Below are 72089 nucleotides of genomic sequence, written 5' to 3'. Positions count from 1 at the left end.
GATGAAGATTGTGCTGTGACAGTTTAAGAACTAGCATGGAAGCTTAATTCAACCCATTCAACAGTTCACCGTCATCTCCAACCGTTTGGAAAATGAGTCTCCATGACTTGACAAAACCCAGCCTTAGAGCAAGAGTGGACATTTGCACTTCTCTGCACTCTCGTGAACGTGACTCACCTTTCTTGGACAGGTTAGTGACTGGAGATGAAAAATGGATATTTTATAAAAATGTTAAGCGCCGCAGGTAAACTGGCTAAAGCTCAGCCCAAACTGACCCTCCACCCTAGGAAAGTCTTGTTAAGCGTTTAGTGGGATATTGTTGATCTGTGATCCACTTTGAGTTGTTGCTACTTAATGTAACGATTACATCAGACTTTTGCTTCCGAGAGTTAGAGCGCTTCAATGTTGCACTGAAAGAAAAAAAGGCCTGTTATCACTCGTAAAGATGTTGTGTTACATCAGGATAATGCACGGCCCCATCCAGCAAGGATTACATCTGCAAAGATTGAGAGCTAAACTGGAAAAACTTCCACATTCTCCTTATTTTCCAGACCTTGCTCTATCAGATTATCATTTGTTCCGAAGCTTGCAGAACTATCTCCATGGAAAAGAGCTTGGAACACATGGAGATGTCAAAACTACCCTCTCTACATTCTTTTGCTCCAAACCCCAAGAATTTTATAGAAGTTGCATTCAGAAACTTGTTACTATATGCATTTGATGCCTTATTTTTAAACATTGGAACAGATATGAACGCATGTATGACTGACGCAAAATATAATCAACAGTGACTTTTAAAGAACCACGTGACTTAAGATCTGAGAACACTTTGTTGACAATCCATATTGTTACTTTTGAATATACGCATGTTTTCTGACACATATTATAAAAGATATCCGAAATTAATCATAAAAGGCAGAATAAATCATACTGAGGCAGGTGTGACTACGTAGTGTAAATAAATCATACTGAGATATGTGTGAGTACGTAGTGTAAATAAATCATACTGAGGTATGTGTGACTACGTAGTGTAAATAAATCATACTGAGGTATGTGTGACTACGTAGTGTAAATAAATCATACTGAGGTATGTGTGAATACGTAGTGTAAATAAATCATACTGAGGTATGTGTGACTACGTAGTGTAAATAAATCATACTGAGGTATGTGTGAGTACGTAGTGTAAATAAATCATACTGAGGTATGTGTGACTACGATAAATCATACTGAGGTATGTGTGACTAGGTAGTGTAAATAAATCATACTGAGTTATGTATGAAAGAAGCTAACTACGTAGTGTAAATAACATTATAAAATATATATTCGACATTTTATCTTTTTTACTTTCATAAAAATATTCAACCGATAAAAACAACCACAGATTTTAATACACTTGACATGCAATACAATCGTCTTCTGCACATGAAACGGAAGTAGCAGCTGCTGTACATGTAGTTGTGTATATATTTGTGATATGTCGTGAAGCTTTATAATTTTCAGAATTTCCTCACGTCTTTCATATGACTTTTGTTGTGTGTATATATATATGGCTATTTTATAATTATTATAATTATTTATCTAATAGCCTTCTATAATAAATAATATTATTTTCTACTTATTTCTTCTTGCAATACAAAAGTGTTCCATTACGTTTCCTCCCGAAACAGTAAAGTAATATAAAAATATATCGATTATTGCTAAAATTGAATAATTAAGTTTTACTTTTTTCTGAGCTCTGCACTTACAATCGAGCGAAAACCATTCCCAATAAAAAATACCAAGTAGATATAATATAATACTATTCTTATTATAATGTTAAGATTCCCAGTTTGGCCCTGTAGACAAAAGTTTCATCTTTCGAATGCGCCCTGGTCATGGTATTTTCATCATTTAAATCAAAATTTGATGAACCTACGTGATTGTCTGACGTGAGGAACGTATTATAATTATATTATTATTGTTGTCTTTTAAAATTGAATGTGGATATGTCTGATATAAAAAACAAGCGATACACAAACATTCAAGTATGAATCTGTCTTACACATAGAAATAACTGGTACACAAATATCCAACTATACAGCTGTCTGACATAAAAAGAGAAGTGATACAAAACCATCTAGTATGGGTCTGTCTGCATAGAAAAAAAATTAGTGACACATTCACATATAACAGGAGGACTGTCTAATATAAATAATAATGATATACAGACAAACAACTATAGCTCTCCATGACATAGAAAAACAAGTGAAACACAAATATAAAACTATAGGTTTGTCTGATATAGAAAAAAAAGTGATACATACACATCCAACTATAGGTCCTTAAGACATAGAAAAGTAAGTGATGCACAAACATCCAACCTTAGGTCTGTCTGATAGTTAAGTATAGATCTGTATGACATAAAAAAGAACTGACACACGAACATCCATGAATAGGTCTCTTCGAAGTAGATAAACAAGTGAAACTCAAATATCCAGCTATAGGTCTGTCTGACATGGAAAGCCAAGTGTTACACACACGTCCAAGTATGAGTATGTCTGGCATAGAAAAGAAGTAATACACAAATATCTAAGTATGAATATGTCTCAATTAGAAAAATAAGTGATGGACATACATGTAAAAACAGATTTGTCAAACACAGGAAAAGAAGTCATACACAAGCATACAACTATAGGTTTGTCTGATATATAAAACAAGTGATACACCAACATCCAAGGGTGGATCTGTCTGACGTAAATAAAATAAGAGATACACAAAATTTCATCTGATAAACAAATATGCAAGTATAATTTACTCTGGCATAGAAATACAAGTGACAAGCAAACATAGATTTCTCTGATGTAGAGAAAGAATCGATACACAAACTTCCAACTGTAGGTCTGTCCGACCTCGGAAAATAAGTGATAGACAAACATACATCTATAGCTTTATCTGACATAGAAACCAAGTGATACACTAAAATCTATCTATAGATCTTGATGACGAGAAATCCACTTGAAATAAAAAATGCATCTCAGAACTGCTGGTATGGGTATTAAAACATTTACTGAGAAGGAGAGAACAACGTTTCGACCTTCCTAGGTCATCTTCAGGTTAAGAAAGAGAGAATTTGCAAGTGACCATTGCTGGACATATGTCTTAGGGATGAGAGTATAAACGGGTACAGGATTGTAGGGGCGGTGCAGTTGGATGTTAGGTTATGTCAATTAGATATAACTGTCTTAGTTTTTCAAAACTGTTACCAATATGCTTAGAGTTATACCATCGATCAAAATAAACATAGTTTTCGTGGGCGAATTCTATATAGGTTTGATTAGCTTGCTTGCGAAGATGACCTAAGAAGGTCAAAACATTGTTGTGTACTTTATTTTAATTAAAGATTTAATACCCATACAAACCGTCTTGAGAACATATAGTTTCAAACAGCTTCACAGTCTATGTGAACCTGTGGAAGATAAGTGGATTTCTTATAACATGCTCTTACTATGATCATTCTGTTAAATCCTCCACGCAAATTACTTGAAAACCCAAATAACGTTTATTCGTATCTTGATTCTGGATAAGCATTCAACAAACTGAAAGAAAGAATTGATCAGTACTCTGTGTTCATATTTTGAATTCTTGAAGATCCACTCATTAGGTACAGATGGTGGTAATTTTGCAGATAGCCCTTCCAGTAAAGGTTGGGTGAAATTTACTCAGCTCGTAACCATAAAAGTAATTATACTATTATTTTTTGATAATGTAAGCATATCTTTGCAATATTTGACAGTTTATTGGTACACACTGCCGAGCTTTGGAAAACAAAGTATGCCATTTTCAATTAAATATTAAGATCTTTTAATTAAAGATTTTCTTGTATTTTTTTCGTTACCAGGATGTTGACTGTTCAACATGCAAAATAATTTTGATTTTAAGATTAAAAATATTTTTAAGGATCAGAACATTTTCAGATTTTACGTACAAAATCTTTATAATCCCCAGGTAATTATGAACGTCGTATTTATCAAACAAACTTTATATTTATCTGTTATTTTCACTACTTTATCTTCATACGGGTTGGTTCAATTTGACAGACTTCGTAACCTGCATAAAAAATTGGGGAATAAATATAAATTATGTTGTTGTTCCTAGGAAAAACTACATGTGACGACATAAAAACAGAAATGCTTAATCTAAATATCATAACAATATACATGTTACTTTTAGTATATTGGCCAGTCAGTTGTGCCTGGCTAAAGTTATGGAAATTGCAGTTACGCTGCTCACGTGCAATGATGTTACCGTATTCAAGAATATAAAACTGTCCTTTATAAAGCAACCTGTCTGAGTATACTAGCGTTGTTTTGCAATATACAGTTTGTTTGTGTTTCGAATTTCGCGCAAAGAGACACGAGGACTATATGCGCTAGCCGTCCCTAATTTAGCAGTGTTAGACTAGACGGAAGGCAACTAGTCATCACCACCCACCGCCAACTATTGGGCTACCCTTTTAGCACAAATAGTGGGATTGACCGTCACATTATAACGCTCCCACGGCTGAAACGGCGAGTATGTTTGGCGCGACCGGGATGCGAACCTCAGATCACTAGTCGCACGCCTTAACACGCTTGGCCATGCCGGACCCAAAATTGTAACGCTTAATCGAGCCAGCCAGGATTCGAACCTGGAATCTTCTGATCCGTAGTCAGACGCGTTATCCATTGCGCCACTGGCCCGCTTTGATTAGACAGAGAAACTAAATTTATCTGTTTAATTCAAATATGATTTCTTGGTTCATTTCTACTTCGAGTTCTTCAATTAAAGATTATACTTTAAGCTAGTCATGTATTAGTTCTGTAAAGATCTATATTGAAATAAAGGAGGTTACAGACCTAATAACAACCCAGTAGAAAATGAATTTTTCTTTACACAAAAATATACGTTACTTTTTTTTGTTTGTTGGTAATAAGAAATTGTTTCAATTTTATTAAGTTTATCCAGTCACATTAATTGGCACACAACTAGAATAGCATTCAAATAAATACCACTCTAGAAGTTTCCTTGTTAAATCTCCTGTAATTAGCGGATCTAACCCTCGGTAAAAAAAAGAAATCCCTTGTTGTTCCTAATTATTAACAGTTGTTGTTTTTAATTATTTTCCATTGACGGTCCTATTTATTATCCATTGTTGGTTTTAATTATTATTCGCTGATGTTTCTAATTATTATCTATTGCTCTTCGTAATTATTGTCCACCTAATTATTATTGTTGTTCTTAATTAGCATCTGTTATGTTTCCTAATTATTATCGATTATCGTTTCTAAATAGAATAATCAACACAACAGATAAAATGATAAACACTCTTTCTGTTGTTAGGTTCTGCTTAAAATGTTAATTTGACTACACTTAACTTAGGCACCATTCCTTTTACCAGCGTGTCCAAAACTGTTTCGGTTCACAGCACCCTTAGTGTCTCAGCAATTTGTCTCACCTTAGGCAAAAAAAAAAAAAACCTAACAATTCCGTTTATGAAGTCGTTAGGTCCAAACAACTTAAAACTTAGTAACTATTTATCTTCTAAAACGTTGTAGCCGTCTGAAAGAATAATACACGTAAATTGAAGGTAAAACAATACTTTTATTTCATTTTTAAACAACCACAATTACTAATGGGATGTGTGCGCCTACTGGGTACTGCACAGCTTACCTTGGAATCTGATTGGACACCAACACTCTCATTTCCTGTTCCACACTGATTTTCGCGCGGTACTTGTTTTTTTATCACAGGGAATTCAGGTTCGCTGAGCCTTAGCACTTAACAGAGGATATTCATCTCTTATTGATATCCAAAATGAGTTAGTTCCATGCTGTCAGATTCTGTTTATAAAGTCTTGTCGGCCCGGTATGGCCAAGCGTGTTAAGGCGTGCGACTCGTAATCTGAGGGTCGCGGGTTCGCATCCCCGTCGCGCCAAACATGCTTGCCCTTTCAGCCGTGGGGGCATTATAATGTGACGGTCAATCCCACTATTCGTTGGTAAAAGAGTAGCCCAAAAGATGGCGGTCGGTGGGGATGACTAGCTGTGTTCCCTCTGGTCTTACACTGTTAAATTAGGAACGGCTAGCGCAGATAGCCCTCGTGTAGCTTTGCACGAAATTCAAAACAAACCAAACCAAACTAGGTATCAGGATCATAAAACAAATATTCAAGTTAACATTTTAATAACATGGACACGTTCAGATTTGCAGTTATGAATGTTCCATTTCCAAATACGAATATTGTAGATAAGTTATGTTACAGTATGCACTACGTACGGCATATTAGTTATATTTGCCCGGCATGGCCAAGTGGGTTAAGGCGTGCGACTCGTAATTTGAGGGTCGTGGGATCGAATACTCGTCGCACCAAACATGTTCGCCTTTTCAGCCGTGGGGCGTTATAAAGTTGCGATCCATCAAACTATTCGTTGGTAAAAGAGTAGCCCAAGAGTTGGCTGTGGGTGTTGATGACTGGCTGCCTTGTGTTACACTGCTAAATTAGGGAAGGCTAGCGCAGATAGCTCTCGTGTAGCTTTGTGCGAAATTCAAAAACAAAAAAATTAGTTATATTAGAATTTGCTTACCTTTACAATACTTCTTAGAAAGAGCTCGTAAAGTCTGTGATTTTAACAAACAAGACTTCTTCTGTTATATTTTTAAAAAATCATTTATTTTGGTGGGAAATTGAACAGTATTCGTGTTACTGATTAAAGTTGTATAAAGTTTACAGAATATTGTGACCTTTCAAAATCTACATCCACACTTTACTTATTTTGGTAATTATTTAGGGTTATAGTGAATCGAGTTAATGTATTAAAATCATTGGTTTTACCTCTCGTTAATTTAAGATCTTGTCATGAATACTCAATTTTACGGTACTATTGTGTGGCATTTGCCACACTTGCGAATATTCTAACTTTCTAAGATATATCATTGTCATTAAACACCTTATGAACTTTTCACGTTTACCTTTTAATTTTTACACAAGACTCGACTTATTTTATCTGCTTCTTGTCCACCTCCAAGTGGCTCAGCATTAAGTTAAAGGTTTTGGTCCCCATGGTGGGCAGAGTACATGTAATATAGTGTGTAGCATTATACCAAACGACAGCCAATACAAATGGGTTCCATGAGTTTTATTAAGTGCACAAATTAGTTCAAGTGTGAATAATTATTCTAAGTTGTCTGATGTTGATGGAACAGATTAGCCGATATTTATTACTTCTTTACGATAGCTTGAGCTGAAGGAACATCAAACTATATGTAACCCACGATTTCACATTGCTATTACAATTACTGACGAAGGAGACGCTAATGTAGTTTGGAGCTATGAACTGTACATAGATGAAGCTGGAGACATCTATCCGACACCTAATTTTACATGTGATGGAATTCACCGTTGTACGCAAACTCAAAGAGCCGACACCATAAACAGACTAACCGACGAAGGGCGAAACTTTAGTTTATAAGATCCTAGAATGTCTATCTTTTTTGTACTCCCCAAGATCCATAACCCTGAGATTTCAGGAAGGCTCATCATGTTTGTGTACAAGTGTTCCACAAAACTGATTTCTAATTTTATTGATAACATTCTTTATCTTATCGTACATAAATTAAGGTTCCTACAAATTGTTCATAATCTTCATGGGTAATGTAATATCTCTTTACATATTCAATCTTTACATTGAAGGCTTAAAACCCCTCAAGTTCTTTCTTGATGGACGAGTTATACTCCTACCTTCCACTGATAAAATTTTACAACTTGTACTGATTCTAAATATATTTAAGTTTAATGACAATTACTCTATGTTGCTATGGGAACCAGAATGGAATATTCGTATACAAACTGTTTGTTTAATAATTTGGATTTTTGTTTTTAAGAAATGTTCCCTATTTGTACAGAAGGTATACTGACATCATTCCCGGCAACTTTATTCGTGACAGGACTCAATTTGGCAGCTTTATTATTATTAATTATTTTTCAGCCTGTTCAACCCTTCTTTAACTTTCAGCTGGCGGCAGATCGTTATTGAAAATAACAAACTGTTCAGTCTGTGTCTCTTGGTATTACGTCCAGTGCAAATGTTGACGATTATATTTCTTCATATGTTCATCTTTCTTGTAGGTTTCAAAAGTTCAGCCACACTGACATCCATTTTCCTGTGTTACAGATGTAGCTTAACAATGGCATCCATCCATTTCTTTGTGTTACTGGTATAGTTTAAAACTGACATCCATCCATTTCCTTGTGTTATTGAGGTAGTTTAACACTGACATCCATTAATATCCTCGTGTTACTGAGGTAGTTTAACACTGACATCCATTAATATCCTCGTGTTACTGAGGTAGTTTAGCACTGACATCCATCCATATCCTCGTCTTGCTGATGTAGTTTAACATTGACATCCATCCTTGTGTTACTGATGTAATTTTCGTGTTACTGATGTAGTTTATTACTGCATCCATCCATTTTCTTGTGTTACTGGTGTAGTTTAACACTGACATCCATCCATTTCCTCGTGTTACTGATGTAGTTTATTACTGACATCCATTACTGACATCCATCCATATCCTCGTGTCACTGATGTAGTTTAATACTGGCATCCATTGATATCCTTGTGTTTCTGATGCAATTTAACCCTGATCTTCCTCGACCACTTCACTCTCTAATTTTACAGTAATAATCATATTTTCAATTTCTTCCTTTCTCATTATATGTCCCAGGAAACTCAGTTGTCTTTCTCTGGTGGTTATAATCAATTTCCTCTGTCTCTGATCTTCTTTGTACTTCCTCATTGGTTATATGGTCTGCCCACGGAACAAGTACCATTCTTCTGCAAAATCACATTTCTGTGGTATCAAGTTGCTTTTCCATGCTAGACGAAATGGCTTCCATTGTTCTCTATAATCATATGGACTGTCTTTTTTTTTAAATCTTGGTTTGTTTCACCCACCACATTTTATGTTCAATTCCTTACTTACAGTTTTGAGTTTACGTCGCAATCTGCAGTAATGATGATGATTTTATCTGATGGAATGATTGCCTTCTTCCTAATCGAATCTTACGAAAAGCTTTCTTTAAAGCTAGTCATAAACTTCTTGAGACGTTGTCACAAGAGATAGGACGTAATAAACTCACTTTAACTCAAACCACTAAAATTAGGGAGGAACTTTCACATTCTTCAATCTGATACTGACACTAAGGGTGTTTTAACTGAAGAATCTGTTACTGGTTTAGACACAGTTAACACCTTCTAGATTTTACTTTAGAAATATGTTTATCAGGATATGTTATATAGTATATTGTTTGTAGCCTTTGTAACTTGCTCTACAATGGTGAGACAGATTTCGTGACCACAGATGACACATATTAAATCTTAATCTGAATTTATTAGTTTCAGTACAGTTTTCAGATGACAAACATCTCACTGATCTCCAACCTGGAGCTCTAAGATATAAACTAGCAGACTGTTCTTTATGTAAACGCGAAGAATGATGTGTTACTTATACATCAGGTACAATCTCTTCACTTGGTTTGTACGAAAAAATTTTCTTTTGTGTAACTTCACTTCTGACATCCTATGACCTTTCTCTCTGTTAACCCCTCACATATCAGCTTTATTTATTAACTTCACTTCTGACATCCTATGACCATTCTCTCTGTTAACCCCTCACTTATCAGCTTTATTTATTAACTTCACTTCTGACATCCTATGACCATTCTCTCTGTTAACCCCTCACTTATCAGCTTTATTTATTAACTTCACTTCTGACATCCTATGACCTTTCTCTCTCACTTATCAGCTTTATTTATTAACTCACTTCTGACATCCTATGACCTTCTCTCTCTCTGTTAACCCCTCTCTTATCAGCTTTATTTTATTGAACTTCACTTGTTGACCTCCTTATCAGCTTTATTTATCTTCACTCTGACATCCTATGATTATTCTCTCTGTTAACCCTCACTTATCTTTATTTATTAACTTATGACATCCTATGACCTTCTCTGTTATTAAGCTTTATTTATTAACTTCACTTCTGACATCCTATGACCTTTCTCTCTGTTACCCCCTCCCACACTTATCAGCTTTATTTATTCTTCCTGCTCCTCTTTCATTAACATTATTTCTTTGGAACAGATGATTTACCAGTATTATTAGATCACACTTCTAATCATGTTCCATACGTTCTTCTACTGCTACTTTGTGCAGTGATATGTGAATTTGCTCTGTGCATAATATAAATATATTCGCTCTTTCTATTTATCACTATTTAGGTCCTTTGAGTGAACCTAGGAGGGTCAGGTACAACCCTGACATCTTCCTCCCGCATTTATTGTGTCATTAATATTTTATGTTTGAGGCCACAATTAAATGTTAAACACAACATAAAAGAGGGGAACAGTTTCATAAATGTTCACTAATGTGAAATCAAAATCTCTAGAGATCAGGGCCATGTACTTGTTGGAACGTTCATTATTTATACTAGGACACACTCGTTATACAAATAGTCCACATACTCCAATGTTCTTCATGTTGTTGGATTATTTTATGCGTATTTACGTAAATACCATTTTAATACTCTATATGATAAAACTACAATATGATGAATTAGATACTTATAGCAATAGGTGACATATTTACTTGACTTATAGTACATATTTAGAGATGAGTCATACTTAGGCTCATTTACATCATGTATGGGCCCGGCATGGCCAAGTGGTTAAGGCACTCGACTCGTAATTCGAGAGTCGTGGGTTTGAATGCTCGCTCTTTCAGCCATGGGAGCGTTATAATGTTACGGTCAATCCCACTGTTCATTGGCAAAAGAGTAGCCCAAGAGTTGGCGGTGGGTAGTGATAACTAGCTGCCTTCCCTCTAGTCTTATACTGTTAAATTAGGGATGGCTAGCGCAGACAACCCCTGTATAGCATTGCGCGAAATTCAAAACAAATCAAACAGAAAGAAACTAATCCAACTCCACTTTTTCAGATCATTAACCAAATAAACCCTTATGAAGATGGATGTGTATGAGGAGCACATTAGGCATATAATACTTTATGAGTTTAGAAGAGGCAATAGTACAGCAGAAACTACATGAAGCATTCAAGGTGTTTATGATACGGAGTCTTTCAATGAAAGTAAACGTCCAAGGTAATTTCATAAGTTCACTTCAGGTGACTGCAGCTTAACTGATGTGTCACATGCAGGTCGTCCTGTTGAGTTTAATGATGACTTGCTGCTGGCTGCACTTGATGAAGATTGTGCTGTGACAGTTTAAGAACTAGCATGGAAGCTTAATTCAACCCGTTCAACAGTTCACCGTCATCTCCAACCGTTTGGAAAATGAGTCTCCCATGACTTGACAAAACCCAGCCTTAGAGCAAGAGTGGACATTTGCACTTCTCTGCACTCTCGTGAACGTGACTCACCTTTCTTGGACAGGCTAGTGATTGGAGATAAAATGGATATTTTATAAAAATGTTAAGCGCCGCAGGTAAACTGGCTAAAGCACAGCCCAAACTGAACCTCCACCCTAGGAAAGTCTTGTTAAGCGTTTAGTGGGATATTGTTGATCTGTGATCCACTTTGAGTTGTTGCTACTTAATGTAACGATTACATTCGACTTCTGTTTCCAACAGTTAGAGCGCTTGAATGTTGCACTGAAAGAGAAAAGGCCTGTTATCACTCGTAAAGATGTTGTGTTACATCAAGATAATGCACGGCCCCATCCAGCAAGGATTACATCTGCAAAGATTGAGAGCTAGACTGGAAAAAACTTCCACATTCTCGTTATTTTCCAGACTTTGCTCTATCAGATTATCATTTATTCCGAAGCTTGCAGAACTATCTCCATGGAAAAGAGCTTGGAACACATGGAGATGTCAAAACTACCCTCTCTACATTCTTCTCCTCCAAACCCCAAGAATTTTATAGAAGTTTCATTCAGAAGCTTGTTACTAAATGCATTTGATGCCTTATTTTTAAACATTGGAACAGATATGAACGCATGTATGACTGACGCAAAATATAATCAACAGTGACTTTTAAAGAACCAGGAGACTTAAGATCTGAGAACACTTTGTTGACAATCCATATTGTTACTTTTTGAAATATATACGCGTGTTTTCTGAACACATATTATAAACGATATCCGAAATTAATCATAAAAGGCAGAATAAATCATACTGTGTAAATAAATCATACTGGGTACGTAGTGTGTGAGGTATGTGTGACTACGTACGTAGTGTAAATAAATCATACTGAGGTATGTATGACAGAAGCTAACTACGTAGTGTAAATAACATTTTAAAATATATATTCGACATTTTATCTTTTTTACTTTCATAAAAATATTCAACCGATAAAAACAACCACAGATTTTAATACACTTGACATGCAATACAATCGTCTTCTGCACATGAAACGGAAGTAGCAGCTGCTGTACATGTTGTTGTGTATATATTTGTGATATGTCGTGAAGCTTTATAATTTTCAGAATTTCCTCACGTCTTTCATATGACTTTGGTTGTGTGTATATATATATGGCTATTTTATAATTATTATAATTATTTATCTAATAGCCTTCGATAATAAATAATATTATTTTCTACTTATTTCTTCTTGGAGTACAAAAGTGTTCCATTACGTTTCCTCCCGAAACAGTAAAGTAATATAAAAATATATCGATTATTGCTAAAATTGAATAATTAAGTTTTACTTTTTCTGAGCTCTGCACTTACAATCGAGCGAAAACCATTCCCAATAAAAAAATACCAAGTAGATATAATATAATACTATTCTTATTATAATGTTAAGATTCCCAGTTTGGCCCTGTAGACAAAAGTTTCATCTTTCGAATGCGCCCTGGTCATGGTATTTTCATCATTTAACTCAAAATTTGATGAACCTACGTGATTGTCTGACGTGAGGAACGTATTATAATTATATTATTATTGTTGTCTTTTAAAATTGAATGTGGATATGTCTGATATAAAAAACAAGCGATACACAAACATTCAAGTATGAATCTGTCTTACACATAGAAATAACTGGTACACAAATATCCAACTATACAGCTGTCTGACATAAAAGAGAAGTGATACAAAACCATCTAGTATGGGTCTGTCTGCATAGAAAAAAAATTAGTGACACATTCACATATAACAGGAGGACTGTCTAATATAAATAATAATGATATACAGACAAACAACTATAGCTCTCCATGACATAGAAAACAAGTGAAACACAAATATAAAACTATAGGTTTGTCTGATATAGAAAAAAAAGTGATACATACACATCCAACTATAGGTCCTTAAGACATAGAAAAGTAAGTGATGCACAAACATCCAACCTTAGGTCTGTCTGATAGTTAAGTATAGATCTGTATGACATAAAAAAGAACTGACACACGAACATCCATGAATAGGTCTCTTCGAAGTAGATAAACAAGTGAAACTCAAATATCCAGCTATAGGTCTGTCTGACATGGAAAGCCAAGTGTTACACACACGTCCAAGTATGAGTATGTCTGGCATAGAAAAGAAGTAATACACAAATATCTAAGTATGAATATGTCTCAATTAGAAAAATAAGTGATGGACATACATGTAAAAACAGATTTGTCAAACACAGGAAAAGAAGTCATACACAAGCATACAACTATAGGTTTGTCTGATATATAAAACAAGTGATACACCAACATCCAAGGGTGGATCTGTCTGACGTAAATAAAATAAGAGATACACAAAATTTCATCTGATAAACAAATATGCAAGTATAATTTACTCTGGCATAGAAATACAAGTGACAAGCAAACATAGATTTCTCTGATGTAGAGAAAGAATCGATACACAAACTTCCAACTGTAGGTCTGTCCGACCTCGGAAAATAAGTGATAGACAAACATACATCTATAGCTTTATCTGACATAGAAACCAAGTGATACACTAAAATCTATCTATAGATCTTGATGACGAGAAATCCACTTGAAATAAAAATGCATCTCAGAACTGCTGGTATGGGTATTAAAACATTTACTGAGAAGGAGAGAACAACGTTTCGACCTTCCTAGGTCATCTTCAGGTTAAGAAAGAGAGAATTTGCAAGTGACCATTGCTGGACATATGTCTTAGGGATGAGAGTATAAACGGGTACAGGATTGTAGGGGCGGTGCAGTTGGATGTTAGGTTATGTCAATTAGATATAACTGTCTTAGTTTTTCAAAACTGTTACCAATATGCTTAGAGTTATACCATCGATCAAAATAAACATAGTTTTCGTGGGCGAATTCTATATAGGTTTGATTAGCTTGCTTGCGAAGATGACCTAAGAAGGTCAAAACATTGTTGTGTACTTTATTTTAATTAAAGATTTAATACCCATACAAACCGTCTTGAGAACATATAGTTTCAAACAGCTTCACAGTCTATGTGAACCTGTGGAAGATAAGTGGATTTCTTATAACATGCTCTTACTATGATCATTCTGTTAAATCCTCCACGCAAATTACTTGAAAACCCAAATAACATTTATTCGTATCTTGATTCTGGATAAGCATTCAACAAACTGAAAGAAAGAATTGATCAGTACTCTGTGTTCATATTTTGAATTCTTGAAGATCCACTCATTAGGTACAGATGGTGGTAATTTTGCAGATAGCCCTTCCAGTAAAGGTTGGGTGAAATTTACTCAGCTCGTAACCATAAAAGTAATTATACTATAATTTTTTGATAATGTAAGCATATCTTTGCAATATTTGACAGTTTATTGGTACACACTGCCGAGCTTTTGAAAACAAAATATGCCATTTTCAATTAAATATTAAGATCTTTTAATTAAAGATTTTCTTGTATTTTTTCGTTACCAGGATGTTGACTGTTCAACATGCAAAATAATTTTGATTTTAAGATTAAAAATATTTTAAGGATCAGAACATTTTCAGATTTTTACAAAATCTTTATAATCCCCAGGTAATTATGAACGTCGTTTTATCAAACAAACTTTATATTTATCTGTTATTTTCACTACTTTATCTTCATACGGGTTGGTTCAATTTCACAGACTTCGTAACCTGCATAAAAAATTGGGGAATAAATATAAATTATGTTGTTGTTCCTAGGAAAACTACATGTGACGACATAAAACAGAAATGCTTAATCTAAATATCATAACAATATACATGTTACTTTTAGTATATTGGCCAGTCAGTTGTGCCTGGCTAAAGTTATGGAAATTGCAGTTACGCTGCTCACGTGCAATGATGTTACCGTATTCAAGAATATAAAACTGTCCTTTATAAAGCAGTATACTAGTGTTGTTTTGCAATATACAGTTTGTTTGTGTTTCGAATTTCGCGCAAAGAGACACGAGTACTATATGCGCTAGCCGTCCCTAATTTAGAAGTGTTAGACTAGACGGAAGGCAACTAGTCATCACCACCCACCGCCAACTATTGGGCTACCCTTTTAGCACAAATAGTGGGATTGACCGTCACATTATAACGCTCCCACGGCTGAAACGGCGAGTATGTTTGGCGCGACCGGGATGCGAACCCGCGAACCTCAGATCACTAGTCGCACGCCTTAACACGCTTGGCCATGCCGGACCTAAAATTGTAACGCTTAATCGAGCCAGCCAGGATTCGAACTTGGAATCTTCTGATCCGTAGTCAGACGCGTTATCCATTGCGCCACTGGCCCGCTATGATTAGACAGAGAAACTAAATTTATCTGTTTAATTCAAATATGATTTCTTGGTTCATTTCTACTTCGAGTTCTTCAATTAAAGATTATACTTTAAGCTAGTCATGTATTAGTTCTGTAAAGATCTATATTAAAATAAAGGAGGTTACAGACCTAATAACAACCCAGTAGAAAATGAATTTTTTTTACACAAAAATATACGTTACTTTTTTGTTTGTTGGTAATAAGAAATTGTTTCAATTTTATTAAGTTTATCCAGTCACATTAATTGGCACACAACTAGAATAGCATTCAAATAAATACCACTCTAGAAGTTTCCTTGTTAAATCTCCTGTAATTAGCGGATCTAACCCTCGGTAAAAAAAAAAGAAATGCCTTGTTGTTCCTAATTATTAACAGTTGTTGTTTTTAATTATTTTCCATTGACGGTCCTATTTATTATCCATTGTTGGTTTTAATTATTATTCGCTGATGTTTCTAATTATTATCTATTGCTCTTCGTAATTATTGTCCACCTAATTATTATTGTTGTTCTTAATTAGCATCTGTTATGTTTCCTAATTATTATCGATTATCGTTTCTAAATAGAATAATCAACACAACAGATAAAATGATAAACACTCTTTCTGTTGTTAGGTTCTGCTTAAAATGTTAATTTGACTACACTTAACTTAGGCACCATTCCTTTTACCAGCGTGTCCAAAACTGTTTCGGTTCACAGCACCCTTAGTGTCTCAGCAATTTGTCTCACCTTAGGCAAAAGAAAAAAAAAACCTAACAATTCCGTTTATGAAGTCGTTAGGTCCAAACAACTTAAAACTTAGTAACTATTTATCTTCTAAAACGTTGTAGCCGTCTGAAAGAATAATACACGTAAATTGAAGGTAAAACAATACTTTTATTTCATTTTAAACAACCACAATTACTAATGGGATGTGTGCGCCTACTGGGTACTGCACAGCTTACCTTGGAATCTGATTGGACACCAACACTCTCATTTCCTGTTCCACACTGATTTTCGCGCGGTACTTGTTTTTTTATCACAGGGAATTCAGGTTCGCTGAGCCTTAGCACTTAACAGAGGATATTCATCTCTTATTGATATCCAAAATGAGTTAGTTCCATGCTGTCAGATTCTGTTTATAAAGTCTTGTCGGCCCGGTATGGCCAAGCGTGTTAAGGCGTGCGACTCGTAATCTGAGGGTCGCGGGTTCGCATCCCCGTCGCGCCAAACATGCTTGCCCTTTCAGCCGTGGGGCATTATAATGTGACGGTCAATCCCACTATTCGTTGGTAAAAGAGTAGCCCAAAAGATGGCGGTCGGTGGGGATGACTAGCTGTGTTCCCTCTGGTCTTACACTGTTAAATTAGGAACGGCTAGCGCAGATAGCCCTCGTGTAGCTTTGCACGAAATTCAAAACAAACCAAACCAAACTAGGTATCAGGATCATAAAACAAATATTCAAGTTAACATTTTAATAACATGGACACGTTCAGATTTGCAGTTATGAATGTTCCATTTCCAAATACGAATATTGTAGATAAGTTATGTTACAGTATGCACTACGTACGGCATATTAGTTATATTTGCCCGGCATGGCCAAGTGGGTTAAGGCGTGCGACTCGTAATTTGAGGGTCGTGGGATCGAATACTCGTCGCACCAAACATGTTCGCCTTTTCAGCCGTGGGGCGTTATAAAGTTGCGATCCATCAAACTATTCGTTGGTAAAAGAGTAGCCCAAGAGTTGGCTGTGGGTGTTGATGACTGGCTGCCTTGTGTTACACTGCTAAATTAGGGAAGGCTAGCGCAGATAGCTCTCGTGTAGCTTTGTGCGAAATTCAAAAACAAAAAAATTAGTTATATTAGAATTTGCTTACCTTTACAATACTTCTTAGAAAGAGCTCGTAAAGTCTGTGATTTTTAACAAACAAGACTTCTTCTGTTATATTTTTTAAAAAATCATTTATTTTGGTGGGAAATTGAACAGTATTCGTGTTACTGATTAAAGTTGTATAAAGTTTACAGAATATTGTGACCTTTCAAAATCTACATCCACACTTTACTTATTTTGGTAATTATTTAGGGTTATAGTGAATCGAGTTAATGTATTAAAAATCATTGGTTTTACCTCTCGTTAATTTAAGATCTTGTCATGAATACTCAATTTTACGGTACTATTGTGTGGCATTTGCCACACTTGCGAATATTCTAACTTTCTAAGATATATCATTGTCATTAAACACCTTATGAACTTTTCACGTTTACCTTTTAATTTTTACACAAGACTCGACTTATTTTATCTGCTTCTTGTCCACCTCCAAGTGGCTCAGCATTAAGTTAAAGGTTTTGGTCCCCATGGTTGGCAGAGTACATGTAATATAGTGTGTAGCATTATACCAAACGACAGCCAATACAAATGGGTTCCATGAGTTTTATTAAGTGCACAAATTAGTTCAAGTGTGAATAATTATTCTAAGTTGTCTGATGTTGATGGAACAGATTAGCCGATATTTATTACTTCTTTACGATAGCTTGAGCTGAAGGAACATCAAACTATATGTAACCCACGATTTCACATTGCTATTACAATTACTGACGAAGGAGACGCTAATGTAGTTTGGAGCTATGAACTGTACATAGATGAAGCTGGAGACATCTATCCGACACTTAATTTTACATGTGATGGAATTCACCGTTGTACGCAAACTCAAAGAGCCGACACCATAAACAGACTAACCGACGAAGGGCGAAACTTTAGTTTATAAGATCCTAGAATGTCTATCTTTTTTGTACTCCCCAAGATCCATAACCCTGAGATTTCAGGAAGGCTCATCATGTTTGTGTACAAGTGTTCCACAAAACTGATTTCTAATTTTATTGATAACATTCTTTATCTTATCGTACATAAATTAAGGTTCCTACAAATTGTTCATAATCTTCATGGGTAATGTAATATCTCTTTACATATTCAATCTTTACATTGAAGGCTTAAAACCTCTCAAGTTCTTTCTTGATGGACGAGTTATACTCCTACCTTCCACTGATAAAATTTTACAACTTGTACTGATTCTAAATATATTTAAGTTTAATGACAATTACTCTATGTTGCTATGGGAACCAGAATGGAATATTCGTATACAAACTGTTTGTTTAATAATTTGGATTTTTGTTTTTAAGAAATGTTCCCTATTTGTACAGAAGGTATATTGACATCATTCCCGGAAACTTTATTCGTGACAGGACTCAATTTGGCAGCTTTATTATTATTAATTATGTTTCAGCCTGCTCAACCCTTCTTTAACTTTCAGCTGGCGGCAGATCGTTATTGAAAATAACAAACTGTTCAGTCTGTGTCTCTTGGTATTACGTCCAGTGCAAATGTTGACGATTATATTTCTTCATATGTTCATCTTTCTTGTAGGTTTCAAAAGTTCAGCCACACTGACATCCATTTTCCTGTGTTACAGATGTAGCTTAACAATGGCATCCATCCATTTCTTTGTGTTACTGGTATAGTTTAAAACTGACATCCATCCATTTCCTTGTGTTATTGAGGTAGTTTAACACTGACATCCATTAATATTCTCGTGTTACTGAGGTAGTTTTACACTGACATCCATTAATATCCTCGTGTTACTGAGGTAGTTAAGCACTGACATCCATCCATATCCTCGTTTTGCTGATGTAGTTTAACATTGACATCCATCCAATTACTTGTGTTAATGATGTATATCAACACTGACATCCATCCATTTCATCGTGTTACTGATGTAGTTTATCGATGGCATCCATCAATTTTCTTGTGTTACTGGTGTAGTTTAACACTGACATCCATTTCCTCGTGTTACTGATGTAGTTTATCTGACATCCATTTCCTTTTGTTACTGATGTAGTTTAACACTGACATTCATCCATTTCCTTGTGTTACTGATGTAGTTTAATACTGGCATCCATTGATATCCTTGTGTTTCTGATGCAATTTAACCCTGATCTTCCTCGACCACTTCACTCTCTAATTTTACAGTAATAATCATATTTTCAATTTCTTCCTTTCTCATTATATGTCCCAGGAAACTCAGTTGTCTTTCTCTGGTGGTTATAATCAATTTTCTCTGTCTCTGATCTTCTTTGTACTTCCTCATTGGCTATATGGTCTGCCCACGGAACAAGTACCATTCTTCTGCAGAATCACATTTCTGTGGTATCAAGGTGCTTTTCCATGCTAGACGAAATGGCTTCCCTTGTTCTCTATAATCATATGGACTGTCTTTTTTTTAAATCTTGGTTTGTTTCACCCACTACATTTTATGTTCAATTCCTTACTTAAAGTTTTTGAGTTTTCGTCGCAATCTGCAGTAATGATGATGATTTTATCTGATGGAATGATTACCTTCTTCCTAATCGAATCTTACGAAAATCTTTCTTTAAATCTAGTCATAAACTTCTTGAGACGTTGTCACAAGAGATAGGACGTAATAAACTCACTTTAACTCAAACCACTAAAATTAGGGGAGGAACTTTCACATTCTTCAAACTGATACTGACACTAAGGGTGTTTTAACTGAAGAATCTGTTACTGGTTTAGACACAGTTAACACCTTCTAGATTTTACTTTAGAAATATTTTTATCAGGATATGTTATATAGTATATTGTTTGTAGCCTTTGTAACTTGCTCTACAATGGTGAGACAGATTTCGTGACCACAGATGACACATATTAAATCTTAATCTGAATTTATTAGTTTCAGTACAGTTTTCAGATGACAAACATCTCACTGATCTCCAACCTGGAGCTCTAAGATATAAACTAGCAGACTGTTCTTTATGTAAACGCGAAGAATGATGTGTTACTTATACATCAGGTACAATCTCTTCACTTGGTTTGTACAAAAATTTTCTTTTGTGTAACTTCACTTCTGACATTCTATGACCTTTCTCTCTGTTAACCACTCACATATCAGCTTTATTTATTAACTTCACTTCTGACATCCTATGACCATTCTCTCTGTTAACCCCTCACTTATCAGCTTTATTTATTAACTTCACTTCTGACATCCTATGACCATTCTCTCTGTTAACCCCTCACTTATCAGCTTTATTTATTAACTTCACTTCTGACATCCTATGACCTTTCTCTCTGTTAACCCTCTCTTATCAGCTTTATTTATTAACTTCACTTCTGACATCCTATGACCATTCTCTGTTAACCCCTCACTTATCAGCTTTATTTATTAACTTCACTTCTGACATCCTATGACCATTCTCTCTGTTAACCCCTCACTTATCAGCTTTATTTATTAACTTCACTTCTGACATCCTATGACCATTCTCTCTGTTAACCCCTCACTTATCAGCTTTATTTATTAACTTCACTTCTGACATCCTATGACCTTTTTCTCTGTTACCCCCACCAATCAGCTTTATTTATTAACTTCACTTCTGACATCCTATGACCTTTCTCTCTGTTACCCCCTCCCACACTTATCAGCTTTATTTATTCTTCCTGCTCCTCTTTCATTAACATTATTTCTTTGGAACAGATGATTTACCAGTATTATTAGATCACCCTTCTAATCGTGTTCCATACGTTCTTCTATTGCTACTTTGTGCAGTGATTTGTGAATTTGCTCTGTGCATAATATAAATATATTCGCTCTTTCTATTTATCACTATTTAGGTCCTCTGAGTGAACCTAGGAGGGTCAGGTACAACCCTGACATCTTCCTCCCGCATTTATTGTGTCATTAATATTTTATGTTTGAGGCCACAATTAAATGTTAAACACAACATAAAAGAGGGGAACAGTTTCATAAATTTTCACTAGTGTGAAATCAAAATCTTAGAGATCAGGGCCATGTACTTGTTGGAACGTTCATTATTTATACTAGGACACACTCGTTATACAAATAGTCCACATACTCCAATGTTCTTCATGTTGTTGGATTATTTTATGCGTATTTACGTAAATACCATTTTAATACTCTATATGATAAAACTACAATATGATGAATTAGATACTTATAGCAATAGGTGACATATTTACTTGACTTATAGTACATATTTAGAGATGAGTCATACTTAGGCTCATTTACATCATGTATGGGCCCGGCATGGCCAAGTGGTTAAGGCACTCGACTCGTAATTCGAGAGTCGTGGGTTTGAATGCTCGCTCTTTCAGCCATGGGAGCGTTATAATGTTACGGTCAATCCCACTGTTCATTGGCAAAAAAGTAGCCCAAGAGTTGGCGGTGGGTAGTGATAACTAGCTGCCTTCCCTCTAGTCTTATACTGTTAAATTAGGGATGGCTAGCGCAGACAACCCCTGTATAGCATTGCGCGAAATTCAAAACAAATCAAACAGAAAGAAACTAATCCAACTCCACTTTTTCAGATCATTAACCAAATAAACCCTTATGAAGATGGATGTGTATGAGGAGCACATTAGGCATATAATACTTTATGAGTTTAGAAGAGGCAATAGTACAGCAGAAACTACATGAAGCATTCAAGGTGTTTATGATTCGGTGTCTTTCAATGAAAGTAAACGTCCAAGGTAATTTCATAAGTTCACTTCAGGTGACTGCAGCTTAACTGATGTGTCACATGCAGGTCGTCCTGTTGAGTTTAATGATGACTTGCTGCTGGCTGCACTTGATGAAGATTGTGCTGTGACAGTTTAAGAACTAGCATGGAAGCTTAATTCAACCCGTTCAACAGCTCACCGTCATCTCCAACCGTTTGGAAAATGAGTCTCCCATGACTTGAGAAAACCCAGCCTTAGAGCAAGAGTGGACATTTGCACCTCTCAGCACTCTCGTGAACGTGACTCACCTTTCTTGGACAGGTTAGTGACTGGAGATGAAAAATGGATATTTTATAAAAAATGTTAAGCGCCGCAGGTAAACTGGCTAAAGCACAGCCCAAACTGAGCCTCCACCCTAGGAAAGTCTTGTTAAGCGTTTGGTGGGATATTGTTGATGTATGACCCACTTTGAGTTGTTGCTACTTAATGTAACGATTACATCAGACTTTTGCTTCTGAGAGTTAGAGCGCTTCAATGTTGCACTGAAAGAAAAAAGGCCTGTTATCACTCGTAAAGATGTTGTGTTACATCAAGATAATGCACGGCCCCATCCAGCAAGGATTACATCTGCAAAGATTGAGAGATAGACTGGAAAAACTTCCACATTCTCGTTATTCTTCAGACCTTGCTCTATCAGATTATCATTTATTCCGAAGCTTGCAGAACTATCTCAATGGAAAAGAGCTTGGAACACATGGAGATGTCAAAACTACCCACTCTTCATTCTTCTCCTCCAAACCCCAAGAATTTTATAGAAGTTTTATTCAGAAGCTTGTTACTAAATGCATTTGATGCCTTATTTTTAAACATTAGAACAGATATGAACGCATGTATGACTGACGCAAAATATAATCAACAGTGACTTTTAAAAAACCCGGAGACTTAAGATCTGAGAACACTTTGTTGACAATCCATATTGTTACTTTTTGAAATATATACGCGTGTTTTCTGAACACATATTATAAACGATATCCGAAATTAATCATAAAAGGCAGAATAAATCATACTGAGGCAAGTGTGACTACGTAGTGTAAATAACATTTTAAAATATATATTTGACATTTTATCTTTTTTACTTTCATAAAAATATTCAACCGATAAAAACAACTCCAGATTTTAATACACTTGACATGCAATACAATCGTCTTCTGCACATGAAACGGAAATAGCAGCTGCTGTACATGTTGTTGTGTATATATTTCTGATATGTCGTGAAGTTTTATAATTTTCAGAATTTCCTCACGTTTTTCATATGACTTTTGGTTGTGTATATATATGGCTATTTTATAATTATTATAATTATTTATCTAACAGCCTTCGATAATAAATAATATTATTTTCTACTTATTTCTTCTTGGAGTACAAAAGTGTTCCATTACGTTTCCTCCCGAAACAGTAAAGTAATATAAAAATATATCGATTAATGCTAAAATTGAATAATTAAGTTTTACTTTTTTCTCAGCTCTGCACTTACAATCGAGCGAAAACCATTCCCAATAAAAAATACCAAGTAGATATAATATAATACTATTCTTATTATAATGTTAAGATTCCCAGTTTGGCCCTGTAGACAAAAGTTTCATCTTTCGAATGCGCCCTGGTCATGGTATTTTCATCATTTAAATCAAAATTTGATGAGCCTACGTGATTGTCTGACGTGAGGAACGTATTATAATTATATTATTATTGTTGTCTTTTAAAATTGAATGTGGATATGTCTGATATAAAAAACAAGCGATACACAATCATTCAAGTATGAATCTGTCTTACACATAGAAATAACTGGTACACAAATATCCAACTATACAGCTGTCTGACATAAAAAGAGAAGTGATACAAAACCATCTAGTATGGGTCTGTCTGCATAGAAAAAAAATTAGTGACACATTCACATATAACAGGAGGACTGTCTAATATAAATAATAATGATATACAGACAAACAACTATAGCTCTCCATGACATAGAAAAACAAGTGAAACACAAATATAAAACTATAGGTTTGTCTGATATAGAAAAAAAAGTGATACATACACATCCAACTATAGGTCCTTAAGACATAGAAAAGTAAGTGATGCACAAACATCCAACATTAGGTCTGTCTGATAGTTAAGTATAGATCTGTATGACATAAAAAAGAACTGACACACGATCATCCATGAATAGGTCTCTTCGAAGTAGATAAACAAGTGAAACTCAAATATCCAGCTATAGGTCTGTCTGACATGGAAAGCCAAGTGTTACACACACGTCCAAGTATGAGTATGTCTGGCATAGAAAAGAAGTAATACACAAATATCTAAGTATGGATATGTCTCAATTAGAAAAATAAGTGATGGACATACATGTAAAAAACAGATTTGTCAAACACAGGAAAAGAAGTCATACACAAGCATACAACTATAGGTTTGTCTGATATATAAAAAAAATGATACACCAACATCCAAGGGTGGATCTGTCTGACGTAAATAAAATAAGAGATACACAAAATTTCATCTGATAAACAAATATGCAAGTATAATTTACTCTGGCATAGAAATACAAGTGACAAGCAAACATAGATTTCTCTGATGTAGAGAAAGAATCGATACACAAACTTCCAACTGTAGGTCTGTCCGACCTCGGAAAATAATTGATAGACAAACATACATCTATAGCTTTATATGACATAAAAACCAAGTGATACATTAAAATCTATCTATAGATCTTGATGACGAGAAATCCACTTGAAATAAAAATGCATCTGAGAACTGCTGGTATGGGTATTAAAACATTTACTGAGAAGGAGAGAACAACGTTTCGACCTTCCTAGGTCATCTTCAGGTTAAGAAAGAGAGAATATGCAAGTGACCATTGCTGGACATATGTCTTAGGGATGAAAGTATAAACGGGTACAGGATTGTAGGGGGGCGGTGCAGTTGGATGTTAGGTTATGTCAATTAGATATAACTGTCTTAGTTTTTCAAAACTGTTACCAATATGCTTAGAGTTATACCATCGATCAAAATAAACATAGTTTTCGTGGGCGAATTCTATATAGGTTTGATTAGCTTGCTTGCGAAGATGACCTAAGAAGGTCAAAACATTGTTGTGTACTTTATTTTAATTAAAGATTTAATACCCATACAAACCGTCTTGAGAACATATAGTTTCAAACAGCTTCACAGTCTATGTGAACCTCTGGAAGATAAGTGGATTTCTTATAACATGCTCTTACTATGATCATTCTGTTAAATCCTCCACGCAAATTACTTCAAAACCCAAATAACGTTTATTCGTATCTTGATTCTGGATAAGCATTCAACAAACTGAAAGAAAGAATTGATCAGTACTCTGTGTTCATATTTTGAATTCTTGAAGATCCACTCATTAGGTACAGATGGTTGTAATTTTGCAGATAGCCCTTCCAGTAAAGGTTGGGTGAAATTTACTCAGCTCTAACCATAAAAGTAATTATAGTATAATTTTTTTGATAATGTAAGCATATCTTTGCAAAATTTGACAGTTTATTGGTACACACTGCCGAGCTTTTGAAAACAAAATATGCCATTTTCAATTAAATATTAAGATCTTTTAATTAAAGATTTTCTTGTATTTTTTTCGTTACCAGGATGTTGACTGTTCAGCATGCAAAATAATTTTGATTTTAAGATTAAAAATATTTTTAAGGATCAGAACATTTTCAGATTTTATAATCCCCAGGTAATTATGAACGTCGTTCTTATTAAACAAACTTTATATTTATCTATCATTTTCACTACTTTATCTTCATACGGGTTGGCTCAATTTGACAGACTTCGTAACCTGTATAAAACATTGGGGAATAAATATAAATTATGTTGTTGTTCCTAGGAAAGCTACACGTGACGACATAAAAACAGAAATGCTTAATCTAAATATCATAACAATATACATGTTACTTTTAGTATATTGGCCAGTCAGTAGTGCCTGGCTAAAGTTATGGAAATTGCAGTTACGCTGCTCACGTGCAATGATGTTACCGTATTCAAGAATATAAAACTGTCCTTTATAAAGCAGTATACTAGTGTTGTTTTGCAATATACAGTTTGTTTGTGTTTCGAATTTCGCGCAAAGCGACACGAGGACTATATGCGCCAGCCGTCCCTAATTTGGAAGTGTTAGACTAGACGGAAGGCAACTAGTCATCACCACCCACCGCCAACTATTGGGCTACCCTTTTAGCACAAATAGTGAGATTGACCGTCACATTATAACGCTCCCACGGCTGAAACGGCGAGTATGTTTGGCGCGACCGGGATTCGAATTCGCGATCCTCAGATCACTAGTCGCACGCCTTAGGACGCTTGGCCATGCCGGCCCCAAAATTGCAACGCTTAATCGAGCCAGCCAGGATTCGAACCTGGAATCTTCTGATCCGTAGTCAGACGCGTTATCCATTGCGCCACTGGCCCGCTTTGATTAGACAGAGAAACTAAGTTTATCTGTTTAATTCAAATATGATTTCTTGGTTCATTTCTACTTCGAGTTCTTCAATTAAAGATTATACTTTAAGCTAGTCATGTATTAGTTCTGTAAAGATCTATATTGAAATAAAGGAGGTTACAGACCTAATAACAACCCAGTAGAAAATGAATTTTTGTTTACACAAAAATATACGTTACTTTTTTGTTTGTTGGTAATAAGAAACTGTTTCAATTTTATTAAGTTTATCCAGTCACATTAATTGGCACACAACTAGAATAGCATTCAAATAAATACCACTCTAGAAGTTTCCTTGTTAAATCTCCTGTAATTAGCGGATCTAACCCTCTGTGAAAAAATAGAAATGCCTTGTTGTTCCTAATTATTAACAGTTGTTGTTTTTAATTAATTTCCATTGACGGTCCTATTTATTATCCATTGTTGGTTTTAATTATTATTCGCTGATGTTTCTAATTATTATATATTGCTCATCGTAATTATTGTCCACCGATGCTCCTAATTATTATTGTTGTTCTTAATTAGCATCTGTTTTGTTTCCTAATTATTATCGATTATCGTTTCTAAATAGAATAATCAACACAACAGATAAAATGATAAACACTCTTTCTGTTGTTAGGTTCTGATTAAAAATGTTAATTTGACTACACTTAACTTAGGCACCATTCCTTTTACCAGCGTGTCCAAAACTGTTTCGGTTCACATCACCCTTAGTGTCTCAGCAATTTGTCTCACCTTAGGCAAAAAGAAAAAAAAACCCTAACAATTCCGTTTATGAAGTCGTTAGGTCCAAACAACTTAAAACTCAGTAACTATTTATCTTCTAAAAACGTTGTAGCCGTCTGAAAGAATAATACACGTAAATTGAAGGTAAAAACAATACTTTTTATTTCATTTTTAAACAACCACAATTACTAATGGGATGTGTGCGCCTATTGGGTACTGCACAGCTTACCTTGGAATCTGATTGGACACCAACACTCTCATTTCCTGTTCCACACTGATTTTCGCGCGGTACTTGTTTTTTATCACAGGGAATTCAGGTTCGCTGAGCCTTAGCACTTAACAGAGGATATTCATCTCTTATTGATATCCAAAATGAGTTAGTTCCATGCTGTCAGCTTCTGTTTATAAAGTCTTGTCGGCCCGGTATGGCCAAGCGTGTTAAGGCGTGCGGCTCGTAATCTGAGGGTCGCGGGTTCGCATCCCCGTCGCGCCAAACATGCTTGCCCTTTCAGCCGTGGGGGCATTATAATGTGACGGTCAATCCCACTATTCTTTGGTAAAAGAGTAGCCCAAAAGATGGCGGTCGGTGGGGATGACTAGCTGTGTTCCCTCTGGTCTTACACTGTTAAATTAGGAACGGCTAGCGCAGATAGCCCTCGTGTAGCTTTACACGAAATTCAAAACAAACCAAACCAAACTAGGTATCAGGATCATAAAACAAATATTCAAGTTAACATTTTTAATAACATGGACACGTTCAGATTTGCAGTTATGAATGTTCCATTTCCAAATTCGAATATTGTAGATATGTTATATTACAATATGCACTACTTACGGCATATTAGTTATATTTGCCCGGCATGGCCAAGTGGGTTAAGGCGTACGACTCGTAATTTGAGGGTCGTGGGATCTAATTCTCGTCGCACCAAACATGTTCGCCTTTTCAGCCGTGGGGGCGTTATAAAGTTGCGATCCATCAAACTATTCGTTGGTAAAAAAAAGTAGCCCAAGAGTTGGCTGTGGGTAGTGATGACTGGCTGCCTAGTCTTACACTGCTAAATTAGGGACAGATAGCGCAGATAGCTCTCGTGTAGCTTTGTGCGAAATTCAAAAACAAAACAATTAGTTATATTAGAATTTGCTTACCTTTACAATACTTCTTAGAACGAGCTCGTAAAGTTTGTGATTTTTAACAAACAAGACTTCTTCTGTTACATTTTTTTAAAAAATCATTTATTTTGGTGGGATATTGAGCACTATTCGTGTTACTGATTAAAGTTGTATAAAGTTTACAGAATATTGTGACCTTTCAAAATCTACATCCACACTTTAGTTATTTTGGTAATTATTTAGGGTTATAGTGAATCGAATTAATGTATTAACAATCATTGGTTTTACCTCTCGCTAATTTAAGATCTTTTCATGAATACTCAATTTTACGGTACTATTGTGTGGCATTTGCCACACTTGCGAATATTCTAACTTTCTGAGATATATCATTGTCATTAAACACCTTATGATCTTTTCACGTTTACCTTTTAATTTTTACACAAGACTCGACTTATTTTATCTGCTTCTTGTCCATCTCCAAGTGGCTCAGCATGAAGTTAAAGGTTTTGGTCCCCATGGTTGGCAGAGTACATGTAATATAGTGTGTAGCATTATACCAAACGATAGCCAATACAAATGGGTTCCATGAGTTTTATTAAGTGCACAAATTAGTTCAAGTGTGAATAATTATTCTAAGTTGTCTGATGTTGATGGAACAGATTAGCCGATATTTATTACTTCTTTACGATAGCTTGAGCTGAAGGAACATCAAACTATATGTTACCCACGATTTCACATTGCTATTACAATTACTGACGAAGGAGACGCTATTGTAGTTTGGAGCTATGAACTGTACATAGATGAAGCTGGAGACATCTATCCGACACCTAATTTTACATGTGATGGAATTCACCGTTGTACGCAAACTCAAAGAGCCGACACCATAAACAGACTAACCGACGAAGGACGTAACTTTAGTTTATAAGATCCTAGAATGTCCATCTTTTATGTACTACCCAAGATCCATAAACCTGAGATTTCAGGAAGACCCATCATGTTTGTGTACAAGTGTTCCACAAAACTGATTTCTAATTTTATTGATAACATTCTTTATCTTATCGTACATAAATTAAGGTTCGTACAAATTGTTCATACTCTTCATGGGTAATGTAATATTATGTAAACATAATATTATTATGTTTAACAAATCTCATAGAGTGGCTCCGCCCTTCACATCAATCATTTGAAAGTTCTTAACTAGTACCACCTAAGATTGAGTAGCTCAAGTTTAAAACAAATAGAAAGAGCATTTTCCCTCTATGTAATTCTAACAGTTGTTTATAAGTGATTTGATGGCGAATGAAAGAATTTTGTCAGAACTAGATGTGTGATTAATAAGTCGTGCCTCTGAACAGGAATAGGATTTTTTCAACCCACATGTACTTCACTTGGAGACCCCACTAAATTACAGGAATTTTGAGGATATTAATACTGCAATTTGATGTGTATTTTTTCTCTCCAAAAGTTATTGCTTAGAGTTTACAAAAATTATTATTTCTACATACCCCACCCTCAAGTCTAGACAAGGCTTAATCATAGTACGAATGCACGAGTACAGAATTTCGCAACACGGGTACGTACACTAAATCAATGTTTTGCACTGTATTTCTCATTTACTTTCTATGTTTTAAGAAATATAACTAAAATTTAAACATTTATGAGTAAACAGTAATAAGTATATGTATATTTAAAGACATATTTGACGTACGCTAGCCGACATAGTATACTCTTATAGGCCATTATATAGTTAGGCCTACTGCATTTGTGTGTTTCTAATTGTCTAAAGTCTAAACTAAGGTAACATTAAAACCACATTCGAAACTTGAGAACTTTAAAACAAGAGGGCAGTATTAAAAATATGTGCCCAAATAACCCCATCGTACATACATGCTACGAAATTCGACAGATATCAAACAGATAAGGAGAAGTTTGTTTGTTTAGAATCAAGTACAAAACTACACAATGGCTATCTGTACTCTGCCCACCACGAGTATCGAAATTCGGTTTTTAGAGGTTTAAGTCCGCAGACATATTACTGTTTTACTGGGTGTGTTTTTGTTATAGCAAAGCCACATCGGATTATCTGCTGATCCCACCGAGGTGAATCGAACCCCTGATTTTGCGTTGTAAATCCGGAGACATACCGCTGTACTTGCGTGATTTCGCTAGAAGGCAATGAGAAGCGGTACAGAAACACCTGCGAGGTAAATTGATTGGCGAGACTCAGAACCTACAAAGTTTATTGGAGCAGCGCAACTTTGAATCATACAATAAATGTTTTGACACATTCTAATTGCAATTTTGTTAGCCTTGGAAATTTATTTTGTAAATGTTGTATGAAATATAAACCGCTTGGTACAATATTGTGTTCTTGGAAAAATGGCAAGTACTAATAAAGCTTTTATGTTTTTCACGTGTGTTCTTGCTCTGTAGGTTGTATTACAGCATTATTTACAGTGGGTTTAACTTTAGGTGTTGAGAGTAAAATAAACACAGAAAATTCATCGGACATGTTTAACAGTTGAAACTCTCAGGGTACGAACTTTGAATTTTTTTGATTAGGGCCGGCATGGCCAAGCGTGCTAAGGTTTTCGACTCCTAATACGAGGGTCGCGGGTTCGAATCCCGGTTACACCAAACATGCTCGCTATTTCAGCCGTGTGGGCGTTATAATGTGACAGTCAATCCCACTATTCGCTGGTAAAAGAGTAACCTAAGAGTTGGCGGTGAGTGGTGATGACTAGCTGCCTAGAAGAAAGGAGGCAGCTGCTCATTTTATTTCTGATATTTAGGTTTTTCTTTTCATTATATTTGATGAGTTTTCTTTAGGCTGAAGAATGAAGTAATAAACGTAATAACAGAAAAATATAAAATTTTACTAAAAAAAATTATATATTCACTTAAGAGGTTCTAGAAATTATACAAGTGAAATGTGAGATTTTTGAAATTTTAATCTCCAAATGAAATCACTTTGCTCTAGTACTAGTTAAAAAAAAGAATCGATAATTTCACGAAGAAATATTAATAAAAATACTTCGTTAAAAATCTTATTTTTGTGTGAAAACCTTGTAATGTTTAGTGAAAGTCCAGTAAATTTTCTGAAGATACACCATATATAAATTAGAAGTTACTTGTATGTCAATTAGTTATGGCTACGTCCGATGGGACTAGGTAATGTCCGTAGCTTAAGTGTTGTACCACATCACATGTGATTTTCACATCTTGAATGACACTGTTGTACGTTAGGTTGGTCGTCTTTAATATATTGTGCTTCCCTCTTATCTATATCTCATCAAGATATTAAAGTTATACTTCTGAAGATTATGGACACTTATTCCTATGTAGCCTTCTAAATTGCAAAAACGTACAACTAACTTCAGTGTTGCGTATTTTGTGACTATACGACTAATAATAGAAATGACTGATGGCTCGATAACACTTAGCTAATCTTAACAAGTGGAAGAACACCCCTTTTATGTAACATTCAATGTCTTAGTTTCACAAACAATAACATGTTCTTTTCGATGTTGTACTTGTAATAACAGTGCTACAGGTCTATCGTGACAGGTATGGGTCAAAGGTCATGCCATATCACGTTTGTTGACTCGCACTTAAATTTCATTGAACTATTATTTTATTAATGTATTTTAACAAGTTTGGTATCAAATTGTGGATTATAATTCGTCTTTTAGTATGATACATTAATTTATACCTTTATTTAAAGTAAATATTAAAAGAAATCCTACACATTAACTTCTGTGTGTCATGCTGTATGTCCAAGTACAAAGTCTGCAGTTTCTTACGAATTAGGAACTCAAATTACTGACAAGCTAGAATATCAACAAATAACCTACAATCTTCCTAGTTTGCTAAGGTATCGCTCATGTACCTATTCCAACACAGACCCTTCTACTCTCTTTCCATATTTGTAAACGCGACCTTATATACTCTTATTTCTGTTTATGATATGTGGGTAATCAATCGAAAGCGCAGAATATCCTTCAACTGTGTTTTTCTCAGACAGTATCAATTTTATGACGTCGTACCAGTTTTGAGAAACAAATTTTCAAACTGGTAAGTTCTTATTTTAGACCAAAATACAGCTTATTACAAAGTTTGATAAGTTATAATGTTTTATAAAAAGTAAGTTTAAAATGTATTTTTAAATAGGAAAATATATGTGCATATATAGGTAGCGTATTATAACTGAAATGTGACTATATATTATAGCCTGGCATTACTAGGTAGTAAAGGCGCTCGAGTCATAATATGAGGGTCACGGATTCAAATCCTCGTCGCACCAAACATGCTCGCCCTTCAAGCCGTGAAGGCGTTATAATGTGACGTCAATCCCACTATTCGTTGGTAAAAGAATAACCTAAGAGTTGGCAATAATGGTGATGACTAGTTGCCTTGCCTCTAGTTTTACACTGCTTAATTAGGGACGGATAGCGCATGTAGTCTTCGTGTCGCTTTGCGCGAAATTCGAAACACAAACAAACTGAAAATTGCAAAAAAACAAACAAAACCCAACAAAAAACTAGTATACTAAGACAGGTTGCTTTGTAAAGGACAGTTTTATATTCTTGAATACGATAACATCAATGCAGGAAAATGGATGTCAGTGTGGCTGAACTTTTGAAACCTACAAAAAACATGAACCTATGAAGAAATATAATCATCAACATTTGCACTAGACATACCTAGAGACACAGACTGAACAGTTTGTTATTTTCAATAACGATCTGCCGCCAGCTGAAAGTTCAAGAAGGGTTGAACAGGCTCGAACATAATTAATAATAATAAAGCTGCCAAATTGAGTCCTGTCACGAATAAAGTTTCCGGAAATGTTGTCAAAATATCTTCTGTACAAATAGGGGAACATTTCTTAAAAACAAAAATCCAAATTATTAAACAAACAGTTTGTATACGAATATTCCATTCTGGTTCCCATAGCAACATTGAGTAATTGTCATTAAACTTAAATATATTTAGATTCAGTACAAGTTGTAAAATTTTATCAGTGGAAGGTAGGAGTATAACTCGTCCATCAAGAAAAAACTTGAGAGGTTTTAAGCCTTCAATGTAAAGATTGAATATGTAAAGAGATATTACATTACCCATGAAGATTATGAACAATTTGTAGGAACCTTAATTTATGTACGATAAGGTAAAGAATGTTATCAATAAAATTAGAAAACAGTTTTGTGGAACACTTGTACACAAACATGATGGGCCTTTCTGAAATCTCAGGTTTATGGATCTTAGGTAGTACAAAAAAGATAAACATTCTAGGATCTTATAAACTAAAGTTACACCCTTCGTCAGTTAGTCTATTTATGGTGTCGGCTCTTTGAGTTTGCGTACAACGGCGAATTCCATCACATGTAAAATTAGGTGTCGGAAAGATGTCTGCAGCTTCATCTATGTACCGTTCAAAGCTCCAAACTACATTAGCGTCTCCTTCGTCAGTAATTGTAATAGCAATGTGAAATCGTGGGTTACATATAGTTTGATGTTCCTTCAGCTCAAGCTATCGTAAAGAAGTAATAAATATCGGCTACTCTGTTCCATCAACATCAGACAACTTAGAATAATTATTCACACTTGAACTAATTTATGCACTTACTAAAACTCATGGAACCCATTTGTATTGGTTGTCGTTTGGTATAACGCTACACACTATATTACATGTACTCTGCTCACCATGGGGATCAAAATCTTTAATTTACTGCTGAGCCACTTGGAGGAGGACAAGAAGCAGATAAAATAAGTCGAGTCTTGTGTAAAAATTAAAAGGTAAACGTGAAAAGATCATAAGGTGTTTAATGACAATGATATATCTCAGAAAGTTAGAATATTCGCAAGTGTGGCAAATGCCACACAATAGTACCGTAAAATTGAGTATTCATGAAAAGATCTTAAATTAGCGAGAGGTAAAACCAATGATTGTTAATACATTAACTCGATTCACTATAACCCTAAATAATTACCAAAATAAGTAAAGTGTGGATGTAGATTTTGAAAGGTCACAATATTCTGTAAACTTTATACAACTTTAATGAGTAACACGAATAGTGCTCAATTTCCCACCAAAATAAATGATTTTTAAAAAAATGTAACAGAAGAAGTCTTGTTTGTTAAAAATCACAGACTTTACGAGCTCGTTCTAAGAAGTATTGTAAAGGTAAGCAAATTCTAATATAACTAATTGTTTTGTTTTTGAATTTCGCGCAATGTTATACAGGGGTTGTCTGCGCTAGCTATCCCTAATTTAACAGTATAAGACTAGAGGGAAGGCAGCTAGTTATCACTACCCACCGCCAACTCTTGGGCTACTCTTTTGCCAATGAACAGTGGGATTGACCGTTACATTATAACGCTCCCATGGCTGAAAGAGCGAGCATTCAAACCCACGACCCTCGAATTACGGAGTCGAGTGCCTTAACCACTTGGCCATGCCGGGCCCATACATGATGTAAATGAGCCTAAGTATGACTCATCTCTAAATATGTACTATAAGTCAAGTAAATATGTCACCTATTGCTATAAGTATCTAATTCATCATATTGTAGTTTTATCATATAGAGTATTAAAATGGTATTTACGTAAATACGCATAAAATAATCCAACAACATGAAGAACATTGGAGTATGTGGACTATTTGTATAACGAGTGTGTCCTAGTATAAATAATGAACGTTCCAACAAGTACATGGCCCTGATCTCTAGAGATTTTGATTCCAAATTAGTGAACATTTATGAAACTGTTCCCTTCTTTTATGTTGTGTTTACCATTTAATTGTGGCCTCAAACATAAAATATTAATGACACAATAAATGCGGAAGGAAGATGTCAGGGTTGCACCTGACCCTCCTAGGTTTACTCAAAGGACCTAAATAGCGATATATAGAAAGAGCGAATATATTTATATTATGCACAGAGCAAATTCACATATCACTGCACAAAGTAGCAGAAAAAGAACGTATGGAACATGATTAGAAATGTGATCTGTTCCAAACAAATAATGTTAATGAAAGAGGAACAGGAATAATAAATAAAGCTGATAAGTGTGGGAGGGGGTAACAGAGAGAAAGGTCACAGGATGTCAGAAGTGAAGTTAATAAATAAAGCTGATAAGTGAGGGGTTAACAGAGAGAATGGTCATAGGATGTCAGAAGTGAAGTTAATAAATAAAGCTGATAAGAGAGGGGTTAACAGAGAGAAAGGTCATAGGATGTCAGAAGTGAAGTTACACAAAAGAAAATTTTTCGTACAAACCAAGTGAAGAGATTGTACCTGCAGTATAAGTAACACATCATTCTTCGCGTTCACATAAACAACAGTCTGTTAGTTTATATCTTAGAGCTCCCAGGTTGGAGATCAGTGAGATGTTTGTCATCTGAAAACTGTACTGAAACTAATAAATTCAGATTAAGATTTAATATGTGTCATCTGTGGTCACGAAATCTGTCTCACCATTGTAGAGCAAATTACAAAGGCTACAAACTATATACTATATAACATATCCTGATAAACATATTTCTAAAGTAAAATCTAGAAGGTGTTAACTCTGTCTAAACCAGTAACAGATTCTTCAGTTAAAACACCCTTAGTGTCAGTATCAGTTTGAAGAATGTGAAAGTTCCTCCCGTAATCTTAGTGGTTTCAGTTAAAGTGAGTTTATTACGTCCTATCTCTTGTGACAACGTCTCAAGAAGTTTATGACTAGCTTTAAAGAAAGCTTTTCGTAAGATTCGATTAGGAAGAAGGCAATCATTCCATCAGATAAAATCATCATCATTACTGCAGATTGCGACGAAAACTCAAAAACTGTAAGTAAGGAATTGAACATAAAATGTAGTGGGTGAAACAAACCAAGATTTAAAAAAAAAGACAGTCCATATGATTATAGAGAACAAGGGAAGCCATTTCGTCTAGCATGGAAAAGCACCTTGATACCACAGAAATGTGATTTTGCAGAAGAATGGTACTTGTTCCGTGGGCAGACCATATAACCAATGAGGAAGTACAAAGAAGATCAGAGACAGAGGAAATTGATTATAACCACCAGAGAAAGATAACTGAGTTTCCTTGGACATATAATGAGAAAGGAAGAAATTGAAAATATGATTATTACTGTAAAATTAGAAAGTGAAGTGGTCGAGGAAGATCAGGGTTAAATTGCATCAGAAACACAAGGATATCAATGGATGCCAGTACTAAACTACATCAGTGACACGAGGATATAGATGGATATCAGTATTAAACTACATCAGTAACACGAGGAAATGGATAGATGTCAGTGTTAAACTACACCAGTAACACAAGAAAATTGATGGATGCCATCGATAAACTACCTCAGTAACACGAGGAAATGGATGGATGTCAGTGTTGAATTACATCAGTAACACAAGTAATTGGATGGATGTCAATGTTAAACTACATCAGCAAAACTGGGATATGGATGGATGTCGGTGCTAAACTACTTCAGTAACACAAGGAAATGGATGGATGTCAGTTTTAAACTATACCAGTAACACAAAGAAATGGATGGATGCCATTGTTAAGCTACATCTGTAACACATGAAAATGGATGTCAGTGTGGCTGAACTTTTGAAACCTAGAAGAAAGATGAACATATGAAGAAATATAATCGTCAACATTTGCACTGGACGTAATACCAAGAGACACAGACTGAACAGTTTGTTATTTTCAATAACGATCTGCCGCCAGCTGAAAGTTAAAGAAGGGTTGAACAGGGTGAAACATAATTAATAATAATAAAGCTGCCAAATTGAGTCCTGTCACGAATAAAGTTTCCGGGAATGATGTCAATATACCTTCTGTACAAATAGGGAACATTTCTTAAAAACAAAAATCCAAATTATTAAACAAACAGTTTGTATACGAATATTCCATTCTGGTTCCCATAGCAACATAGAGTAATTGTCATTAAACTTAAATATATTTAGAATCAGTACAAGTTGTAAAATTTTATCAGTGGAAGGTAGGAGTATAACTCGTCCATCATGAAAGAACTTGAGAGGTTTTAAGCCTTCAATGTAAAGATTGAATATGTAAAGAGATATTACATTACCCATGAAGAGTATGAACAATTTGTACGAACCTTAATTTATGTACGATAAGATAAAGAATGTTATCAATAAAATTAGAAATCAATTTTGTGGAACACTTGTACACAAACATGATGAGCCTTCCTGAAATCTCAGGGTTATGGATATTGGGGAGTACAAAAAAGATAGACATTCTAGGATCTTATAAACTAAAGTTTCGCCCTTCGTCGGTTAGTCTGTTTATGGTGTCGGCTCTTTGAGTTTGCGTACAACGGTGAATTCCATCACATGTAAAATTAGGTGTCGGATAGATGTCTCCAGCTTCATCTATGTATAGTTCATAGCTCCAAACTACATTAGCGTCTCCTTCGTCAGTAATTGTAATAGCAATGTGAAATCGTGGGTTACATATAGTTTGATGTTCCTTCAGCTCAAGCTATCGTAAAGAAGTAATAAATATCGGCTAATCTGTTCCATCAACATCAGACAACTTTGAATAATTATTCACACTTGAACTAATTTGTGCACATAATAAAACTCATGGAACCCATTTGTATTGGCTGTCGTTTGGTATAATGCTACACACTATATTACATGCCCACCATGGGAACCAAAACCTTTAACTTAATGCTGAGCCACTTGGAGGTGGACAAGAAACAGATAAAATAAGTCGAGTCTTGTGTAAAAATTAAAAGGTAAACGTGAAAAGTTCATAAGGTGTTTAATGACAATGATATATCTTAGAAAGTTAGAATATTCGCAAGTGTGGCAAATGCCACACAATAGTACCGTAAAATTGAGTATTCATGACAAGATCTTAAATTAACGTGAGGTAAAACCAATGATTTTTAATACATTAACTCGATTCATTATAACCCTAAATAATTACCAAAATAAGTAAAGTGTGGATGTAGATTTTGAAAGGTCACAATATTCTGTAAACTTTATACAACTTTAATCAGTAACACGAACACTGTTCAATTTCCCACCAAAATAAATGATTTTTTAAAATATATAACAGAAGAAGTCTTGTTTGTTAAAAATCACAGACTTTACGAGCTCTTTCCAAAAAGTATTGTAAAGGTAAGCAAATTCTAATATAACTAATTTTTTTGTTTTTGAATTTCGCACAAAGCTACACGAGAGCTATCTGCGCCAGCCGTCCCTAATTTAGCAGTGTAACACAAGGCAGCCAGTCATCACCACCCACAGCCAACTCTTGGGCTACTCTTTTACCAACGAATAGTTTGATTGATCGGAACTTTATAACGCCCCCACGATTGAAAAGGCGAACGCGTTTGGTGCGACGAGTATTCGACCCCACGACCCTCAAATTACGAGTCGCACGCCTTAACCCACTTGGGCATGCCGGGCAAATATAACTAATATGCTGTAAGTAGTGCATACTGTAACATAACTTATCTACAATATTCGTATTTGGAAATGGAACATTCATAACTGCAAATCTGAACGTGTCCATGTTATTAAAAATGTTAACTTGAATATTTGTTTTATGATCCTGATACCTAGTTTGGTTTGGTTTGTTTTCAATTTCGTGCAAAGCTACACGAGGGCTATCTGCGCTAGCCGTTCCTAATTTAACAGTGTAAGACAAGAGGGAACACAGCTAGTCATCCCCACCGACCGCCATCTTTTGGGCTACCCTTTTACCAACGAATAGTGGGATTGACCGTCACATTATAATGCCTTCACGGCTTAAAGGGCAAGCATGTTTGGCGCGACGGGGATGCGAACCCGCGACCCTCAGATTACGAGTCGCACGCCTTAACACGCTTGGCCATACCGGGCCGACAAGACTTTATAAACAGAATCTGACACCATGGAACTAACTCATTTTGGATATCAATAAGAGATGAATATCGTCTGTTAAGTGCTGAGGCTCAGCGAACCTGAATTCCCTGTGATAAAAAACAAGTACCACGCGAAAATCAGTGTGGAACAGGAAATGAGAGTGTTGGTGTCCAATCAGATTCCAAGGTAAGCTGTGCAGTACCCAGTAGGCGCACACATCCCATTAGTAATTGTGGTTGTTTAAAAATGAAATAAAATAATTGTTTTTACCTTCAATTTACGTGTATTATTCTTTCAGACGGCTACAACGTTTTTAGAAGATAAATAGTTACTAAGTTTTAAGTTGTTTGGACCTAACGACTTCATAAACGGAATTGTTAGGGTTTTTTTTTCTTTTTGCCTAAGGTGAGACAAATTGCTGAGACACTAAGGGTGCTGTGAACCGAAACAGTTTTGGACACGCTGGTAAAAGGAATGGTGCCTAAGTTAAGTGTAGTCAAATTAACATTTTTAAGCAGAAACTAACAACAGAAAGAGTGTTTATCATTTTATCTGTTGTGTTGATTATTCTATTTAGAAACGATAATCGATAATAATTAGGAAACATAACAGATGCTAATTAAGAACAACAATAATAATTAGGTGGACAATAATTACGAAGAGCAATAGATAATAATTAGAAACATCAGCGAATAATAATTAAAACCAACAATGGATAATAAATAGGACCGTCAATGGAAAATAATTAAAAACAACAACTGTTAATAATTAGGAACAACAAGGGATTCCTTTTTTTTACCGAGGGTTAGATCCGCTAATTACAGGAGATTTAACAAGGAAACTTCTAGAGTGGTATTTATTTGAATGCTATTCTAGTTGTGTGCCAATTAATGTGACTGGATAAACTTAATAAAATTGAAACAATTTCTTATTACCAACAAACAAAAAAGTAACGTATAGTCTTGTGTAAACAAAAATACATTTTCTACTGGGTTGTTATTAGGTCTGTAACCTCCTTTATTTCAATATAGATCTTTGTAGAACTAATACATGAATAGCTTAAAGTATAATCTTTAATTGAAGAACTCGAAGTAGAAATGAACCAAGAAATCATATTTGAATTCAACAGATAAATTTAGTTTCTGTATCTACTCGGAGCGGGTCAGTGGCGCAATGGATAACGCGTCTTACTACAGATCAAAAAATTCTAGGTTCGAATCCAGGGTGGCTCGATTAAGAATAACATTTTTTGGGTCAGGCATGGCCAAGCGTGTTAAGGCGTGCGACTTGTAATCTGAGAGTCGCGGGTTCGCATCCCGGTCGCGCCAAACATACTCGCCGTTTCAGCCGTGGGAGCGTTATAATGTGACGGTCAATCCCACTATTTGTGCTAAAAGAGTAGCCCAACAGTTGGCGGTGGGTGGTGATGACCCGTTGCCTTCCGTCTAGTCTTACACTTCTAAATTAGGGGCGGCTAGCGCATATAGTCCTCGTGTCGCTTTACGCGAAATTCGAAACATAAACAAACTGTATATTGCAACATAACAATAGTATACTAAGACAGGTTGCTTTATAAAGGACCGTTTTATATTCTTGAATACGGTAACATCAATGCACGTGAGCGGCGTAACTGCAATTTACATAACTTTATCCAGGCACTACAGACAGGCCAATTTACTAAAATTAACATATATATTGTTATGATATTTAGATCAAGCATTTCTGTTTTTACGTCGTCACATGTAGTTTTCTTAGGAACAACAACATAATTTATATTTATTCTCCCAATTTTTTATGCAGGCTACGAAGTCTGTCGAATTGAACCAACCCGTATGAAGATAAAGTAGTGAAAATAACAGATAAATATAAAGTTTGTTTGATAAAAACGACGTTCATAATTACCTGGGGATTATAAAGATTTTGTACGTAAAATCTGAAAATGTTCTGATTCTTAAAAATATTTTTAATCTTAAAATCAAAATTATTTTGCATGTTGAACAGTCAACATCCTGGTAACGAAAAAAATAAAAGAAAATCTTTAATTAAAAGATCTTAATATTTAATTGAAAATTTCATACTTTGTTTTCCAAAGCTCGGCAGGGTGTACCAATAAACTGTCAAATATTGCAAAGATATGCTAACGTTATCAATAAATAATAGTATAATTACTTTTATGGTTACGAGCTGAGTAAATTTCACCCAACCTTTACTGGAAGGGCTATCTGCAAAATTACCACCATCTGCACCTAATGAGTGGATCTTCAAGAATTCAAAATATGAACACAGAGTACTGATCAATTCTTTCTTTCAGTTTGTTGAATATTTATTCAGAATCAAGATACGAATAAATGTTATTTTGGTTTTCAAGTAATTTCCGTGGAGGATTTAACAGAATGATCATTGTATGAGAATGTTATAAGAAATCCACTTATCTTCCACAGGTTCACATAGACTGTGAAGCTGTTTGAAACTATATGTTCTCAAGACGGTTGGTATGGGTATTAAATCTTTAATTAAAATAAAGTACACAGCAATTTTTTGACCTTCTTAGGTCATCTTCGCAAGAAAGCTAATCAAACCTATATAGAATTCGCCCACGAAAACTATGTTTATTTTGCACGAATGTATAACTCTAAGCATATTGGTAACAGTTTTGACAAACTAAGACAGTTATATCTAATTGACATAACCTAACATCGAACTGCAACGCCCCCTACAATCCTGTATCTGTTTATACTCTCATCCCTAAGACATATGTCCAGCAATGGTCACTTGCAAGTTCTCTCTTTCTTAACCTGAAGATGACCTAGGAAGGTCGAAACGTTGTTCTCTCCTTGTCAGTAAAAGTTTTAATACCCATACCAGCAGTTATGAGATGCATTTTTATTTCAAGTGGATTTCTCGTCATCAAGATCTATAGATAGATTTTAGTGTATCACTTGGTTTCTATGTCAGATAAAGCTATAGATGTATGTTTGTCTATCACTTATTTTCCGAGGTCGGACAGACCTACAGTTGGAAGTTTGTGTATCGATTATTTCTCTATATCAGAGAGATCTATGTTTGCTTGTCACTTGTATTTCTATGCCAGCGTAAATTATACTTGCATTTTTGTTTATCAGATGAAATTTTGTGTATCTCTTATTTTATTTATGTCAGACAGATCCACCCTTGGATGTTGGTGTATCACTTGTTTTATGTATCAGAGAAACCTATAGTTGTATGCTTGTGTATGACTTATTTTCCTGTGTTTGACAAATCTGTTTTTACATGTATGTCGATCACATAATTTCCTAATTGAGACATATCCATACTTAGATATTTGTGTATTACTTCTTTTCTATGCCAAAAAGGCTCATACTTGGGCGTGTGGGTAACACTTGGCTTTCCATGTCAGACAGACCGACAGCTTGATATTTGAGTTTCACTTGTTTATCTATTTCGAAAAGACCTATTCATGGATGTTCGTGTGTCACTTCTTTTTTATGTCATACAGATTTATACTTAACTATCAGACAGACCTAAAGTTGGATGTTTGTGCATCACTTACGTTTCTATGTCTTAAGGACCTGTAGTTGGATGTGTATGTATCATTTTTTTCTCTATATGAGACAAACCTATAGTTTTATATTTGAGTTTCACTTGTTTATCTACTTCGAATAGACCTGTTCATGGATGTTCGTGTGTCAGTTCTTTTTTATGTCATACAGATCTATACTTAACTATCAGACAGACCTAAGGTTGGATGTTTGTGCATCACTTACTTTTCTATGTCTTATGGAGCTGTAGTTGGATGTGTATGTATCACTTTTTCTCTATATGAGACAAACCTATAGTTTTATATTTGTGTTTCACTTGTTTTTCTATGTCATGGAGAGCTATAGTTGTTTGTCTGTATATCATTATTTTTTATATTAGACAGTCCTCCTGTTATACGTGTATGCGTCACTAATTTTTTTTTCTATGCAGACAGACCCATATTAGATGGTTTTGTATCACTACTCTTTTTATGTCAGACAGCTGCATGGTTGGATATTTGTGTACCAGTTATTTCTTTGTGTAAGACAGATTCATACTTGAATGTTTATGTATCAGTTGTTATTCTATGTCTGACGGTCATAGATGTTTGTGTGTCGCTTGTTTTTTATATCAGACATGTCCACATTCAATTTTGAAAGACAACAATAATAATATAATTACAATACGTTCCTCACGTCAGACAATCACGTAGGTTCATCAAATTTTGATTAAAATGATGAAAATACCATGACTAGGGCGCATTCGAAAAATGGAACTTTTCTCTACAGGGCCAAACTGGGAATCTTAATATTACAATAAGAATAGTATTATATTATATCTACTTAGTATTTTTTATTGGGAATGGTTTTCGCTCGGTTGTAAGTGCAGAACTCAGAAAAAACTAAAACTTAATTATTCAATTTTAGCAATAATCGATATATTTTTATATTACTTTACTGTTTCGGGAGGAAACGTAATAGAACACTTTTGTGCTCCCTAGAAGAAATAAGTAGAAAATAATATTATTTATTACCGAAGGCTATTAGATAAATAATTATAATAGTTATAAAAAAGCCATATATATATACACACAACCAAAAGTCATATGATAGACGTGAGGAAATTCTGAAAATTATAAAGCTTCACGACATATCACAAATATATACACAACAACATGTACAGCAGCTGCTACTTCCGTTTCATGTGCAGAAGACGATTATATTGCATGTCAAGTGTATTAAAATATGGGGTTGTTTATATCGGTTGAATATTTTTATGAAAGTAAAAAAAGATAAAATGTCGAATATATATTTTAAAATGTTATTTACACTACGTAGTTAGCTTCTGTCATACATACCTCAGTATGATTTATTTACACTACGTACTCACACATACCCCAGTATGAATTATTCTGCCTTTTATGATTAATTTCGGATATCGTTTATAATATGTGTTCAGAAAACACGCGTATATATTTCAAAAAGTAACAATATGGATGGTCAACAAAGTGTTCTCAGATCTTAAGTCTCCTAGTTCTTTAAAAGTCACTGTTGATTATATTTTGCGTCAGTCATACATGCGTTCATATCTGTTCCAATGTTTAAAAATAAGGCATCAAATGCATTTAGTAACAAGCTTCTGAATGAAACTTCTATAAAATTCTTGGGGTTTGGAGGAGAAGAATGTAGAGAGGGTAGTTTTGACATCTCCATGTGTTCCAAGCTCTTTTGCATTGAGATAGTTCTTCAAGCTTCGGAATAAATGATAATCTGATAAAGCAAGGTCTGGAGAATAACGAGAATGTGGAAGTTTTTTGTAGTTTAGCTCTCAATCTTTGCAGATGTAATCCTTGCTGGATGGGGCCGTGCATTATCTTGATGTAACACAACATCTTTACGAGTGATAACAGGCCTTTTTTCTTTCAGTGCAACATTCAAGCACTCTAACTGTTGGAAACAGAAGTCTGATGTAATCGTTACATTAAGTAGCAACAACTCAAAGTGGATCACAGATCAACAATATTCCACCAAACGCTTAACAAGACTTTCCTAGGGTGGAGGCTCAGTTTGGGCTGTGCTTTAGCCAGTTTACCTGCGGCGCTTAACATTTTTTTATAAAATATCCATTTTTCATCTCCAGTCACTAACCTGTCCAAGAAAGGTGAGTCACGTTCACGAGAGTGCTGATAAGTCCAAATGTCCGCTCTTGCTCTAAGGCTGGGTTTTGTCAAGTCATGGGAGACTCATTTTCCAAACGGTTGGAGATGACGGTGAACTGTTGAACGGGTTGAATTAAGCTTCCATGCTAGTTCTTAAACTGTCACAGCACAATCTTCGTCAAGTGCAGCCAGCAGCAAGTCATCATTAAACTCAACAGGACGACCTGCATGTGACACATCAGTTAAGCTGCAGTCACCTGAAGTGAACTTATGAAATTACCTTGGACGTTTACTTTCATTGAAAGACACCGAATCATAAACACCTTGAATGCTTCATGTAGTTTCTGCTGTACTATTGCCTCTTCTAAACTCATAAAGTATTATATGCCTAATGTGCTCCTCATACACATCCATCTTCATAAGGGTTTATTTGGTTAATGATCTGAAAAAGTGGAGTTGGATTAGTTTCTTTCTGTTTGATTTGTTTTGAATTTCGTGCAATGCTATACAGGGGTTGTCTGCGCTAGCCATTCCTAATTTAACAGTATAAGACTAGAGGGAAGGCAGCTAGTTATCACTACCCACCGCCAACTCTTGGGCTACTCTTTTGCCAATGAACAGTGGGATTGACCGTAACATTATAACGCTCCCATGGCTGAAAGAGGGGAGCATTCAAACCCACGACTCTCGAATTACGAGTCGAGTGCCTTAACCACTTGGCCATGCCGGGCCCATACATGATATAAATGAGCCTAAGTATGACTCATCTCTAAATATGTACTATAAGTCAAGTAAATATGTCACCTATTGCTTTAAGTATCTAATTCATCATATTGTAGTTTTATCATATAGAGTATTAAAATGGTATTTAGGTAAATACGCATAAAATAATCCAACAACATGAAGAACATTGGAGTATGTGGACTATTTGTATAACGAGTGTGTCCTAGTATAAATAATGAACGTTCCAACAAGTACATGGCCCTGATCTCTAGAGAGTTTGAACATTTATGAAACTGTTCCCCTCTTTTATGTTGTGTTTAACATTTAATAGTGGCCTCAAACATAAAATATTAATGACACAATAAATGCGGGAGGAAGATGTCAGGGTTGTACCTGACCCTCCAAGGTTCACTCGAAGGACCTAAATAGTGATAAATAGAAAGAGCGAATATATTTATATTATGCACAGTGGAAATTCACATATCACTGCACAAAGTAGCAGTAGAAGAACGTATGGAACATGATTAGAAGTGTGATCTAATAATACTGGTAAATCATCTGTTCCAAAGAAATAATGTTAATGAAAGAGGAGCAGGAAGAATAAATAAAGCTGATAAGTGTGGGAGGGGTAACAGAGAGAAAGGTCATAGGATGTCAGAAGTGAAGTTAATAAATAAAGCTGATAAGTGTGGGATGGTAACAGAGATAAAGGTCATAGGTTGTCACAAGTGAAGTTAATAAATAAAGCTGATAAGTGAGGGGTTAACAGAGAGAATGGTCATAGGATGTCAGAAGTGAAGTTAATAAATAAAGCTGATAAGTGAGGGGTTAACAGAGAGAATGGTCATAGGATGTCAGAAGTCAGAAGTTAATAAATAAAGCTGATAAGAGAGGGGTTAACAGAGAGAAAAGGTCATAGGATGTCAGAAGTGAAGTTAATAAAAAAGCTGATAAGTGAGGGGTTAACAGAGAGAATGGTCATAGGATGTCAGAAGTGAAGTTAATAAATAAAGCTGATAAGTGAGGGGTTAACAGAGAGAACGGTCATAGGATGTCAGAATTGAAGTTACACAAAATAAAATTTTTCGTACAAACCAAGTGAAGAGATTGTACCTGAAGTATAAGTAACACATCATTCTTCGCGTTCACATAAACAACAGTCTGTTAGTTTATATCTTAGAGCTCCAGGTTGGAGATCAGTGAGATGTTTGTCATCTGAAAACTGTACTTAAACTAATAAATTCAGATTAAGATTTAATATGTGTCATGTGTGGTCACGAAATCTGTCTCACCATTGTAGAGCAAGTTACAAAGGCTACAAACAATATACTATATAATATATCCTGATAAACATATTTCTAAAGTAAAATCTAGAAGGTGTAAACTGTGTCTGAACCAGTAACAGATTTTTCAGTTAAAACACCCTTAGTGTCAGTATCAGTTTGAAGAATGTGAAAGTTCCTCCCTAATTTTAGTGGTTTGAGTTAAAGTGAGTTTATTACGTCCTATCTCTTGTGACAACGTCTCAAGAAGTTTATGACTAGCTTTAAAGAAAGCTTTTCGTAAGATTCGATTAGGAAGAAGGCAATCATTCCATCAGATAAAATCATCATCATTACTGCAGATTGCGACGTAAACTCAAAAACTGTAAGTAAGGAACTGAACATAAAATGTGGTGAGTGAAACAAACCAAGATTTAAAAAAAAGACAGTCCATACGATTATAGAGAACAATGGAAGCCATTTCGTCTAGCATGGAAAAGCAACTTGATACCACAGAAATGTGATTTTGCAGAAGAATGGTACTTGTTCCGTGGGCAGACCATATAACCAATGAGGAAGTACAACCACCAGAGAAAGACAACTGAGTTTCCTGGGACATATAATGAGAAAGGAAGAAATTGAAAATATGATTATTACTGTAAAATTAGAGAGTGAAGTGGTCGAGGAAGATCAGGGTTAAATTGCATCAGAAACACAAGGATATCAATGGATGCCAGTATTAAACTACATCAGTGACACGAGGATATAGATGGATGTCAGTGTTAAACTACATCAGTAACACAAGGAAATGGATGGATGTCAGTGTTAAACTACATCAGTAACAAAAGGAAATGGATGTCAGTAATAAACTACATCAGTAACACAAGTAATTGGATGGATGTCAATGTTAAACTACATCAGCAAGACGAGGATATGGATGGATGTCAGTGCTAAACTACCTCAGTAACACGAGGATATTAATGGATGTCAGTGTTAAACTACCTCAGTAACACGAGGATATTAATGGATGTCAGTGTTAAACTACCTCAATAACACAAGGAAATGGATGGATGTCAGTTTTAAACTATACCAGTAACACAAAGAAATGGATGGATGCCATTGTTAAGCTACATCTGTAACACATGAAAATGGATGTCAGTGTGGCTGAACTTTTGAAACCTACAAGAAAGATGAACATATGAAGAAATATAATCGTCAACATTTGCACTGGACGTAATACCAAGAGACACAGACTGAACAGTTTGTTATTTTCAATAACGATCTGCCGCCAGCTGAAAGTTAAAGAAGGGTTGAACAGGCTGAAACATAATTAATAATAATAAAGCTGCCAAATTGAGTCCTGTCACGAATAAAGTTTCCGGGAATGATGTCAATATACCTTCTGTACAAATAGGGAACATTTCTTTAAAACTAAAATCCAAATTATTAAACAAACAGTTTGTATACGAATATTCCATTCTGGTTCCCATAGCAACATAGAGTAATTGTCATTAAACTTAAATATATTTAGAATCAGTACAAGTTGTAAAATTTTATCAGTGGAAGGTAGGAGTATAACTCGTCCATCATGAAAGAACTTGAGAGGTTTTAAGCCTTCAATGTAAAGATTGAATATGTAAAGAGATATTACATTACCCATGAAGATTATGAACAATTTGTAGGAACCTTAATTTATGTACGATAAGATAAAGAATGTTATCAATAAAATTAGAAATCAATTTTGAGGAACACTTGTACACAAACATGATGAGCCTTCCTGAAATCTCAGGGTTATGGATATTGGGGAGTACAAAAAAGATAGACATTCTAGGATCTTATAAACTAAAGTTTCGCCCTTCGTCGGTTAGTCTGTTTATGGTGTCGGCTCTTTGAGTTTGCGTACAACGGTGAATTCCATCACATGTAAAATTAGGTGTCGGATAGATGTCTCCAGCTTCATCTATGTACAGTTCATAGCTCCAAACTACATTAGCGTCTCCTTCGTCAGTAATTGTAATAGCAATGTGAAATCGTGGGTTACATATAGTTTGATGTTCCTTCAGCTCAAGCTATCGTAAAGAAGTAATAAATATCGGCTAATCTGTTCCATCAACATCAGACAACTTTGAATAATTATTCACACTTGAACTAATTTGTGCACTTAATAAAACTCATGGAACCCATTTGTATTGGCTGTCGTTTGGTATAATGCTACACACTATATTACATGCCCACCATGGGAACCAAAACCTTTAACTTAATGCTGAGCCACTTGGAGGTGGACAAGAAGCAGATAAAATAAGTCGAGTCTTGTGTAAAAATTAAAAGGTAAACGTGAAAAGTTCATAAGGTGTTTAATGACAATGATATATCTGAGAAAGTTAGAATATTCGCAAGTGTGGCAAATGCCACACAATAGTACCGTAAAATTGAGTATTCATGACAAGATCTTAAATTAACGTGAGGTAAAACCAATGATTTTTAATACATTAACTCGATTCACTATATCCCAAAATAATTACCAAAATAAGTAAAGTGTGGATGTAGATTTTGAAAGGTCACAATATTCTGTAAACTTTATACAACTTTAATCAGTAACACGAACACTGTTCAATTTCCCACCAAAATAAATGATTTTTTAAAAAATATAACAGAAGAAGTCTTGTTTGTTAAAAATCACAGACTTTACGAGCTCTTTCTAAGAAGTATTGTAAAGGTAAGCAAATTCTAATATAACTAATTTTTTTGTTTTTGAATTTCGCACAAAGCTACACGAGAGCTATCTGCGCTGGCCTTCCCTAATTTAGCAGTGTAACACAAGGCAGCCAGTCATCAACACCCACAGCCAACTCTTGGGCTACTCTTTTACCAACGAATAGTTTGATTGATCGCATCTTTATAACGCCCCTACGGCTGGAAGGGCAAGCATGTTTGGCGCGACGGGAATGCGAACCCGCGACCCTCAGATTACGAGTCGCACGCCTTAACACGCTTGGCCATACCGGGCCGACAAGACTTTATAAACAGAATCTGACAGCATGGAACTAACTCATTTTGGATATCAATAAGAGATGAATATCCTCTGTTAAGTGCTAAGGCTCAGCGAACCTGAATTCCCTGTGATAAAAAACAAGTACCGCACGAAAATCAGTGTGGAACAGGAAATGAGAGTGTTGGTGTCCAATCAGATTCCAAGGTAAGCTGTGCAGTACCCAGTAGGCGCACACATCCCATTAGTAATTGTGGTTGTTTAAAAATGAAATAAAAGAATTGTTTTTACCTTCAATTTACGTGTATTATTCTTTCAGACGGCTACAACGTTTTTAGAAGATAAATAGTTACTAAGTTTTATGTTGTTTGGACCTAACGACTTCATAAACGGAATTGTTAGGTTTTTTTTTCTTTTGCCTAAGGTGAGACAAATTGCTGAGACACTAAGGGTGCTGTGAACCGAAACAGTTTTGGACACGCTGGTAAAAGGAATGGTGCCTAAGTTAAGTGTAGTCAAATTAACATTTTTAAGCAGAAACTAACAACAGAAAGAGTGTTTATCATTTTATCTGTTGTGTTGATTATTCTATTTAGAAACGATAATCGATAATAATTAGGAAACATAACAGATGCTAATTAAGAACAACAATAATAATTAGGTGGACAATAATTACAAAGAGCAATAGATAATAATTAGAAACATCAGCGAATAATAATTAAAACCAACAATGGATAATAAATAGGACCGTCAATGGAAAATAATTAAAACAACAACTGTTAATAATTAGGAACAACAAGGGATTTCTTTTTTTTTACAGAGGGTTAGATCCGCTAATTACAGGAGATTTAACAAGGAAACTTCTAGAGTGGTATTTATTTGAATGCTATTCTAGTTGTGTGCCAATTAATGTGACTGGATAAACTTAATAAAATTGAAACAATTTCTTATTACCAACAAACAAAAAAGTAACGTATATTTTTGTGTAAACAAAAATTCATTTTCTACTGGGTTGTTATTAGGTCTGTAACCTCCTTTATTTCAATATAGATCTTTACAGAACTAATACATGACTAGCTTAAAGTATAATCTTTAATTGAAGAACTCGAAGTAGAAATGAACCAAGAAAATCATATTTGAATTAAACAGATAAATTTAGTTTCTCTGTCTAATCAAAGCGGGCCATGGATAACGCGTCTGACTACGGATCAGAAAATTCCAGGTTCGAATCCTGGCTGGCTCGATTAAGCGTTGGAATTTTGAGTCCGGCATGGCCAAGCGTGTTAAGGCGTGCGACTAGTGATCTGAGGTTCGCGGGTTCGCTTCCCGGTCGCGCCAAACATACTCGCCGTTTCAGCCGTGGGAGCGTTATAATGTGACGGTCAATCCCACTATTTGTGCTAAAAGGGTAGCCCAATAGTTGGCGGTGGGTGGTGATGACTAGTTGCCTTCCGTCTAGTCTAACACTGCTAAATTAGGGACGGCTAGCGCATATAGTCCTCGTGTCGCTTTGCGCGAAATTCGAAACACAAACAAACTGTATATTGCAAAACAACACTAGTATACTAAGACAGGTTGCTTTATAAAGGACAGTTTTATATTCTTGAATACGGTAACATCATTGCACGTGAGCAGCGTAACTGCAAATTCCATAACTTTAGCCAGGCACTACTGACTGGCCAATATACTAAGAGTAATTGAACCAACTCGTATGAAGATAAAGTAGTGAAAATAACAGATAAATATAAAGTTTGTTTGATAAAAACGACGTTTATAATTACCTGCGGATTATAAAGATTTTGTACGTAAAATCTGAGAATGTTCTGATCCTTAAAAATATTTTTAATCTTAAAATCAAAATTATTTTGCATGTTGAACAGTCAACATCCTGGTAACGAAAAAAATACAAGAAAATCTTAATATTTAATTGAAAATGGCATATTTTGTTTTCAAAAGCTCGGCAGTGTGTACCAATAAACTGTCAAATATTGCAAAGATATGCTTACATTATCAAAAAATTATAGTATAATTACTTTTATGGTTACGAGCTGAGTAAATTTCACCCAACCTTTACTGGAAGGGCTATCTGCAAAATTACCACCATCTGTACCTAATGAGTGGATCTTCAAGAATTCAAAATATGAACACAGAGTACTGATCAATTCTTTCTTTCAGTTTGTTGAATGCTTATCCAGAATCAAGATACGAATAAATGTTATTTGGGTTTTCAAGTAATTTGCGTGGAGGATTTAACAGAATGATCATAGTAAGAGCATGTTATAAGAAATCCACTTATCTTCTACAGGTTCACATAGTCTGTGAAGCTGTTTGAAACTATATGTTCTCAAGACGGTTTGTATGGGTATTAAATCTGTATTTAAAATAAAGTACACAACAATGTTTTGACCTTCTTAGGTCATCTTCGCAAGCAAGCTAATCAAACCTATATAGAATTCGCCCACGAAAACTATGTTTATTTTGATCGATGGTATAACTCTAAGCATATTGGTAACAGTTTTGAAAAACTAAGACAGTTATATCTAATTGACATTTCCTAACATCCAACTGCACCGCCCCCTACAATCCTGTACCCGTTTATACTCTCATCACTAAGACATATGTCCAGCAATGGTCACTTGCAAGTTCTCTCTTTCTTAACCTGAAGATGACCTAGGAAGGTCGAAACGTTGTTCTCTCCTTTTCAGTAAATGTTTTAATACCCATACCAGCAGTTCTGAGATGCATTTTTATTTCAAGTGGATTTCTCGTCATCAAGATCTATAGATAGATTTTAGTGTATCACTTGAGTTTTATGTCAGATAAAGCTATAGATGTATGTTTGTCTATCACTTATTTTCCGAGGTCGGACAGACCTACAGTTGGAAGTTTGTGTATCGATTCTTTCTCTACATCAGAGAAATCTATGTTTGCTTGTCACAAGGAAATTGATGTCAGTAATAAACTACATCAGTAACACGAGGAAATGGATGGATGTCAGTGTTAAACTACATCAGTAACACAAGGAAATGGATGTCAGTAATAAACTACATCAGTAACACGAAAAATAGGATGGATGTCAATGTTAAACTACATCAGTAACACAAGGAAATGGATGTCAGTAATAAACTACATCAGTAACACGAGGAAATGGATGGATATCAGTGTTAAACTACACCAGTAACGCGAGGATATGGATGGATGTCAGTGATAAACTGCATCAGTAACAAGAATAAATGGATGAATGTCAGTTTTAAACTATATCAGTAATACAAGGAAATGGATGGATACCATTGTTAAACTACATATGTAACACAGGAAAATGGATGTCAGTGTGGCTGAACTATTGAAACCTACAAAAAACATGAACATATGAAGAAATATAATCGTCAGCATTTGCACTGGACATAATACCAAGAGACACAGACTGAACAGTTTGTTATTTTCAATAACGATCTGCCGCCATCTGAAAGTTAAAGAAGGCTCAAAGAAAGTTGAACAGGCTCAAATATAATTAATAATAATAAAGCTCTCAAATTGAGTCGTGTCACGAATAAAGTTTCCGGAAATGTTGTCAATATACCTTCTGTACAAATAGGGAACATTTCTTGAAAAAAAATCCAAATTATTAAACAAACAGTTTGTATACGAATTTTCCATTCTGGTTCCCATAGCAACATAGAGTAATTGTCATTAAACTTAAATATATTTAGATTCAGTAGAAGTTGTGAAATTTTATCGGTGAAAGGTACGAGTATAACTAGTCCATCAAGAAAGAACTTGAGAGGTTTTAAGCCATCAATGTAAAGTTTGAACATGTAAAGAGATATTACATTACCCGTGAAGATTATGAACAATTTGTAGGAACCTTAATTTATGTACGATAAGATAAAGAATGTTATCAATAAAATTAGAAATCAGTTTTGTGGAACATTTGTACACAAACATGATGAGCATTCCTGAAATCTCAGGTTTATGGATCTTGGGTAGTACATAAAAGATGGACATTCTAGAATCTTATAAACTAAAGTTACGTCCTTCGTCTGTTAGTCTGTTTATGGTGTCGGCTCTTTGAATTTGCGTACAACGGTGAATTCTATCACATGTAAAATTAGGTGTCGGATAGATGTCTCCAGCTTTATTTATGTACAGTTCATAGCTCCAAACTACATTAGCGCCTCCTTCGTCAGTAATTGTAATAGCAATGTGAAATCGTGGGTTACATATAGTTTGATGTTCCTTCAGCTCAAGCTATCGTAAACAAGTAATGAATATGGGCTACTCTGTTCTATCAACATCAGACAACTTAGAATAATTATTCACACTTGAACTAATTTGTGCACTTACTAAAACTCATGGAACCCATTTGTATTGGCTGTTGTTTGGTATAACGCTATATACTATATTAAATGTAGTCTGCCCACCATGGGGACCAAAACCTTTAAGTTACTGTTGAGCCACTTGGAGGTTGGACAAGAAGCAGATAAAATAAGTCGTGTCTTGTGTAAAAATTAAAAGGTAAACGTGAAAAGTACATAAGGTGTTTAATGACAATGATATATCTCAGAAAGTTAGAATATTTGCAAGTGTGGCAAATGCCACACAATAGTACCATGAAATTGAGTATTTATGACAAGATCTTAAATTAACGAGAGGTAAAACCAATGATTGTTGATACATTAACTCGATTCACTATAACCCTAAATAATTACCAAAATAACTAAAGTGTGGATGTAGATTTTGATAGGTCACAATATTCTGTAAACTTTATACAACTTTAATCAGTAACACGAATACTGTTCAATTTCCCACCAAAATAAATGATTTTTTAAAAAATATAACAGAAGAAATCTTGTTTGTTAAAAGTCACAGACTTTACGAGCTTTTTCTAAGAAGTATTGTAAAGGTAAGCAAATTCTAATATAACTAATTTTTTTTGTTTTTGAATTTCGCACAAAGCTACACGAGAGCTATCTGCGCTAGCCTTCCCTAATTTAGCAGTGTAACACAAGGCAGCTAGTTACCACCATCCACCGCTAACTCTTGGGGTACTCTTTTACCAACCAATAGTGGGATTGAACGTTACATTATAACGCCCCACGGCTGAAAAGGCGAGCATGTTTGGCGCGTCTGGGATGCTAACCCGCTACCCTCAGATTAAGGGTTGCACGCCTTAACACGCTTAGCCATGCCGGGCCGACAAGACTTTGTAAGCAGAATCTGACAGCATGGAACTAACTCATTTTGGATATCAATAAGAGATGAATATCCTCTGCTAAGTGCTAAGGCTCAGCGAATCTGAATTTCCTTTGCGATGTCAAATCTCTGCAAAGCTGGATTTCGGCGGTTGCTGTGATAAAAAGCAAGTACCGCGCGAAAATCAGTGTGGAACAGGAAATGAGAGTGTTGGTGTCCAATCAGATTCCAAGGTAAGCTCTGCAGTACCCAATAGGCACATACAGCCCATTAGTATTTGTGGTTGTTTAAAAATGAAATAAAAGTATTGTTTTTACCTTCAGTTTACGTGTATTATTCTTTCAGACGGCTACAACGTTGTTAGAAGATAAATAGTTACTAAGTTTTAAGTTGTTTGGACCTAACGACTTCATAAACGGAATTGTTAGGTTTTTTTTTTTTTCCTTTTGCCTAAGGTGAGACAAATTGCTGAGACACTAAGGGTGCTGTGAACCGAAACAGTTTTGGACACGCTCGTAAAAGGAATGGTGCGTAAGTTAAGTGTAGTCAAATTAACATTTTAATCAGAACCTCACAACAAAAGAGTGTTTATCATTTTATCTGTTGTGTTGATTATTCTATTTAGAAACGATAATCGATAATAATTAGGAAAAATAACAGATGCTAATTAAAAACAACAATAACAATTAGGAGCAACGGTGGACAATAATTACGAAGAGCAATAGATAATAATTAGAAACACCAGCGAATAATAATTAAAACCAACAATTGATAATAAATAGGACCGTCAGTGGAAAATAATTAAAAACATCAACTGATAAAAATTAGGAAGAACAAGGGATTTTGTTTTTTTTACCGGAAGGAAACTTTTAGAGTGGTATTTATTTGAATGCTATTCTAGTTGTGTGCCAATTAATTAGACTGGATAAGCTTAATAAAACTGAAAAAATTTCTTATTTTCAACAAACAAAAATACGTTTTCGGCTAGGTCCTGGTATGGCCTAGCGCGTTAAGGCGTGGGCTTCGTAATCTGAGAGTGGCGGGTTCGCGCCCGAGTCGCGCCAAACATGCTCGCCTTCCCAATGTGGGGGCTTTATAATATGACGGTCAATCCTAATTTTCGTTGGTAAAAGAGTATCTTAAGAGTTGGCGGTGGGTGGTGTAGACTAGCTGCCTTCCTTCTAGTCTTACACTGCTAAATTAGCGACGGCTAGCATAGATAGCTCTCGAGTAGCTTTGTGCGAAATTCCAAAAAACCAAACATTTTCTACTGAGTTGTTATTAGGTCTGTAACCTCCTTTATTTCAATATAGATCTTTTCAGAACTAATACACGATTAGCTTAAGGTATAATCTTTAACTGAAGAACTCGAAGTAGAAATGAACCAAGAAATCACATTTGAAATCAACAGGAAAACTTCGTTTCTTTGTCGAATCGGAGCGGGCCAGTGGCGCAATGGATAACGCGTCTGACTACAGATCAGAAGATTCCACGTTGGAATCCTGGCTGGTTCTATTAAGCGTTATAATTTTGGGTCCGGCATGGCCAAGCGTGTTAAGGCGTGCGACTCGTAATCCAAGGGTCGCGGGTTCGAATCCCGGTCGCGCCAAACGTGCTTGCCTTTTCAGCCGTTGGGACGTTATATTGTGACGGTCAATCCCACTATTCGTTGGTAAAAGAGTAGACCAAGAGTTAGCGTTGGGTAGTGATGACTAGCTGTCTAGTCGTACACTGCTAAATTAGGGATGGCTAGCGCAAATAACCCTCGTGTAGCTTTGCGCGAAATTAAAAAAAAACAAACAACAAACAAATTGTCGTGAATTTGTTTATCCAATGAATTGTGCTGTTAAGTTCATTCGTTTCCTTGTTTCGCAAATAACGAACATTGTAAATTTGGTTGCATTTTCTGAAAGTGCGAGCTCTACATCTTTAGTGTTCAGTAGAGTATTGATAGCTCATTTATAAATATCCTGGATAACGTTGGGTGTGGCTACAGCAGTATATCATGGTTGAACCTTGCAATGGTATGTACCCTATGCATGGATCTTTATAGTCCAAGCCATCTATCGGAGATCAGTGTAAATTTACCACAGTGCTGTTATTTGTGGATGGTTTTGTTGTTATTTCTTTGACTTGGCCTAATCCAACAAGTGTTGGTTTCTAGGTAACGCCACTTGCTGAATTAGGTGAAAACAAACATCAAATCATATTTGAAGTGATCATTTCCAAGCATGTCTGAATGAGCATTTCTTTTCGCTACTGTTGCATAAGCAATCAAGATGTTTCTCCCAATAAGCAGTGGCCATTGCTGAGTATTTCCTCCTAGAAAACATAAAACATGCTTGCATATGACAACACATTGCTACCTCTTTAGCATTTTTCTTGACACTTAGTTTGTCACACATTATTACACCTGTAGGCACTTACATTAACACTTAAACACTATTTTATCACACCCTGTTACACCTATACTTATATTCATATTTAAATACAATTTTATCACACCCTCTCACACCTATAGTTACATTCACATTTATCCCAACTTGTTACATCTGTAGGTGCATAAATTACCATTTTTAATGCTATTTTATAAAAACATGGTATTATGATATTATGCTTACGTAGTTCCTTGTTTGTTGTATTACAGTTTCTGTGTTTGTTCTTAGAGCAAAGTCACAACGAATTCTCTGTTATATCCGCCGCGGAATCGAGCCTCCGAGTTTAGCATTTTTAGTTCGTAAACTTACCGCTGTCACTTCGGAAGACATGTATTATTGCAAAATCTGTCCTTTTTTCTTATCTAAATGCCATTTTCTGACAACATTTCGTGAAAATACTTGTGAGGTAGATAAATAATAAATAAATTGAGAACAAATGGTTCTGACATTAAAAACAAGCTTAAAGCTGAACAAATATTGACGCTTATGAAATATTAACTGGTTCTAGGAACAGATTATTGATTCGGAATATAATATAGAACTGTTCATAATGCTACGTTTCACGGGCTTACTGTGGATAATTTGTACATGATGGAACGTCAGAGATTTAATTGCTATTGTTATCACGTGATATATCTGTAGGCTGTACTACTCAGTCAACTGATGTCACTACCATTGTTTTAACATATGTAGACCGATCTTTTAGACACGCAACAAATTTTTATTTGGATTTTGCGACAACTACAGGAGGTTTCTAGATAAAGTATCTATATACCACTCTTCGATGTTTCAAAGGTAAGCATGAAGACTTATAATGCTGAAATTTGAATGTCAGTTCCTAAAGTTGGTACAACATAGGTAGTTAATTGTGCATATTAGCGTTTAACAACAACATTCAACAAACACGCTGTATTTGTTAGCATGTGTTTGTTGTGTCTTTCGAAGATACTTCTCTCAGAGAACGACTTCTAGAACGTTAGAATGCGGTTTCAATATAATTATGCTACAACCAGTTGGGGTTATGAATGCTCTCAATCACTGCGTCAAAACTATAAAAAAAATACTTTTCTACAGCTTTAGATCAACAAGAAATTGTAATAAAATTAAAATAAAATAAATATTTAAATAAAATTATGAATCTAACGAAGAGAAGTTTAAAATGTTGAAGTTTGAACAATCGCCTGCCAACAGGGAGGTGAAAGTTTGTTTTGTTTTAATTTTGCGCAAAGCTACTCAAGGGTTATCTGCACTAGCTGTACGTAATTTAGTAGTGTAAGACTAGAGGGAAGGAAGCTAGTCATTACCACCCACCGCCAACTTTTGGGCTAATCTTTTACCAACGAATAGAGGGATTGACCGTCACATTATAACGCCTCCACGGCTGAAAGAGCAAGCATGTTTGGTGCGACCGGGATTCGAACCCGCAACCCTCGGATTACGAACCTCTAGAAGACATTTTAGATCACTACTTGCATTTAGTAAAGTTTTTGGTTGTTTTACAAAACTTCTAGAAGATTTATTAAATCACTACTTCTATTCAGTAAGATTTTGATTTTGATTTGTTTTAAATAACTTCTAGATGTATTAGATCACTACTTGTGTTTAGTAAGGTTTTAATTTGTTTTATGTAACTTCTAGAAGATTTAATAGATGACTGCTTGATTTTGAGTAATGTTTCTGATTTATTATAAATACCGCTATTTTGAAACATAGTCTTAAAAGTAGGGTTTTCTTTTCGAAACCAAAAGACAAATATTTTTATTGAAAATGAATATGCAAATTAGGAATTAGGTATATTATTGTCTTCATAAGGATATGGATGTTACAACATATCATACACAGTGTTTATTATAATCATATCATGAATGCGATTGTTGATTTTGTTTTGTTGTTTTCTATTCATGGGTGTTCACAAGAAGGGGCAAAAGAGGACATTTGACCCCTTATATTACACAAACGATTGCAACTGTTATGAATAAACTTAAAATTACTGTTAAACTAAATATTTCTTGTTGTTTCTATTAAAACTGTAAATTTATTGTTGTATTTAAGCACACATAAAACATTATTTTAATCTGTTGACTTACATTGTAAAAGCTGACCCTCTACATGTGTAAACGGCCACAGGTTTGAATCGCTGTCAAACGAAACATACTCACTCTGTCAGCCGTGAGGGCGTTATAAACTACAGTCAACCCCACTATTCGTTGGTAAAAGAGTAGAACAACAGTGAACGGTGAATGGTGAATGGTGATGTCTAGCTGCCTTCCCTCTAGTCTTACACTGCTAAATTAGGGACAGCTAGCGCAGATAGCCCTCGTGTAGCTTTGCGCGAAATTCAAAAACAAACAAACATACATAAGTTGCCACATCCTATGAAAATATTTTTAATTAATAATAAGATAAAGTTAAATAGCAATTATTTGTAATGTTACCTTTTTTTTACAACATTAAAGCTATGATGTACAATATTTTACAACTCTTAAAAGCTTATACAATAACCTCATTTTGGGTATTTTTATTTTACAGAGTTTCATCGCCGGGACCGATGATCTTTCACAGCAAGAACATCTCATTGACGTGTATCTTTTCAGCTTTGTGTCGTATTATCAGGTACAATGTACAATTATTTGTTTTGTTCAGATACCACCTGACCACTATTTGTTAGATATTGATCATTCATCATCCACAGAAACTACTTGTTAGACATTGATCATTCATCATCCACAGGAACTACTTGTTAGATATTGATCATTCATCATCCACAGGAACTACTTGTTAGATATTGATCATTCATCATCCACAATCTGAAAATATAAAATCGTTTCTGTTGAAGTTTTGGAAGCTCTAACGAACATACAGACATGATCACATTCTGTAAAATTTGTTAACCTGATAAACATCTAAACCAGTGGTTCTTACTTAACCTTATCGGAGGTACTGAACCCCGGAAGTTTCGTACTTGTATTCACTGAACCCTTCGTAATTGGAAAAATAAAATGTGATTTTTTTCAAATTCAAAACATAAGTAGGTATTTTATTAGTGCACAAAATGAACCATGCATCAGTTGCACACAATATCTCTATGTTCAAAGAACAAAACATGAATTTCACACAAAAACAAAAACATAACTCAATGAATATTTACTGCAAATCAATGTGACTTTTGCTGTTGCCTTTCAGAGACAAGTTCAGAAATGCGTGGCTTCACCTTGGTATGTGTCACTCTAATACCATTTTCGCAACAAAATCTGTTCCTTTTCTTCGTTTTTATGTCTACCATCCTCGAAAAGGATTGCTCGCAAAGATACGTTGTAACAAACGGTATGAGTATCTCAAGGGCTTTCTTAGCAATAAGAGGGTACGTTACGATTTGGTGACAACAAAACGTTGAGAGCATTGTTGTTCTGAAAAGTTGCTGTTGAACCTGGCTCTGCTGAAGTTCAATGATTTCGTCGAGGTATTCATCATTGACATCTGCTGTCGCAACACTAAACGTGAATGGCTGTCACACCCATGCTGGATATAAGTCTCTGGTGGGGAAGTATCCGTCTAGATACTGTACTTCAGTTCCCTGGATACAGAAATATCTCCGATTTCAGACACATCTTCAATCTTACTTACACAGTCGTCCAGCAGGGAAAAGTTTGTGAAGTTATCATTATCTGTTCGTCATTTTCATAACGGTAGCTTTTTTGAAAAGCCTTAAGGTTTTCTTCTGCTTCAATGATGTTGACTCCACCGCCCTGCATCTGTTGATTGTGATGATTGAGAGCATTGAAGATATCGGCCATGTATGCCAAAATGAGAATGAACTCAAATTTTTCGAAGCAATCTGCATGACAATGTTGGTGCCCTCGCAAAACAGGGCAAATTCCACACGCATGGCAAAAACACGATTCAGCACCTTTCCTCGGGATAACTACCGAACGTTAGAATGGTACAGAAGTACCTCAAATTCAGAGCCTATTTCATTACACAGCTCTTTGAAGATGCGGTGCTTCAGGGCACTATTTCACACAAAGTTCACACATTCCACTCCAATTTTTAATACTTCTGCCAGTTTTTGAAGGCAAGGTTTTTGTTGCCAACGCATGCCTGTAAAGATCACAGTGCGTTACAATGATGTGTGATGCATCGGCTTTCACCAGCGCACCAAAACCAGTGTTTCGTCCATGCATGACTGGAGCTCCGTCCGTACAAACTGCAGAAACCATATCCCTCGAAAGATCGTTGTCTCTGAAGAAGTCATCACACGTTTCTTCACGTCGGCTGCCTTAGTTGTTGTTGTAAGAGGCTTACAAAATAAAAAAATCTTCTTTTATGTCGTCTAAGCGCACGAAGTTCCCTGCAGCACACATATTAAGGCCAAGTGATGTGACGTGATGAGCCGCAGCCAATGATGGCCAAGACGTCACGAATCAAACAGAACGGACACACACACAGTGTGTGTGTCTTGACCTCCACCGAACCTCTGAGACTGACTCACCGAACCCCTGGGGTTCGATTGAACCCAGGTTAAGAACCACTGATCTAAACATTTCTGCTTGGATTTGATAAGTTTTAGGAATTTGATAAGCATGCAACCATTGCTTTTGAGATATTATAACCCTAACGACCTGATAAACATAAAAATATTCCTCCTGGAATTTGTTAACCCTAGCATGCTTTTTGACATGTAAACATTTCCGTTTAGGTTTAGCAAGTTTAGCAGTCTTATAGTCATGCAAACATTCCTGTTCAGGTTTGTTAACGCTAGTAATATTATTGACATGCAAACATTCCTGTTAAGGTTTGTTAACCCTAGCAAACTTATAGACATGCAAACATTCCTGTTAAGGTCTGGTAACCTTAACAATCCTATGAACATGGAAACAATCCTGTTGAGGTTTGGCATCTCTTATAATGTGTCATATTTAAATAACCCAAGCAGCTTGATAAATATACAAACGTTTTTGTTCAGGTATGGAAGCCCAAGTAGCCTGGTAAACATACAAATATATCTGTTGAAGTTTCGCAACCATAGTAACGTGATAAATAAGCATAAGTTCCCCAGAAAAACTGCAGCCTCTTAAAATTCACAAAGTACATTTATAAATTACAACTCACCTGCAATTCATGTTGGATACACCTTTCTTACTTACAATGTTAGTGATGCTTTTGTTCGTAATCCCATTAATAACTCATAAGATTCAGTTATCTCAGTAAATTATAGATTAACTCCAATATTATACAAAGTTAAGAACGCTAAATAATCTTCATAATAGTATTAATACATATGCAATAGAAAACCATTAAAATAATCAGTACTTAAGTTATTGTTCTATTGAAACTAAGGTTAAACAAAGAATAGACAAAAACTTATGAATTACGTAAAAACTAGTCACTTGATTCATGCACTACATTTCTTAAGAAGACATTTGAACGTGATTTTAACATGTGTGTATCCAGTATGTTTACTATTTGAAATAACCAAATGGTAAATAATTTTTGTTAGAAGTAATCTGTATATGATAACCAAACGGTCAATTATTTTTGTTACAAGTAATCTGTATATGATAACTAAATGCTGAATAATTTTGTTACAAGTAATTTGTATGGAATAACCAAAGGGTCAATAATTGTTGCTACCAGTGTGGACAACATGACTAAGACGTGATACAAAATCCATACCTTCTGTATATTCCAGTACGTGGATTATTTAATACAGTTTCAGTGGATGTTTATGATACTGATTTTTTTTTCAGTTGCATGAATAACAACGTAAAGAATGCCATTGAAATACACAACATCGTGCCATCTTTTTACGACAGAATGAGGCCTCCCATAAAGGATGGTATGTGACCTTCATTAAAATCTTTTATTTGACGATAATAAGAAACAGTCTTATAATACACAGTAAGATATGCCAACATTTAATTTTTATCTCTCGAGATGTAAGAATGTACTAGCTCCCTTGAATTATGCAATAACGTTCACAGTTTTAACTTTAACAAATGTCTCACATCTATCATTTACCACAGTTTTATATGTAAAGTAAACGGATTATTATGTTCTACCAGTGAGATTTGATGTGTCTTATATTACACATAATCAGCACGTGGTATCGCCGCGTTCTTGTGTGTCATATACTATACGCAATCAGCATATTGTATCGGATTGTTCTCGTGTATCGTCACATATATTATATGTGATAAACACATGGTGTCAGCGTGTTTTCACGTGTCATATATTATGCATAATCAGCACATAGTTTCAGTGTATTCTCAAATCCCATATATCACATATGATCATTACGAGATATTAGCATGTTCTCCTGTAAAGTATGTTAATTTTAAATAATTGCAGGTTAAAATAAGTAACTGAGAATGGTGAATAGTAAATTGTGTCACTTAAATCTGTATACGTGATAATTCTCTCAGATATTATCTTTCAATAAGATGTAAAAAATGATTTTTTAAATAACAAAAGTTATTTAGCACTTTAGCCAAACTGTTTTTAAAGTGAGCCCATTTAGGCCACACAGTTTATAAACTGAACCCATCACTTTATTATCACTTAGAAAAGCAACAAGATATCTCTCATTCGCAAAATGAAAGCCTCCATTACTAGAGGGAACCTTCTAACTCTCAAAATAACCTATTATAATGAAAACTGGTATGTCTATTTTCTGGTACGATGAACAGAATAATATACGAGTTTTGAAATTAATGACAGCTCGCAAGTTTCCAACCTTACTTCAAAAATGTATCTCGAGACGGCTGGTATGGGTATTAAATATTTTATTAAAATAAAGTAGAGAACAACGTTTTGACCTTTTTAGGTCATGTTAAGAAGATGATCTAAGAAAGTAGAAACGTTATCCTCTACTTTATTTTAATAAAATATATAATACCCCTACCAGCCGTCTTGAGATACATATTTACTTCAAGTGGGTTTCTCGTCATCACGACGTATTTCAAAAGCATTATAAAAATTATAACCCAAAAAAGGTGGAATATTAAAATTCCTGTTAGACCATTTACTTTCATGTTCTCCATTCACATCAGCTCCAACGGGCTTTTGTTTCACCTTCGTCTTAAGATTGGGTATACATGTTGCTTTAATATTGACAGAGGTATTTATAAATTTTATTCTAATATTGTCAGGATTATTCGTGAATGTTGAATAATACTGGCAGAATTGTTCATGAATGTTGTTATAATATTTGTAGGGTTGTTTATAAACATTGTTATAATTTGACAGGGTTATTCATGAACGTTTTTATAATATTGATAGGATTGTTCATGGATAGTGTTACAATATTATGAGTTTGCTATAATATTGGCAGTGTTGTTAATGAATATTGTTATAACATTGGCAGGATTGTTCATGAATGCTGTTGTAATATTGGCAGGATTGTTCATGAATGTTGTTATAATATTAACAAGGTCAATCTCTACTGTACAAGTCTGGGTAGGAAATACGATTAAAATTATATAGCCATACAATGCTGAGCTTAAATTATTTTTTCAAATACGTGTAAATGAACCAATGGGTGCAGTTAGGTGTATAAATTTATTTCCTGGATCTCTAGAACACAGTTTAATTTCATTATATACAAGTATTAAGAAAAACTGTTTCTAAAACATAAAACGTAGTGAGTTTGCAACACCATAAAATGCGTGTTATTATTTTATAGGAAATCCTGTTGAAGTTCATATCAGAATTGCAGTTCTCAATATTTTGTCAGTAGACGAAGAAATGCAGGTAAATATTTTCTTTTTGCTTATAATTCCGGAATTTATTCAAGAATTTCGTACAGGCTATCAATTTGAGGAATAACATTCGTATTTATCATTATATAAGTAATGTAATTGTTTTAATAATAACAACATTGACTATTACTTGGTTTATTAATCTGAGTTTAAACACATTTGAATGACACATTGGTAAATACTCCAGTTTTTACTTTTCTACAAACACATTAAATAATTAGTTGGAGTACCCGTCTCCTGGGCAGAAGTTATGAAAGTTCGTGATTAATGGAAGGTCATCATAGAATATGAAAATTTGCTTTCATTATACGTAATTGTAACAAAAAAGACCATAAAAACTGCAAAATACAAAATGTGAAACCACAAATATGTTTGTATCTCCACATGGACCCAATGAATTTCCAAACCAAACTTGCTGAAGATTCATCAACAAGGCCAATGTAGTGATGAAAAACGCATAAATACGCATAAAACCGCAAAATGCAATACTGAAAATCTGTATGTATTCACGCATATACCTGATAAGCCTTTGTAATATTTGGGTAAATATGCTTCCACACCCTGCGAAGTAGTTATATGAGTAGACAATAAACATTACTATTATACTTATATAGATAAATAGTTACATGAACATACAGTGGACTATATTATTATATACATTTATATAGAGAGAAATAAGTTTTCACCAGCGTTTTGTGATGGACACATGCAATAACAGGATATTATGAACTGCTAATGTTTGTACACACACACTGGATAACAGGATGTTCAAGCTTCTAGTGTTTGCACATGTACAGGCTAACAGAATATCCCAGCTTTTAGTGTTTGCACATATAGTGTATCAAACCAAAATGTAACTAATATAAAGGAATACCTTTATCACTATATTAATTAACAACCTAACATCTGACTGCAACACTCCCTACAATCTTGTACCCATTTACACCCTCGTTCGTATGACATGCGTCCGGCAACAGTCAGTTGTAAACCTGTTTTATATATGTAAAAATGACTGATATGGGTTGAGAAAATATTTTTATGTAGAGGAGCGAACAACATTTCGACTTTCTTCGGCCATCGTCAGGTTCACAAAGAAAGAAAGAGGTAATCATTATTTGAATATATTCTTAAACATTGTTAGAAGATTTAGTTTAATCATTATTTAAATATATTCTTCAACATTGTTCGAAGATTTAGTTTAATCATTATTTAAATATATTCTTCAACATTGTTGGAAGGTTTAGTTTAATCATTATTTGAATATACTGTTAAGCATTGTTTGAAGGTTTAGTTTATTCATTATTGGAATATGTTGTTAAACATTGTTGGAAAGTTTAGTTTAATCATTATTTGAATATACTGTTAAGCATTGTTTGAAGGTTTAGTTTATTGATTATTGGAATATGTTGTTAAACATTGTTGAAAGGTTTAGTTTAATCATTATGTGAATATACTGTTAAGCAATGTTTGAAGGTTTAGTTTATTCATTATTGGAATATGTTGTTAAACATTGTTTGAAGGTTTACTTTGATCATTATTTAATTATATTGTTAAATATTGTTGAAAAGTTTAGTTTAATCATGATTTGAATATGTTGTTAAACAATGTCGGAAGGTTTAGTATAATCATAAATGCTGCTAGCAGTTTCGTTAGGGATATACAAATTTTTCTGGGGTTTTCTGAAAGATTTAATAGTATTAATACAAAAAGGTTGAGATGTATTTATATATTTATAACTTGCTGCTGTTATAATTATAATGGACGTTACTTGTCACAGTTTGGTCGTACGTGAACCGAAACGTGACGAAACTCGTGTTCTGTATGTTAGTACATACTGTTGGATTATAGAATGTGATTTACGTGTGTGGAACGGTAATTTATTTTTTCATGCTGTGCAGTTTTCAGGTTCAACATATTTTCGAAGCGGATAACAGCAAGAAAAGTGTAAGCGACCTTCCCAAAATCATTATTTCTGCTTCTATACATAATTATCTTTTAATAGCTTCAGTGGTATTGCCATAGAAACATGTTAGTTGTTCTGTAAAAGCTTATTGTATACGCTCAGTATAGTGAAGCACAGCTTTCAGAACAACCAGGACTCTGCTATTAAAATTTAAGCCATTTTTCTTTTATTTCTATGAGTGATAAATTTAGAACTTCCTGTTTGAACGGGAAAAATATGTTTTATATGAAAAGAAAAAACATGGAGAACGAAGGTTCGTTGTGTATAGGAACAAAGCAGAACTTGTAGAGTCTCTATGTTTGGCTATTTAAAACCGTCCATAATCTCGAACTTAAGAACACAAAGAAAGCACCCCGTCGACAGTGCCCACAATCCATACTAAGAAATTAACTGTATGCCACCCAAAAATTAAATAGCGGAGATTAGTCTGTGATATCGCATGAATTCGAATATGGCTTTTCAAGTACGGAATCCAGAGTTTAAATACTTCGCCCAGAACTTGGAGAATACTGAGACAGAATACTGAGACAATGAAACATCTGGTGTACAGAGTTCCTCAAACGTTCCTTGCTAGATCTCCTAACTTCATTTATAACTAAACGTGTGTTAGTTAAATACAGCGCTCTCCGTTAGTTGTTAATAATAAATAAATATGTTCGATAGTGTTTTGGTGAGAGGTACACAACGTGTTTCTTTTGTTGAAGAAAAGCAGTAAGAAGTAAACACAATGTCACATACTTAAGTACATGTTAGGCAGGTGATAGCACTGCCGATGTAGGGATAGATTAGATTGTATCTGAAGATAACCTAGGAAGGTCGAAACGTTGTTCTCTCCTTATTAATAAAAGTGTTAATACCCATATCAGCCGTTCTGAGATACATTTTTATTCCGAGTGTGTTTCTCGTCATCAAGGATAGCTTGGATTGTTTATCAAAATGGTATTTTAAATATCTCCCCAATAGTAAAATCTATGTTATGATCAAATCACAAGTTGTAAGTATCATAGAGAAGAGTTTGAATCTCTTGTTCTTATTCCTTCTGCTGCGTTTTTATCACATAATAACTCAAACACCAAAGCAATAATGCCAAACAATTTCACTGAGGTGGCAAAGTTTTATATGAAGTGTCCGCTTGTGTAAGTATTATTAGTAACTAGTAGTAATTAAAAAATAATTTTATTCTAGTGTAAACAATGTTATCATTACTCCTTGAAGATAGCTTTTTCACGAATTGTGGTGTTCCTTCAGAAAGCTTAAGTACAAGAAAAACAAGACAGCACATAAATAACATTAACTGACAACAAGTGGATCTATAATTGATGAAAAGTATTTTTTCGCGAGTAAAGGTATAAAATTCTTGCCCTTTCAGCCGCGTGGTGGACGTTATAATGTGATATCAGTCCTACATTTTAGTTTGATAAAAGAGAAACCAAAAGATGGCGCTGGATGGAATCAACAAGCTAACTTTTCCCTAGTCTCTTGTAGCTAAATAAACGATGATCACCTGGAAAGGAGGTGAGTGCTTTCAGAACGAGATAAATCTGAGGGTTCGAATCCCCGTCCACCAAACATATTCGCCCTTTCAGCCCTGGAGGCGTTATAACGTGAAAATCCATCCTACTAATTGTTGATAAAATGATTAGCCCAAGAGTTGGCGTTGGGTGGTGATGACTAGCTGCCTCCCCGCTAGTAGTTCACTGCTAAATTAGGGACGGCTAGCGCAGATATCCCTCATGTAACATTGTGCGAAATTCAAACCAACCAATCCTTTTTTCTTGTTATTTTGAGCTGGCATTAATTAATAACAAATATGATTGAATTGGTATTAATTAATGAAAACTATTGTTGAGTTGGTATTAACTAATGAGAACTATTGTTGAGTTGGTATTAACTAATGAGAACTATGATAGAGTTGACGTAAACTGATGAAAACTATGATTGAGTTGGCATTAACTAATGAGAACTATTGTTGAGTTGGTATTAACTAATAAGAACTATTGATGAGTTGATATTACCTAATGAAAATAAAATACTGAAATCTACGGCAGAAGTAGAGAAAAAATCAAGGCTAATCAAATCACGTTTGTAGTAATATTTTATAATACTGTAGTTTGTGTAATATTTAAGTAAATGGACAGTAACAAAGCAGGTCTGTATTAGCCGTAAGTTAACTTTAAATTAGCGTGTGCTTATTAGATTAATTTTTTAGACAAATTTAGTGTTAGTGACCGTAGTGATAATTCTATATCAGAGACTAATAGTTTAAGCTCTAGGAGATTGAATTAACACCTCTTTAAAAGGAGAGTAAAGTAATAGAAGGTTTTTGTAGTAAATCGAGTTTACTGGAAATTATAGAAATTACTCTTTTAAAGGACTTATAAAGACTAGAAGAATAGGTAGAATATGGCAATGTCTATTTTTATTGAGTTTGTAGCAGCAACTCTTTAAATGTGAAGCGAGAGTAGTTTTTAATAGTTTGTTTAGAATTTGGCACAAAGTTTCACGAGGCCCATCTGTCCCAAATTTGGCAGTGTAAGGCTAGAGGGAAAGCAACTAGTCATCACTATCCATTTCCAGTTCTTGGGCTACTATTTTACCAACGAACAGTGAGGTTTACTGTCACATTATAACGCCCTTACGGCTTAAAGAACAAGTGTGTTTAGTGAGATGAGGATTCGAGCCTGGGACCTTAAGTTGCGAGTTGAGTACCCTAATTACCTGGTCATGCCGGGACAGTTTTTAATAGAGTGTAGGAACACTCTGGAAACTATAGTAAGTACGGTTTAGACGGGACAGTTTTTAATAGAGTGTAGGAACACTCTGGAAACTATAGTAAGTACGGTTTAGACGGGACAGTTTTTAATAGAGTGTAGGAACACTCTGGAAACTATAGTAAGTACGGTTTAGACGGGACAGTTTTTAATAGAGTGTAGGAACACTATGGAAACTGTAGTAAGTAGGTTTAGAGAAGGAACGCGAAAAAGAGTACGTTTTGGTAGAATGTAGTAACGCCCGGTTTCCTTAAGACTGTAGTAACAATTATTTAAAAGAAAGAAGTTTCCTCTGGACAATGATATCTCTTTTTTTCAACATGCTAGATATAGAACTGAACATCATTTTTTTTTGTATTTTTTCGTTCGTTATGTGTTTTCTTACCATTGCACTCTGCTGATAACGGTCTTGGTTATGGTACTTTTTATATTAGTTTGTAATATTAAATTTACTTTGTAGGATGTGAGTTGTTTTAGCTGAAAATTAAATACATTACTTTCACTCTTATTGTCACTTGTTTTGTAAGAAGTATATACATCGTTATAGTAATTAGTTTGTTTTTTAATGGTGACCTTGCATTCACTGGTGAGAGTTTAACAAACTTCGTATATTCGAAATTTCTATTCATATTTAACGTTCATTGGTGTTTATTTTTTAAAACTTACCAGAACATGTAAATAGCTTATTAACACACATTCTACGAGTCTATTAAAGCGGATTTGGAATATCTGATAAGTTAGAGAGAAATATCACATTTTTGGTTATTCAATAAGAACAAAAGTGAATACACTCTGGGAAAAGACTTGATTTGTTATCTTCCCAAAAAACGTTACTTTAAAAGAATTAACTTCTCATTTATGTTCGGCCACAAATATGCATAATTTCAAGGACTGGCCAGAAGTGTGATCTTTCCTCCCAAAATAGTGGAAGTTTTCATTCACGTAGCCACATTATACATGCATATAAGCTTTTTTCAACCTTTCCCGGTCATCTACGTGGCATACTTCGTTGAAGGTACGATACAAACGGTTATAAAACAGTGGACAGCCAGGTTTCGTGCTGCGCAACGTGGGAAGTCACTTTTGTGTGACATTCTGGGTGAGATTTTATTCCCTCTTAGCAAGAAAACCAGTGTGTTTGTTTTGGAATTTCGCACAAAGCTACTCGAGGGCTATCTGTGCTAGCCGTCCCTACTTTAGTAGTGTAAGACTAGAGGGAAGGCAGCTAGTCATCACCACCCACCGCCAACTCTTGGGCTACTTTTTTACCAACGAAAGTGGGATTGACCGTCACATTATAACGCCCCCACGGCTGGGAGGGCGAGCATGTTTGGCGCGACTGGGCGCGAACCCGCGACCCTCAGATTACGAAGCGCACGCCTTAACGCGCTAGGCCATGCCAGGCTCATAACCAGTGTGAATAGGCCATCCTCGTAAATATTCAGATTCCAGATATTCCAAGTAGTCCTATTCTTTATTCAGAGTTGATAGTAAAAAATAAAATCACCCACCAAATATATTTTCTAACTTGCAGAACGGTTGTTTAAAAATACTTATCTTAAAGTAGCTCATGACACGAGATATTTTACAGGTCTACGAAGCAGACATATTTTATCATCAGTTTTGGAAGGATCATCGACTGAACTCCACCGCTACCAGTAACTACCCTGACCACAAAGTTATTCTTGACAACAGATGGCGGAATGATCTCTGGACGCCAGACACATATTTCAAGAACTCCATAAAAGGAAACGTTCACACTATTATTAACCCTTATTCTTATATGGTACTTTATAACAACAGCAAAATTTTCTTTGCTGCAAG

General features: G+C 35.0%; 1 protein-coding gene and 3 non-coding genes across 4 annotated transcripts in view; 1 reads left to right on the top strand and 3 right to left on the bottom strand.

Moving 5' to 3' along the window:
• Positions 1–4645: 4645 nt before the first annotated feature.
• On the bottom strand, positions 4646–4718 carry TRNAR-ACG (transfer RNA arginine (anticodon ACG)). Its single transcript has one exon. It is a non-coding gene; the product is annotated as a tRNA-Arg (tRNA).
• Positions 4719–15648: 10930 nt separating this feature from the next.
• TRNAR-ACG (transfer RNA arginine (anticodon ACG)) lies at positions 15649–15721 on the bottom strand. Its single transcript has one exon. It is a non-coding gene; the product is annotated as a tRNA-Arg (tRNA).
• A 10946-nt stretch (positions 15722–26667) lies between these two features.
• TRNAR-ACG (transfer RNA arginine (anticodon ACG)) lies at positions 26668–26740 on the bottom strand. The gene has a single exon. It is a non-coding gene; the product is annotated as a tRNA-Arg (tRNA).
• Positions 26741–58433: 31693 nt separating this feature from the next.
• Positions 58434–72089, top strand: part of LOC143225862 (glycine receptor subunit alpha-2-like) — a 15428-nt gene continuing 1772 nt past the window's right edge. Inside the window, exons 1-5 of the mRNA XM_076456033.1 lie at positions 58434–58569; positions 60304–60387; positions 63522–63610; positions 65456–65523; positions 71857–72089. Of these exons, the coding sequence (XP_076312148.1) occupies positions 58559–58569; positions 60304–60387; positions 63522–63610; positions 65456–65523; positions 71857–72089 (485 nt within the window). The 5' untranslated portion in view covers positions 58434–58558. The remainder of the gene's footprint in view (positions 58570–60303; positions 60388–63521; positions 63611–65455; positions 65524–71856) is intronic.

The sequence above is a fragment of the Tachypleus tridentatus genome, chromosome 1, assembly GCF_004210375.1.
Source record: "Tachypleus tridentatus isolate NWPU-2018 chromosome 1, ASM421037v1, whole genome shotgun sequence".
NCBI lineage: Eukaryota > Metazoa > Arthropoda > Merostomata > Xiphosura > Limulidae > Tachypleus > Tachypleus tridentatus.
The sequence above is the reverse complement of the archived record's forward strand: the minus strand, read 5'-3'. Positions and strand labels throughout refer to the sequence as shown.